Source organism: Uranotaenia lowii, chromosome 2, assembly GCF_029784155.1.
Source record: "Uranotaenia lowii strain MFRU-FL chromosome 2, ASM2978415v1, whole genome shotgun sequence".
Classification (NCBI taxonomy): Eukaryota; Metazoa; Arthropoda; class Insecta; order Diptera; family Culicidae; genus Uranotaenia; species Uranotaenia lowii.
Window position 1 is genome coordinate 262,548,318 of NC_073692.1, and position 72,089 is coordinate 262,620,406.

Below are 72,089 nucleotides of genomic sequence, written 5' to 3' on the forward strand. Positions count from 1 at the left end.
ATGCTTCAAATTCAAAACCGTGTCCACATTAAATTTTTTTCCAAAGTCTCCGCACAGTAAACGGTTCATAACAGTTTTTTTCTGATTCATCACACAACCGAATATTTTTTTATTCAAAGAAACTGCGCACAATTTCATCTTGCCTTCGCTTTTCTACCATTTCACGAAAATATCTTTCCTCACGCTGAAATGATCAGTTACAACCTTTCGCTCAAAAGTTTCACACTGATGTGAGAAGGCAAACAAAAGAAAACAATTACCTTTCAACTCATTCTCCAGTGCGACCATCAAATCTCTCTGTGGTGAATATATATGAATATACGTACAAACTCGCACTGTTATGCTCTGTGGTGGTGAGTTCATTATTCTCTCTGGTGGCGCTGGCAAAAATTCGCCTTGGAGATATACAGAGAATCTTTACAGAAAAGGAAAACACTCGCACCGCAGTGAATTTCCATAGATAATAGGCAAGCCTATTCAAGTGATGAATTTTGTACAAGAAACATGATATTTATCTTGGCGTTGCTGCACAGCGGATGTTAGCTTTGGGACCTTTCAAATATTACGTAACGCAATTTTCGAGCAATTTCAACCCCCCCTCCCCCCTACGTAACACATTCGTCTCAAAATTACTAAACAAAATCCACAAAGCGTAACAAACTGCTATACCCCCTCCCCCCCTAAAAGCGTTACGTAATATTTGAATGGTCCCTTGGTGCTTTTGGGAGACCAAATCCATATCGGACCGCCTTTGTTTGCAAGCGATAGGTATATTTCTTGGACAAACTTCGCACATCGCTTCAGTATCACTGTCTTTTTCTTTAATCAAGTTATTTCTGTTTGAAGAGCTCATTTTTTGTTTGTTTTTGAGACATTCTAAGTGAAAATTTAATTGAAATATTTTGTTTCTCTATCCGAAATGATAGATTACTTATAGAACTTGTTTGTTTCTTTTAAATAAACAAATTTGAAAACAATCTGACAAATCCGTCTGCACCTATTTGTTTTCTGCGTGTGATTTAAGATTGTTCAATCTACAGGGAAAGATCGATCTTTAAGATCGATTCAGACGAACGGTTATAGAAACGAACCACCTAAAAAAACCGGACCTTGAAGATCGATCTTTAAAAAAACGAACACACACACATATGATCTCAGTGAAACTTCATGTTTCTTTGAAGAGATCTTCTTTCCTTAACTCTAAGCGTACATCTGTCGAAGTTATTATGGCTAGCATTTTACAAATGCTATAGCTACCAGACCACAAAAAGTGTACTATGTATGCCATGATCGGGAATTGATCTCATGAACCTTTGCGTAGATGACTTGAACTATAACTACCACGCCAAAGCCGCTGGCTGATCTTTGATTGATCGATTGTAACATATAAGATTATACTTGGTTTATTTTGTTTTCAATAAACCAATTCGGATAAATAACATGCCATCAAACAAAATAATGTTCATCGAATCATGAAACTACTTTGCTCCGTGTAGATATATAAATAATGTGAACCGACCTGAACAAAATCAAAACCGTACTGTTGTCATCCGCAAGAAAACTGCGCTATGAGAAAATAAAATCAAGAAAAAACCAACACCTGCTTAACTCTGTGCGTTTCCGTTGAGTTGTCGTTGTCATCCGTCAAAAAAAAAAATCTGGCTGAAGCAGTGTGCTTCGTCGTTCGCGCATTCGCCAACCAAAGCCCGTGGATAGTTCCTGCCTAGTCGTTTGAGAAATAACGGCTGTGAAAATTAAAGAGGCAACTGACTGCCACCTGGAGGATTCGGCGACGGGTGAGTTTAAGCGCAATTAAATGTGCGAGCACTTGATTTATTCCACCATTATATCCCACAGCCGACGACGAAGCTACGGAACGAAGACAACGTTGCTGCCAAACACTCCCGGAAAGTACAAAGACGCCGTTAAAAAACCTTCCAAAAAGGGAAAAGATTTCACCAAAAGAGCATCCCACGAACGAAGCGTAGAATTTAATTGAGAAACGGCTGTGTACTCAGTCGTGCTGCTGTTCCGTGTCAAAAATAGCCTGCACTTCCCAAGCCGTTGGAAAGACGACCACGAAGTAATTTGGACACTTTGGGAATCCGCAGAGGTTAGTCGAAAGTCTCAAATTGATACTAGAGAAAACGTCATTATTATAGCTCCACTCCCACATCCGATAGTTGGAAACGAAGTCGCAGAATAAAGCCGACTAGAAAGCTCCCGGAGAAGGAAACCGAACAAGAAACCCGGCTTCTGTACCCGCAAATTAATGGAAAAAAAAGTCCCCGAGAGCCCCTTCATTGAAGGGTAAGAAAGCAAGGAATATGTTGTGCTCAATCGTTGACGTTATCTTTGCCGTAGGGCTATTTCTTTTATCCCTTCTTTTTCTCCCAGTGGTTGGTCATCTTCGTCCGAGCGGAAAGAAGTCTGTCAGCGGAGGAACGATGCTGAGGATCATCGGAGGAATATCCGGAAAGAACCGGGTCCTTCTGGCACCTAAGCTGCCAGCCCGTCATTGGCCGAGGAAAATCGATCCGGAAGTGTACTGTGTGAAAGGATCTCTTGGGGCCGCTTCGAAATCCTTCCGGAGAAACGGGGAGGCATCTGGTGTCCGATCGGTGCTGAGTCCGCTACTCAGGTGGGCGTCCAGATACCACCGTCGTGTGTGAGCCATTCTGGAAGCGCATTGATTTTTTTTTTCTTTTATCTGGGATTTTAAACTTGTTTGCTTATTCATCCCGTGAAGCGCATTGATGTTGGTGGCTGCGACTTTTGGATTCATGATGACTGCTTACATTGCCGTCACACGAAAGCAGCACGAGGCGAATTTTGCGATACGGTGGCGATTCAGGAAAGTACTTTCCTTGCACGACCGCTCACTGTAGGAGCATTATCATTGTTTGTTCCTGTTCCAAATAATCTCTCGGACTAAATTGGTTTTGTTGAGCCCAACAAATCATCGGTAACGAACCAGTGAGGAGCATGTAAGTCAATTCTAAAATTCGCACAGTGTGCCGCAAATATGTATGAGCTGAGAGCATAAATCAAAGGATGGCGTAGCCTCCGACAAATTCATTCGATGAAAAGTATGTATCACCTGGGCTGCTTGTTAGTCTGACAGCAATAAGATAAACTTCAAACTTCTTGTGCAAGCCAAATTTTCTTCTTACACGATCTTTTCCTTTTCCAACAAGGAAGATCTACGTTGTGTTAAAAAAAACGGAAAAAAGAACACGAAGTTTCAAAGGTGTATTGTAACCGGTTGGTTACAAATCGTTTGATATTTGTTTTGATTTTGTAGTTTTGTACATATAGCTCTAGAAAATTCATGTTCCTTGTCCAGTCTCACAACAAGATAGCACCACAGTAGGCTACATTTTACTGATGGCTGCTGTCAATTCACAGAGGAGGAAAAGGAGGAAAGAAAAAGAGAAAATGGAAGGTGAAAATTAAGCTTGCTTCCGTAAAAATCGCTCTCTTCTGTACCAGGCGTCCGTGAGTGTAGTCAAGTTTCTGTATAGTGTTTGTGAACGTCCACGGAATTCACCCGAATACCGGTTTGACCTCTTCACGGTTCGGCCCGCAGATCCCTGGTGGTCTCGCGCCTCAACGTAAAGGACCAGCAATAACGTTCTCGGGGTCTGAGGACCCCTAAACACCAAGGAGAACTTCCCTTCTCGGCCTGTCCGGATACGGGGCACTCTCGTGAGCAGACCGATTAAACGCCAATGAAGGAAGACGCCTACAACAACTGAGTCCAACAACGCCCGCGCCGACAGTTTCGGCACCCCGTTGATACGCCAATAAATCGACGGCCCTCCTGCTTCCGGAACTGGATTTCCGGAGCCACGACGTCGCAACGCAACAGCACCTGCAGCAAACCCACGGTTAGTAAGTCTTTTTACACGTCACATTACAGACAGAACATTGTTTTATACACATAGATAACACGCCACATAAAAACATCAATAAAATCACACTTATTTTGAGTATCGATATCAACCAGATGCCAAATACATAGTACTGTTTGACATTGAATTCGTAGTCAAAATTTTATCTAAATATCCACAGCTCCCAGTGCATCTATTCGGGTCGAATGTCGTATTAATTCGAACTCATTCGAACTGAAAAAAAAACTTTGTATGAAAAAGATAAGGTATTAGAAAAAAAACACTATGCAAGGGCTTGATTAACGATAACTTATTAACTTAATGGAATCACATTTTTCCCCTTTTTTAAAGTGTGCATTTCGGCATATTTCCCGAAAAGTAGAGTTTACATAGTTTTTTTTTGATGGAAAAAGAGTACATATACTTTTAAAAGAGTGCATATGGTATCCCTAGTTTTAAAGCATATTGGCTTAGAATGGTTCACTTAGAAGAAAAGCCTTTCTTTCTGAATCGCCCACAGGTATTATAATCATCAAGAAGCAACGTCTGCATTGTTCCATTATTTTAGAATGTACAGTAAATCTGCTGATGATAAGGTTGGTTCAGAAAAGGGCCTCACAAGATTTACGACAACTTGAAGGAGGATTCTTCGCACTATCTTGTTTGACCTAGTTGTTTAAACGTGAAAACACGGTTTTGGTGTGGAGAAGGCTCGTCTTGTAACACCCTAGAACGGCCACGAAGCGCCCCATCTGTCATGGGGGACGACGCTTCTTGCTATCCTTGGTTTTGTTTAATGAAATGGATTTGGGCTGCATGTAGACGATGTTGAACAGGAAAACGTATGAAGACAAGCTTTGGCGCAACATTTATCTTTCAGAATTGCTCAATTAATTATTTCAATCTTGATATACAGCATTTTCCACATAGGTAGGTGAGAGATTTATCTTTTACTTTGCTCAGTAGTAATGAAATGTGAGGAACAAAAGAACAGATTATTGGACTAGCATGTTATACGTTCGTTATATTACGAATCCACTTTCTCACGACCGATATGTCAGTATATACACCGTACTTGTTTCGTTCGGCACATCCACTGGCCCAAGAGATGATTCCAACCTGAACTGAGCGACACAGAAGAGGTCCCCCAGAATCGCCCTACAAGAAAACATATGTAGGTACATTTCACGAAAACCGATGAAGTATGTAGACAATCAGAAAATTCTTCACCTGACAAGCATCACGTCCTCCTTCTGCATATCCGGCACACAACATCCGTTTGGTCAAATCGTCGATAATATAAGCCTCCCGGCAGGTACTTTGCTTAACTAAGGGAACATCCAGCTTCAACAATCGCTTGCTGTCACTCCCGTAGGACGTTTTGCCCCACCCGGTGACGGTACACATTTCGCCTGGCGGAAATCGTTTCGAGCCGGATTTCAACGTCACCGTTATGGCTTCCGGATAGGGCTCAACAAGACGAACTAATCCACAATCGTAATCCTTGGTGGAATAGTCAAACCGTGGATGTTTGACCAGTTCGGCCACCGAAAGAAGCATTCCTCCTCTGTCGTGGTTGATTGATCCGGCTCTGATCAGCATTGTTGTTGCATCATCATCCCTACAAAAAAGCTGATTCTTATTAGAAAATTTTTCTTTTTGAATTTTAATTTTTTGTCGTATGAAACTTGATTTTCTGGTCGTATGAAACTTGATTTTCTGATGTACATGGAAACAAAAAAAAAATGTTATCGGTATAAAATCAGTTCAAAACTGACTTCCAAAATAGTTCAAGATTCCATGCCAAATTTGGACCAGATCGGACCACGGAAAGGGGTCGCTCAACGAGCCTGAAGTTTGTATGGGATTTTGAGACATTTTGTTCGGGAGGAACATGAAAAACCAGTTTTTTTATCAATAACTCTGGTCCGAACTCTTTTGAAAACGGGTTTTCTTAAAACCTAAATTATGACCAATATTTCATCCGAAAACTGCATTTCGATTGAAGTGACCATGAAAAAGTTATTTGACATAAAAATGGGCTGACTTTTTAAAAATGATATTCACCACTTTAATGGGGCTTCAAAATTTTCGACCCCCCCGACCGGAACACTCAATTTGAAATGCATGCCATTTCGTCGAATTAAGACCGAATTCAATCATTTACATTTTAAAGGATTGCGAAATCTTTAGATTTCTTCTAATATTTGGTAGCGAATCATATTGAAATGGTGGTTAAGAGTAGTAAATACAGGTGAAACTGTTGGGGAGACTGAATTCAATTTTCTGTATTCTTTATATCTTACAGGGAAAACTAACCATCTAAAACTTCCTTTTTTCTGAAAAATCACAGAGGCATAGTTCTATGATTATAAACGAATAAGATTTTTTTTACATTTTTTTTAAAAATTGCATAACCATAGGGGCTAAGGAACTTTTCTTTCAGGACCTTTTCGGTTGTAGCTTCGGTTGTAGTCATATAATTTTTATTAAAATTGTTCCACGAAGAACTGAAATTTCAACTCATTAACTTTTATCGATTTTTATCATAGAAATGAAAAAAAAAACAAGTTAGATACCTATTTAGGTAGCCGAAACTGAACATAAACCTCGTCTAAAGGCGGGGATGGAAGACAACGAGAACAATTCGAAAAATATGTAAATATTAAACATTCATATGCGTTGTTTGTAGTTCAAATTTAACAAAAATTATATAAAATTTATTTATTAAAAAATTTGAAGAGTGTAAAAACTGCAACCGAAAAATAACTGAAAGTGAAGTTCCCTAGCTCCTGTGGCTATGCAATGTCTAAAAAATTCTCTCAGCGAAAAAAAAATCGTTGGACAAAAGTTGTTTTAAATCATAATACTAAGAGTCTATAATTAAAAAAAAAAGTTTTGTTGGCTAATTTTCATTTTAGTTGTTAAATTTTCTTTGGAAGAAATGAAGAAAATAGGGATAAGTAATCCAAATCTCCATCACAGTTTCGCCTAGATTACTCTCCAAATCACCATTTCAATATGATTTGCTACCAAATATTTGAAGAAATCTACTGAAGAACTTCATCAAATGATTGCACTTCTCATCTTCGAGCTGGTTGAACTTACTTGAAACAATGAGCTGCTGTCAGCACCCACGTGTTGCTGATAAATGTTCCACCACAATGATGTTCCGTGAGTTTGTTTTTAATCCGCTGGATCGAAACCACAAAGGGAAACTCCCTCTCTGATGTCCTGTATCCTTTCACTATTCGAAATGAGCTTTCCCTTTCAGGCGTTTGTATCGTATCGATCTAAAACAAGAGTTCAGTTTGAAATTGAAAGTTTTCCATGGTATAATATCTAAAACTGATACCAACTGTATTTTCGTGGCACTGTAAGATATCAAATTCGAAAACGATAATTAGAATGTGGAAAAACGGTATTCTCCAAAGCATTTTTACAACTATAATAGAAGACTTGAATCCGTTAACATTAAAGCCATGAGAGACAAATAAGTAGATAACATGTGATTCTAATTCTTGTTGTGCTACTCGGATGAAGGCCTCGTAAATTCCCGCATAATTAAAAACAGTTGGGGATATAGTACTAACTATTAACTTAATATATTGGTAGCAGTACCAGTATGAAATATCTTCCAAGTATCATTTCATTATACATGTTCAAAATTTTATTACCTCAATAAATTATGACAGGATCGTATCAGTGACAGTGACAATATGATATATGATTTAGTAAGTATAGTATAATAAGAGAATAAAAATTTGCAACCTTTGAATATTGTCTCTGGACCTTATCCAGGACTCTAACAGTGTACGACAAAGTTTCCTTATATTTTCTTAGCATTAGACATTAAATTAAAAAAAAAACAACATTGACAACATTGTATGAGTTAGACAAGTCGTTATCATTTCACCTCTTGCGGATAATAACTAATATTGTTATTTTAAGATGTAGTTGTGAGCTTATGCATTTTTTCGCTCTTGGGTTCAGCATCTGCTAATTTTCACTTCACTTCGTTAAAATTTGTGTCGGCAACCCCACGCCAGGTTCGGAACTGAAAACTGTGTTCAAAATGGCTCCGAAAAAAAAGAATCACGCTGAGAAAAACACACAGAACGCGAAAAGTAAGTAAAACTATATTATATTATCGATAAAAACTAGTGAGATTAAATAAAACTAATGAAATTACAGAAACAAAGATCTCTGCTGAGCGGAGAGCGGAAAAAAAATCTACTGAAAGGCTGAACAATGCAGATCTGCACAAATAGGTAAGATTGTATAATCCATGTATAATATCAGAAATAAAAAATAAATATCTCAACATTTAAATTTTTTAATTTTATTTTATTTTTTGTGGGAAAGAATTGGAACTATATTGGTTATGGTACAGGGAAGCTCTTTTTAAAAATATTTTACAATATGCGGAACGTATGATTGAGCGTTATTTTTACTACAAACTACTATAAGCAAACTATATCCATTGAAGTTGATGAAATCTATGATTTTGTATTCCAACGTAGCTAGAACATTCAGGTAGATTGTTTTGCTCGCCAAAAGTGGATGATATTTTAACCGTATCCAATAATGTAGCATGAAATATTTGTTCGAAAAAATCGCTCTTTTTGAATGGTAAACATGCTTAACAGCCCTTTCCCCATATGGTACTTTAACAGATAATCATAATACAGATTGTTAATATGGTCTGTGTTATTGTACATATACTGTTCACTTTACAATAAACGATAACGTTTAGAGACAATATAGAATATTCTCTATATATTGTAATTGATTATGCGGGTTATTTCCACATTATGAATTGTGTCGAATGATTCGTTTTGATGGGTTCGTCGTTTCTGACTACGCGAGTGTCAATTTGTAGACGCCGATGAAACGGAAATCGAACGAGAAATTATTTATTGGATGATGGTAGAAAAATTAGTTGTCATAACGATTACTTTAGACACATTTCTTGCATTCACGTAATAGATCATGGAACAAAAATTTTCATTACATCTGCATTAACTAGAGTGTGTTTTCGATTTAAATTGGGTTAAAGCACTAGAAGCATTGCTTGAGCTCTTACATTTTTTTATATTTACTAATAATGCTGTTAAGACATTTAACTCATAAAGTTTCTTGTGCCGAGTATTCATTTCACTTTTGAAGAGTCAGTAAAATTGGGGGGGGGGGGGGGGGGGGGTTAACGCGGTTTTGTTAGCTACTGGTATTGGGGCTTGTTCTGCGAGTCACGTGATGTGACTTACGAAATCTCATTTCGTTTAGCTGGCTTAAATAGGATCTCTAGACCAAAAATTTCGTTCAGATGCAAGGAATTTTTAAAGGAGGTAGTGCCAAGGCAGCCCTGCTTTAGTATTGGTACAGGCTGAGACGTCACAATCACGAAAAATCTGTTAATTTACTAGAAAATTTATCTCTTTCGTCGTTAATTCGTAGAATCTGTTGGAAATTTTCCACTTTGAAAACATGTTATTGTGGAAGGATTCTTGCTCTTCAAGATCGTTAGAAAAAAGTTGCATTTTCGAATAACTTTTCTATAAAATAGACCATCAAAGTTCGAAAAAATAGTGGAATTTCCCCACTGAAATTTGCAAAACTTTAAAATTATTGTAAAGTCTTCCTTGAAAATGTTTAAGTTAGTGCAGTTTAGGTTCCTCATTACAGTGAAGTGATCAAAACACAAATTTTTATACAAAACAACAAATCTTTTATTGGCATTTTCGTAAAATGATTTAACAATCATTTATTGACGTTAATTGTTCTACACAAGAATTGCATATGGTAAACCGGTTAAATTAAATTCATAACAATCAGTTGAACACTCAATATCACCACCTAGACCTTGAAAAAGCTGATTTTTGCTTCATTTTTGCACGTTCTAGCTTCAAGGCGACATTGCATTCATAATTAAAATAAGAAAAAAATATAATGCAATCTTCAAAGGACCAAAAATCTATAGAGGCCCTACAACAGAATCAAAATGAAATTGGAATTCATTTTCGTTCTAAAACTTGTTTTTCTTTGAAATTCCTACCATTATCATATAAATTTTTAATACAATCGTTTTTGTGACGTCACAAAAAAAATCCAATATGGCTCTCGGCACTACCTTATTTAAATATTCCTTGGTTCAGATGAGCTGCTATTGGTCATCATAGCTCACCGATACTCAAAGTTGTTTCCTTCGGCATTTTCTGGAATCAGAACGAAGAAGTTAAATTTATCGAGACGCATAATAAGCCAATTGTCCTCCTGACTTAAGGGTGTGTCACATCAAATTGCATCACGGAAAAACGCTGTAGAAATTTAATTTTTAGAAATTAGGTATATCTTCAGCTTTCGCTTATAATCAGATAAGAGTGGTATAGATCAAGTTGGCCATGCTTCACTGTCAATTTTTCGTAAATTTGGAAAAATGTCGTCGAAGCGTCGTGAATTAATCCTGCGCACTAATTTCGAGAATCCGGAGTTGTCACATCGGGACATCGGTAAGATGCTTGGAATCGTCCAATCATCGACCGGAAGGTGAAGAACGGCAAAAATGGATGCTCCGTCAGTGAAAAAGATCACGAGCGCGTAGTTAAGCAGTTTAGACGTGATCCGAGAAGTTCGGTCCAGGATGTCGCCAAAAACCTGTATTTGTAAAGTACATTCGTCCAGCGGACCAAGCAGCAGGAGGGCCTGCGTACTTACAAGGTTCAGAAGTATCCTAAACGCGACGAAAGGCAAAACATTGTGGGAAGACGCGAGCCCGGAAGCTGTACACCAAAATGCTGACGAAGCCGCATTGCCTGGTAATGGACGACAAGACCTACGTCAAAGCAGACTTTCGTCAGCTGCCGGGCTTGTTGTTTTTCACCGCAGAGGACTTATTCAGCGTTCCGAAGGAGGTTCGCGAGCAGAAACTATCCAAGTTTGCCAAAAAGTACATGGTGTGGCAAGCGATCTGCTCTTGCGGAAAGCTGAGCGCCCCCTCCGTGACGACCGGCACGGTAAACGGGCAGGTTTACCTTAAGGAGTGCCTACAGAAGCGCTTACTACCACTATTGAAGCAGTACGAGGGCTCGACTATCTTCTGACCGGATCTCGCTTCGTGCCACTATTCAAAGGACGTGTTGGAGTTGTAGTTGAACCCGCCCAATGCGCCGGAGCTTCGCCCAATAGAGAAATATTGGACGATTATGAAGCAGGCCCTCCGGTAGAACCCAAAAGTTGTCAAATTTGAGGCGGACTTCAAGAGAAAATTGATTTTCGTTAAAAAAAACTACAACTTGACGTTGTACAGAACCTTATGGACGGGTAAAGAGCATACGGGCTTGGGCTCGAAGTATGAATAAAAAGAAAATGCCAAAAGTTTCACTGACTTGGAATTACACTCTCCAAGATTCCACTGTTGAACGAGTTTCCGTTGTGGAGGATCTAGGTGTACTCTTGGATTTCAAAATAACATTTGAAAATCAACTGAATTACGTCGTAGCCGAAGCGAACAGGACTTTGGGATTTATTTTGTGAACCACCAGGGAATTTACAAATCCACAGTGTCTACGAACTCTATATTGTGCATTAGTTCGCTCGCATCTGGAATCTGCAGCAGTCGTCTGGTGCCCTAGCCATGACACCATCGATGGATCTGGATGGATCTGGATACCCTCGCTAACCGACGTGAATACCTGAGCCTATTCGTTCCATGTGTGCAGTGAATTTTATTTTAATTTAACGAGTGATATGTTTGTGAACCGCTTACGAGCTACAATACTAACTTCATTTTTGTTTTGTATTCTGTTTTGATGTTAGATCTTAGTATTGCTTTTATTTTGTAAAATCATTAGTGTTCGTTTTTACATAAAGGGTGATACGGTCAAAATTTGGTCAAGGGAAAATGCGTGTAAATCGTTTTTTTTTTATAATTCTTTATTTGAAACGGCTCATACGTTTAAGTTTTAAGGAGCCACACTCGTTTTTTGTTTTTCACAATCATTTTCTTAGTCTAGCACTTTTTTTTTTAAAGAAAAAAGAAGATAGAAAGGGAAATATGAAAATAAAATAGGGTTATAGACGGAGATCGATAGCTTTTAGATAGAGGTAGATTTCGAACATGTAGTCCAAATCTAGCACAGCTAGCACGTCTCTCACTGGAACGTAAGGTGGTTTTCCTCGGGCCCGAAGGGAATCTATGAAAGTCGTTCTGGCGACAAGATGGACCTCACACGACCAAACAATATGCTCGATGTCGTGGTAACCTTGGCCGCAACTGCACAAATTGCTGCCAGCAATATCCAAACGAAAGAGTACCGCGTCTAAGAGATAATGATTGGACATGAGACGGGAAAATATACGAATAAAATCCCGACTCAGGTCCAACCTATTAAACCAGGGTTTGAGGCTTACCTTTGGGATAATCGAGTGAAGCCACCGACCCAACTCATCCTCGTCCCATTTGCGCTGCCAGTTGACAAGAGAGTTTCTTCGAACCAAAAAGTAAAATTCGTTGAAGACGATTTCACGCTGAAACGTGTCGCCTTCCATCGCCCCCACTTTTGCTAGCGAGTCTGCTCTCTCATTGCCCACTATCGAACAACGTGTAAATCGTTGAAATCGTTTATTTAAAAAATCAAATTAAATTTCTTTTTCAAGTTTAATAAGTATAAAATTCAGGAAAAATATTCAGTTAGGCTTCCGCTTTTCCAAATCCGAATTGCCGGGCCTTACGCTTAACCCCTGCCATCAGATTTTGTACAGCCACCTTGTCCACCTTCTTCGCCGCAGAAAGCCAGTTTGCCTTGAACTGCTGCTCGTCCTTAGCATTTTTTTTTGGTCTTCTTTAGGTTCCGCTTGACAATAGCCCAGTATTTCTCAATTGGGCGGAGCTCTGGCGTGTTGGGAGGGCTCTTGTCCTTGGGAACCACCTGCACGTTGTTGGCAGCGTACCACTCCATGGCCCTTTTACCGTAATGGCAAGATGCTAACTCCGGCCAAAACAGTACGGAACAGCCGTGTTTCTTCAGGAAAGGCAGCAGACGTTTATTCAAACACTCTTTCCCGTAAATTTCTTGGTTGACAGTCCCGGAAGCTATGAAAATGCTGCTTTTCAAACCATAGGATGGCTTGCCAAACCAGATATTTCTTCGCAAACTTTGACAGTTTCATGTGCTTGAAATTATCTGCTACCTTTCCCCTACCTTTTGCCGTATAAAACTCCTGTCCCGGAAGCTGCTTGTAGTCGGCTTTGACGTAGGTTTCGTCGTCCATTACCACGCAGTCAAACTTCGTCAGCATCGTCGTGTATAGCCTCCGAGATCGCGCTTTGTCCGTCGTATTTTGTTTATCATCGCGATTCGGGGTCACTACCTTCTTGTAAGTCGATAGTCCGGCTCGTTTTTTTGCTCGATGCACGGTTGTAGACGGTACTCTCAGCTTATTTGCGGCATCTCGGAGAGAGAGGTTAGGGTTTCGCTTGAAATTACCGGCAACTCTCTTTGACGTCTCAGCGGCTTTCGGTTTTCGATTTCCCCCCGATACAGACTTCCTGGCTGTCGACAAACGTTCTCCAAACACTTTAATTACATTTGTAACGGTTGATTTGGCAACTTTTAACGATTTTGCCAGCTTTGCGTGCGAGTAGCTCGGATATTCGCGAAACGCGAGCAAAATTTTGATACGCTGCTCTCCTTCCTTGGACGGCATGTTGACAACTGTAGAGTGAATTCCAAAATCAAAATAGGAGCAACATTCTACACACACACACCTTTAAAATGAGGGCTGTTCAGGTTTTTTAAATGCAAAATTGAAAGAAATACGTCAAGTTGATATTAACCAAATTTTGACCGTATCACCCTTTATGACATCGCCAAGAAATTCAATGCCGAACGGTGCACCGTCAGAAGGATCTGCGCGAAAGAATACGATCTTATCGGGCCAGTAAGCAACCAAACCGGATATTGAAGCAGAATGTAGTAGCCAAAGGACGCGCCCGGAAGTTATACAACAAGGTTCTAACGAAGTACGACGAATGCATCCTCAAATTCTTTTTTGTCGATGAGTTTGCAAGAAAGTGTTTGATCTGGCGAGGTATTTGCAGCTGCGGACGAAAAACCCCGGTTTTGGTGACAAACAAGACCATGGACTCCAAGATGTACAAATACAAGACTTTTATTTACATTTCCTCCCTTTTCCCCTTAATTAAATAAATCTGTTTTCGTATTTTGATCATAGGTTCTTGTTTCTCTAATTTGTTACCATCCGATTCGGTAAACGGTAAATATTGAGGAAACTCCCTGAATAACGTCTCAGGGTCGGCTTGGGCTCGAACGATAGGGCTAGCCAAGAAAACATTTTGTTCACTATTAGAGAATTCGTTTTTATTTGGTAGTGCACCGGTGCACTACCGGTAGTGCACTTTTTCATGCCTCGTTTTCACGATAAGTGGTCCACTGGTAGTGCACCATAAAGTGGACGGTGGAACACTGAAAATATTCGGTGTTGCTGGTGCTCTCACCAATACTATCATGAATTTTGACAGGACGTGCTTCCCGATGTAAACAAATATCAGCTGGTCTTGTTTATCTCTATACCGCAAAATTGCGTTCTAGCTATTTCCACATTGTTTTTTTCCTTAATTTACGGAAATTTGTTCCGGATTCTTTACCAGTGCCGTTTCCAGCAGAGGCGGAGAATTTTACCCGGAGAACACGTTCCAAAGCAAACAATCGAATCTCGGCCCTCAAGCAACTGGAGATAGCCGGAAAGCTATCAAGAGTCACCCGTTTTCATCTCCAAGCAAAAATGGAGGATGCGGATCGGACGCTCCCTAGAAAAAATATGCCCAGAAGGCTTGCTGCAATCCGTTCCAGGAGATGCCGAAGAAGAGCAGCAAATCCGAGTGCAAAAAGTGCAACCCAAAGATCAGGCGGAATCGCCCAAACCGAAGAGTTCTCTTGTTCGGGCGGGTCTCATAAGTTGGTTTAGCGCAGCAAGAAGCGTTAAGCTGCTTCGAAGCTTCTCTTCTACAAGCCAGCTACGAGCGTTGAAGCCCTCGAGTGCGTGAAAATCGTGAAAGAACTATGCTTTAGGGTAGGCTTGCCAGATACTTTCAGAAAAAAGCGGGACATTTCACGAAAAAAAGCGGGACACAGCGGAAAAAAGCGGGACATTTAGGAAAATTTTAAAATGAGCCTAATTGTGTAGCAAAACTTATACGTTAACAATCAGCCAAAGTTGTTCATAAAAAGTACATTGCTCTTGGATTTTATCGACTTTTTTCGGCGAGTTTTAATATAAAAAACCAATTTTTACCAGTCTGGACAACTGTTAAAAATTGGTTTTTTATATTAAAACTCGCCGAAAAAAGTCGATAAAATCCAAGAGCAAACATTCGCGGCGATAAATCCAAGTTCAATCAAAAAGTACATTGAGATTTTTTTTTTAACGCGGATGGATTTTGCTCAATTTTTCTTACATTACAGCTATTTACAGTGATTTTTGCACCTTGTTGTTCTCCACGATTCACGCAAATTAACACGTTATTTGAGAGAAAATATTTCAAGTCGTACATGTGAACGGCGGATTTGATACCGTGTTAATCACCATTGTGTAATTTTTATAGAATTAGTTTGTTTGGTAATATGTTTAAAAGTTTGAAAACATGAAGAAAACTTCCATCCATCAAAGTATATAAGAACAATTGAGTCAAAAAAGGTGGTGTATAATATTTGAAAATTTAACTTAGATTCCGTCGAAAGAGTTTATCTCTAAAATTCTATAATTTATAATTATCTGGAGGCAACTTTAACAAAATATTTTGTCATATATTGGCTTACGTACTGCAAGAACACTTAACTGAATCAGAATCTTACTGCAATGCTAAGAGCTTTAGATTTATTCTGTATTGTCTAATATAAGCTATGAAAAATGCTGCTTATTTGGAGAAAAAAGGAGAAACATTTCTGTTCATCATAGAATTAAAAATGAGACTAAAGTTCGATTTTTTCCTGTGTCAGTAAAAGTTTTCCCAGAAAAAAAGCGGGACATTTTGAGGAAAAAGCGGGACAGCGGGACATTCAACAAAAAAGCGGGACATGTCCCGCTTTTGCGGGACGGATGGCAACCCTACTTTAGGGTGACGATGCTCGGTTGCGCCAAGTCCCGGATTCCAATCCTTAGCCCTTCAAATAAGGTAGTTTGAGACTGCATCCGCATTGAGGGCTCGTTCGTTTGGGTCTGTTATCAAACTTTTCCTCGATTTCCGCGATCAGAGTTCGCCGTTTTGGATTTTTTTTTTGTAATCTGAAACGGAAATACTCGAACGAAGAAGATGAGATTTGCGAGGAATAAACGTCACTCTCAACTTCTCAAGACAAAATATCGGAACCATGCATCGGGGTAACTGCAGTCCAGCAGCAGCAAACATGACCGTCCAGAATCAGCCTGTATTGCACACTCAAAAAATTCCACACTTTTGAGCTATGTTTCCCCACACATAACTCTTTAAAATCGCACGACACATAGAATTTATTTGATTGATATAATATTCATATGTCACATATAAGGTGTATATGTTCAACATATAAAGTTGAAATGTTGTTGCACATAAATTCAATAATTTTCGTCTTTGAAAATTTCGCATATTAAAAATGGCTACCACGTTAAAAATACGTGATGTCGACGAAAGAAAAATTTGGATTTGTCTTAAACCAATCATTATTATGTAAGTAATAATTGTTATAATTCTATTTTATGATTATGACATGATTATTTATGTTTTGTTAACTCCCTTGCAGGAAATATTGCATAGATCAGCAGAAATTTTCGCATCTGGATCTGTATTTTAATGGTGAGTTGGTAAATCTTTTTTCGGTACGTGCACTAAATTTTTTTTGTCATCATATAGACACCCTCTCCCGGAAGACAGGTCGGATAATGGTCAGACACTTTCTCTTTTCGTTTCGATATTGGCTTCATGAATTGATAGGGCCTGACGTTAGCGCAGGTTAGCACAGGATCACTGAACGAAAATATCGGACGACGATCAAACAACCATCATCATGAACAAAAGTTAAGTATATTGAGATTTAATAAATTACAATTTAAAGTGAACAAAAGTTTTAAAAAATATATATGAATCTCCTCTATACATTCCTAAACCACAGTCGAATTTAAAACGCCTGCATGTCCCTCAAATAATATCATTGCCTACTTTTGGGCGTTTACCAAGCGGGTAGTACACTTATGACAGCTATGTGTGGAATTTTGTAATTTTTATGTGTGACATATGATAATGAAATGCCGACATATACTTTTCAAATGGGAGTCAAATTGCAAAAATCTATATAGGTTGACACATACCGCTAATGTGTAGATTTTTTGCAGTGCAGTTATTATCATCAGGGCCAGAGGAGAACCTACCAAGCAAGCCTCTCTAATAAAATAAATATGAAATTTTCACAATTTAACATAATACATAAGTTGATCAATTATCAACTAAAGACAATTTGATTTCAATTTTCGAAATTAAACGAAAACAAATACCAGCAGTAATGGATTTGTGACAGCTTGATATTTTCTGTTGACGTTGACACTGCCGATTTCACGCACACCAACAAAGGTGCTCGTTTTCAGCGTGGATGGTGCAACACTTTCGGGTGGTGAAAACGAATACGATATATGAAACCTCCTAGAATTCAGGATAGGAGGGGTTTTAATTGACGGCGATACTGGATGTTGCTACGGGGAGTGGGTTGAAGTTTACCTGGAAATCCTTGGGAATCTATGGCACTTCCGGATTTCACACACTTCACCACTGGGCACAGATTTTGTTTCACGGCGCGCTATATTGTGCTGTCGCCTTACATCTTTGCTTCGCCTCACCTTTTTTCCACACTTTTTCGCCCCGCCTTCTCGCTCTGGTGAAACGCTGCCATCTAATGGTGGGGATGTCGTATTCTGACCTCGAGGTTGACGCGTAGGAGTTTTGGGTTGGGTAAACGTAGAGCGATTTTTCGCTACGCAACGCACTTTCTCGGCACATTTAAACTACCGCGGACAAAATTTCAACAATATTGACAGAGAACCTATCCGTTGGTACAAATTGTGGCTTTTTGCAGCCTGAGTTTTTTCAAGAATTGTTCAACAAAGAAAGTTTGATAACGCGAGTATTATTTTCACTCTTGTGTTTAAATACCAGTTCTGTTGGAACATGTTCTATTTATTAACAAAACGGGAATAAAGTTCCTATCCTATTCCTATCAATTGATATCATTCTTTTTGATAAGTTTTGATTTTGTGAAAGAAAATACCAAGAGAACATTGATTACGATTTCCATACAAACATACGTCCAAAAAAGAATGAAATCGTCTGTTGGGCGATGATGAACATCATTTTCAAACCGGCACCGTTTTTGATCGCGTTAATTGATTTTGACGAAACTTGGCCCGGTACAAGATCAAACATTTTTACATCTTTGGACCAAATGTCTAGATTTTTTAAATAAAAATTGACAAAGATACTGATGTAGCTCAGTTGGCAAGTCAGTTGCTTTCTGAGCCGATGTCCGTGAGTTCGAGCCCAAGAGTAAACATCGATAACAGTTGTACCGGATAAGTTTTTCAATGAATGTCCGCCAACTGCATCGTTGATATACATAAGTCGCGAATGACATAATGATGTTAATACGTTTGACGGTACTTGTAAAGAGCGTTCGCGACTGAGTAATTTTATCAAACTTGCCTTAATTTTTCGGCACCTCGTTTTTCTTTCCAAGCCGTATTGTCGTCCTATACCCAGTGACCATACTGACTGTACACTCGATTTCGTTTGTTGGATAATTTTACTAACAGTACGCAATATCGATTCCAGAGTGCGCATCGATCGATTTGAAGAAAAGCTATCCCAGTTAGAAAGTGCCACCCAACTTTCGAAAAAAATAGGCAATTCAGACGATAAAATCGGGCTTTAAATGTACATTTTTCCTACAGGGCATTTGTATCGGAAAAATGGTACGTTCGCCACCTACTGTCGGTATTGCGAACCAGCTAAATTTGACGAAAAAAATAGCCAGAAAATGATCAAATTTTTGTTCTAAGTGTCCTGTCAGTATGATTAGTGCTATATCTATCTTGCATTAGAATAATTGAGCATGATCATGATCACACAAATATACATATGTACTGTACAGATTTCAATTGAATAGGATTCATTATCGCCATTTAGCTTGAAATTACATGTTTGTCAGTTACCTAACGTGTGTCTCCTATTCGTGAGCAGAATATTAACAAAATCTAAATTGTCGCGATGGTCGTTCGGGATACAATTTTGGGGATTTGGTTCTTTGGTGTACTGTTTAATTGTTATGGTAAGTTCGAGTATTTGAATGAATAAATTATGTTTGTTGCTAACGACTTCAATGCCTTGTCCCTGATTATGAAAAGTCCAGGTAGCTCTGAATTGGAGAGTCCTAGAAAACAGGCAACATTTCGAATCGTGAATGGCACAGCGGCCTCAATCAACGAGTACCCATACTTTGTCTCGGTGCAACGCATGGAAAATTCTATGCTGGAACACCTCTGTGGTGGAAGTTTCATAACCCACGGATGGATACTGACTACGGCTTCGTGCTTGTAGTAAGTATGATATTTAACCTATATGAATGAATATATCTGAACGTTTCTTCGAGGAGCCTAGCTAACAATTCAACACATTCGAAGATAGTAAAACATAGTTTTCTATTATCATACAGTGATCAACAGGCTAAATCAATCATGATTCGGACGGGTAGCTCTTACCATACGCGAGGTGGGGTGGTACTTCCGGTTGAGCGATTCGTGCTGCATCCCCACTTTGAGTACTACTACAGGGACTACGACTGCGCCCTGATTCAGTTGAAGCAACCATTCGAGGCAGCCATTCCGGTTCCACTGAAGAGTGGTCGGAAGAGATTTCGTGTCGGTGAAAGTTGCACCACCATGGGCTGGGGAAGAACTGCAACCAGTAAAACAAGCCGCCAGATGATGACCGTTAAAGTCCCGGTTGTTACAATAAAAACCTGTAGCAAAGTTCATCTTATCATGCCGGTTACTAAACAGATGATGTGTGCTGGATTTGCCGCAGGGGGGCCTGATATCTGTGAAGTTAGTAGCAGAATCCTAACCTGAATCATAACATTCAATACCTATCTTTCGATTGCAATTTTTAGGGAGACGGCGGAGGGCCATTGATGTGTCGTGGCGTTCAGGTCGGTATCGCTTCGACGACATCAGGGTGTGGTGAAGCAGATAAATATGGCGTCTACACAGATATTACGCGTGTGAGAATGTGGATTTGGAACATCACGAGGATTTGAATTTTATCGAAAAACTCAGATATCAAATTTTAAACTAGTAACTTTAGCGGAACAAGTCAGGATATAAACGATCGGTAATTTTGATCGAACAACTAAACAAAGTTTTAATAAAATTATCACTACTTACCAAGGGCTGGAAAGAAGAACAACTAGCAATAGAATAACCTTTCAGAATCATTGCTCTAATTCACTTTCAAAAAAACTGTGTCATATTAATTTGGTAATCATTAGATAATAACTACATATTTTACATTATTTTAAATATCAATGTTCTGTTGTGTACAAATTTTGCATATAACACTGCTGTGGCATGATGCTACTTTTGATAGTACTTTTTAGGTTGTATTTTTTACACAATTCAATTTTTTCCTTAATTTTGAAACATATAAAGATTTTCTCTTAGCTATATTTTTATATAGGTATTCTTAAAATCTTCCGCAAATAACTAATATATTTTAATTAACACGAAACATGAACTATGTAAACAATCCGTTCCAGCGTTGCGCCACATCATTTGGAAGGCTTTTTTCAATGATTTCTGGAGTAAAAATTCTATTAGGGGCCGTCCATAAATGATGTCACGCGTTAGGGGGGGGGGGGAGAGGGGGTTTCGATTTTTGTGACAATTTGTGACATGAGGGGAAGGGGGGGTCAGCTTGAACGTGACATCACATATTGTTACAAAAAAAAGGCAAAACATTAAGAAATAATTTTATCCTCAATTCAATAAAACCATACCACATAAACTTTATGAGCATAAGAAAGTTCACAAGAACACATCCACTCACAACACAACACTCAGGAAAGTCCGCTCCACTCAAATTGTGGCAAAACGTGAACAGGAATGCTTGGCTATTCTAACCTGTGGAGATGATTTGGATTGCGAATCGATTGAAGAAGAGGAACTAGGTTTGAATGGTTTCTCAGCGCTGATGCTGCAGGTACTGTATCTATATTCAAAATTCGTGTAAAAAAAATTCTTAAAATATAATTTAGAGCGGTTAATGTAAGCGTAGTCATACTGAATTATATCCTTGTTAGCTTCAAATGAAACCTTTTAGAGGAACGCAACTCATTAAGGTTTTTCTTCTGAGTTTTTACATTGAATAAAATCTACTGCCTCGACTTTCCCGGTCATTGATATGGAAAGTCATCGAACTTATCTTTGTACTAATGATTGAAATGTGTTTTAAGCAATGATTGAAGGCTTGTTAAAAGTTGGTAACCTTTTTTCCATTCTTTGAATAAAACTGATGAATTTAAAATAAAAATACATGTTTAATCAAATTTCTTAAGAGTTCAAAATTTTAACCCGTGGGGGTGGGGAGGGAGGGTGGTTATGAAAACGTTACGTAATACAGAAAGCGGGGTGACGGAAGTTGTGACAATATGTGACAAGGGAAGGAGAGGGGGTCTATTTTTTCCAAATTTTGCGTGACATCATTTATGGACGGCCCCTTAGAGACAATCAGGGGGGAGAATGGGGATACTTGACCCCCTTTTCTTGTTTTCACCATATCTTTTTAAAAAGTTTAACAACTCGCCGTCTTTTGCATTTTCTGACGGCTTGTGTATATGATCCAAGTGTATATGATCCAAAAATTTAAACAATACATGAACCCGTAGATTAAATTGAACCTTTTTCGTGAGGCAAAAAAAAATTGTGATATTTTTGAGTTAAAGGAGACTTGATCCTTAATTCAGGGTGCCCTGACCCTAGGCAAAATCTAGCGAAATCCAAAGATAAAAACTGCGTTGACTTGTTTGTTGCCATATTAGCTCTCATTTCACAGTTTGTAAGCATCAGACAAAGAGAATTCTTAAACTTTGTCTACTACCCTAGATTCATTGCATACTTTAAGGCGCAATTTTCTTGTTTTTAGATATATACCTACAGTATTTTGAGTCCTTTTTAGCAGATAATTACTGGATAAATTTAATTTAGAAGAAAAATATATTATTTGGACTCTAGGGATCAATTGTACCCATAACATACATCTTGGAAAACATTTTCTTTGAAAAAAATTAAAATTAACTAATGCTTTGAAAATATGGCATTATGAAGTTCATATTCTACTCTAACGATTGACATATTGGAATAAATATTTTTATTCTAATTTTTTCATGTCGGAAGCATTCGGAAGTAATACAAAAAATTTCCAAACCAATTTAATTTTTTAAAGAAAGTTTAATAACCCGAAAAATATTTTTTTTAAAAATTTATTGAGATATTGTTGTTTTGTTCTATTTTGCACATTTTCCTAGAACATTTGATTTTTTTGAAACATTCCGTTTTTCTGCAACTTCTGATCCCGAGCGCATCTTTTACGGCATTTTGGAAGGTCCCCGATCTGTTACCACAGGCGAGCCGGTATCCAGAGAATGTCGTAGCCATCGTAGTCGCTTGGGCCCTGTGTGTAACACTAGAGAAGGGGCCTTCCAACCTGCCACTGCAGGTATGTTTTTATGCTCTAATGATCAGGCATCTTCGCCCTTTGATTGTTGTCCACATTCCAGCTCAACTCTGCGGCTGTACTACCAGAATGTTAGAGGTTTACGCACCAAAATTGAGGAACTGTTTTTGGCAGTTTCGGATTCCGAATATGATGTCATCGTGCTCACTGAAACGTGGTTGAACGACGAGATTACTTCGGTCCAGCTGTTTGGTCATCAATACAACGTTTATCGTCGCGATCGTGATCCTGTCACCACTGGTCTAAGAAGAGGTGGGGCTGTTCTTGTTGCTGTGTCCAACCGTCTTACGTCTTCCCCTCTCACTGATCTCACTGGGATTGACCAAAGCATTGAACATCTGTGGGTGACTATCGAGACGGGCGAGCAGAAAATGTACATAGGCGTTGTTTATATCAGTCCAAATGATGCTGTCAATCCGTCGATTTTTGATGCTCATCTCAACTCAGCGGCCGCTGTAGCTGATTGTTTACGTCCCAACGATCGACACATCTTGCTTGGTGATTATAATCAGCCGCTTCTGAACTGGTTAAATACCTCTGCAAATTTTGCATACCCTGACCCGGCAACATCGGCATTCAGCACCTGTTCTTCGGCTCTCCTAGATGCGATGGATCTTCTGGGCAATCGACAGATAAATCTAGTCACCAACTCTCGTGGTCGTACACTCGACTTAGTTTTCGTGAACGAGCTGGATGGAGATACATAGTTGCATTGTTTCAACCCCAATGGAACCGCTAATTGAAGTGGATCATCATCACCCACCCCTACTCGTCACCCTGACCTACCCTGGTTTCACTCCGTTTGAAAGCACAACTGATACATGCTCACTAAATTTTCACAAAGCTGATTTCACGCAAATATCCGAAATATTGATGCACACAAACTGGTCGTATATTGAAAATGCTACTGATGTTGATCTTGCTGTGGACTTCTTTACCACTACATTGCACGAGTCGTTTGGAGAACACGTACCGATGAAGCGACCTGTTCGTAAACCACCCTGGTCTGATGCCCATTTGCGTATGCTGAAACGCATAAGAGCAGCCGCAATAAGACGCTTGTCATGTGCTAAAAATATGGTTAATAAACGCAGATTCAATATTGCAAGCAGCAACTACAAGCGCTACAATCGTTTCCGGTATGCTCAGCACGTCGAGCGCATGCAAAATACGTTAAAGCACAACCCGAAACGTTTTTGGTCCTTCGTCAATGAGAAGCGAAAAGAAACCTATAGGGTTTCCATCGGAGATGTATCTGGGCGAGCATAAATCGTCCAACTTAGAGCAGACTTGTAACCTTTTTGCTGAACATTTTTCCAGCGTATTCAGTACATCGCACGCCTCGTCACCTGCCATCGTTGAAGCCCTTCAGAACGTTCCCAGCAGTATGTTCAATTTAATGACCATTGACTTCTCGGAAGACGAAATTAAAGCTGCTATATCAAAGCTTAAATCGTCAACTTCTGTTGGTCCTGATGGAATTCCGTCCAACGTTCTGATAAAATGCCTTGATGCCCTGTGGAAGCCTCTCTTGACAATCTTCAACCTGTCTATTCACTCTGATAAATTTCCAAGTGCATGGAAAAGGTCATATATGTTTCCAGTTTACAAGAAAGGCAACAAGCATGACATACTGAATTATGGAGGAATCACTTCCCTTTGTTCCTGTTCAAAGGTATTGGAAATTTTGATGTCACAGAGACTTTTCACCGCTGCCAAGTCGTACATTTCTTTCGATCAACACGGCTTTTACCCTGGACGTTCGACAAATACAAATTTACTGGAGTTTGCTTCATTTTGCATCCGTACCATGGACAAAGGAGGTCAAGTCGACACAATATATACTGACCTCAGGGCTGCCTTTGATCGCATTGACCACCGTTTACTCCTAGCGAAATTAAAAAAGCTTGGGCTTGGAGACGGACTCGTGATTTGGTTCGAATCATTTCTCACGAATCGTTTTCTTACTGTGCGACTGGGAAATGCTGAGTCTTTTGTGTTCCAGAATAGCTCCGGAGTACCTCAAGGTAGCAATATCGGACCTCTCTTATTCTGTATCTATTACAATGACGTTACATACGCCCTCCCGTCGGGCTGCAGAATGCTGTATGCTGATGACCTCAAAATTTATCGGAAGATTGAAAATTATACCGACTGTTTGGAGTTGCAACAAATTTTGAACAAATTTATGGAGTGGTGCGATCTGAATTGCTTAACGGTCAGTGTGGTGAAATGCAATATCATCAGCTTTACGCGGAAAAAGAGTCCGTTTGGAATTACACTTTGAAGAACTCCACGCTTGAACGAGTTTCCGTTATAAAAGATTTAGGTGTACTGTTGGACTCAAAAATGACGTTTGAATATCATCTGAATCATGTCATTGCCAAGGCGAACCGCAATTTAGGTTTTATTCTGCGAACGACCAGAGAATTTACGAACCTACGCTGCCTACGGACTTTGTACTGTGCATTAGTTCGCTCGCACCTTGAATCGGCGGCTATCATCTGGTGCCCTAGTCATGACAATTGGGTTAATAGAATCGAATCCGTACAAGCGAAATTCACCCGCTCAGTGCTTCGAATTTGCCCCTGGCCAGTACCTGATGAATCTCCATCATATACGCAACGATGCTCCTGGCTGGAACTGGATACTCTTGCTGATCGACGAGAATACCTCAAAGCGGCGTTCGTTGGGAAATTGCTGCTCGGATGCATTGATGCTCCAAACATTCTTGCGAGGATAGACTTCAACGTGACCCCCAGACAACTGAGAAGCCGAGAATTTCTTCGGCTTGGATACCATCGAACGCTCTACGGCCAGAAAGAGCCTATTCGTGCAATGTGTGCAGTGTTTAATGATAGATGCAGTGAATTTGACTTTCATTTGACCGTAGATACTTTGTTGAACCGCTTACGAACTTCAATGTTAAGATGATTTTAATTTGTATTCTGTATCTCATGTTAGATCTTAGTATTATTTTATTTTATAATCTCTGTATTTCAATTTTTAATTCCTGACAAACTATTGTAATGCTAATGTATTGTTCTTGCCATTGATGGGTTTTTATGCCTAGTGCTTTTCCCATCTCATCCATTTAGACTTTTAGTTCGATGGATTAATAAATAAATAAATAAATAAATAAATAAATTCCGGTTAAAGATTTAGCGAAGGAATTAAGACCGCTGCTAAAATTGACTTTTTGCTCTCATATGAAACCTACTGTTTTGAATCCGTCTTGGTACATCTTCATACTTGAATGATTTGAATATTTTTTTTAGGCCACCAAGCATCAGTGAAGAATTTGAGATGATTTGGTTGATTCTTGAATTAGTGCAACCCGTTTCAATTTTTTATAGATGTTTGTATGGAAGTAGACATTTTTGCATATTAAATATATATCCTATAGGAAATTCAAATCAGCTTAAAATTAAGTTTTTCTTTAATTTATTGGTTTTGCATATTCTTAACCCTCCAAAGCCGTTCGGGTCAATATGACCCGAAGCGCACATTTCAAACATCTTTATCATCATTCCAATATACTGATGAACTGGTAGTTTTGACAGACCAAGTATGTTCTATGAAAATAATTATCAAATTAACGCCAAAAAACTAAAATTTGAGTTTTTAAAATCGGTTCATTGAGAAATGAAATACAGCTAAGCAAAGCCAAAACTGGATGTCGTTTTTTTAAAGTAAGACTTTTTTCTACCGGAAGATCTGTCATAGCGGTAAAAACTTTCATTGGACCCCAACATATCTATACATTGTCGGATAGATGGATTCTTGAAAATTTCAAACATCAATGAAATAATTAAATACAGAAAAGCTGTCAGAAGTTATGAGTATTTTAAAAATAAAATTAATTTTTCGGACTTTTAACTTTCTGAACCAGTTTCTGAAAACCTGGTAATACATATCGACTTTATTTTGAAATGTTGAGTAATTAGAATAAATTACCTACACAATGAATATAATATCATCAAAATCAGTTACCATTTACAGCCAGGAGAACGAAATCAAATTACAACTCATATTTCCCCGAAACGGATATTTAGCGAACGGCTTTGGAAGGTTAAGTGAGAAAAAAAAATTCAGCTCGCATCAAAATAAAAAAAAATCTTAATCTTCATTTTCGATATGAAATTGAACGTAAAGTGCATTTGTAAGTAAGAGCAGTCTTGTAGTTGGATTTGAATGTCCAAGGCCACGAACCTGTTATTTACAATACGGTACATTTTCCGGAAGGCTCTGCATTAGAAAAAATAGAAGCACGCAGCTAAGTTGTCTTCTCTTCTTCAGTTTTCAATTTCTTTCTAGCCCTTTAATCTATTTATAGGTTGGTTATTAGGAAATCAACACAAACATTATCGGATTGTGTTAAAAAAAAGAAAAAGCCTAGTCCGGCCTGGTTGCCCAGATATCGAAGAAAAATTCCCGTATTTATCCAAAATCTATACAAAATCCAAACCAAAGCTACATTTTGTTTATATTATGTTTGATCTATTGGGCTTGTTTCATCGTAAATCACGAGCAAACATTTTTTGGGAATGTAAAATTTTAATTGAACACCGCTGATGTGACTCAGTTGATTTTATTAAATAATTTTTCTTCTTCTTGTGTTAATTTTTCACTTTTCCTCTTGAATTTTCATATGAAAAGCCTAGATTTTGGTCAGATCTGTCCGGGTATTGCCCGGTTTTTGTATTGAAAATTTAAAATCCAATGACCGGCTTGTGCCAGGTTTTTGGGTAAAAATGCTTGGAGCCCGGTACGCTCAGAAAAATTTCTATATAGCTTTGGTATGACGTACATAATTATAAATTTTTCTTAAAATATTATTCAATTAAAGAGCAAAGTCAGGGGCTGAATATTCATGCTTGGATTATACGAAGGAAGATAGTATTGAAGCAATTTTAAAATGATTTGAAATGATTTCAAGAAGCAATTTGAGGCGCGTATATTTCCTTTGACGTTATGTTTTTTTTTATTGTTTTAAAATCATCCGATATAGTTGTCTTAATGATAAACTTAATTTTCCTTTGAACAAAAAATATGTTAGATTTGTTCGCTACGAAGCATTTTAGTATATTGTGCTATCCGGAGGTTTATTGCATACTCAAAGGCGCTTTTTGCGCTAACTGTAAATTACGATTCAAAGATGCCTTCATGAATAGGGTATGTTTAGGTAAGGTATTGAAAGTTTTTGTATGTTGTATTTTTTCGTATTTCTGGTAGGTATATGATGTGGAAACATACTCCATTATCTGATTAAATGGCTCTCATCGTAAAATTAAACAATAGGAAGGGTACGCCCATTTCTCGTTCGGAAAAAGTACGTATACCTAGTATCCCTAAGCTAAGCTATTTATAGTTTTCCATATTCCTATGCTTCATTTTTTGCTGATATGTGAAAAAGCTGAGTATTTCATGCAAAAAGTTATAACCATTTCAACACGAAAATCTGAATTCATAGAAAGTATTTTAAAACGGCAGGCTCTGCTTACTAGAGCATGCAAAAAATTCATGAAATGTTTTTGCCAAGATTATATTAATCAAGAAATTTATAGGCTTTGTTATAGTTTTTGTTTTTTTGTTTTCGGTACGGTTAAACAGCTTTAAAATTTGTAGTCAAAAACGCTAAAATTAAAACATATTTTAACCTCTAATATCTATTTTGAGGTATTTACAAGTTACCTATGTGGTTTTTTGACATGAAATGAACTGCAAGAATCAAGAAATATGTATCAAAGCTATATTTTTTTAAACTTTCTGTGCATTTGTGGTGATTTTTTAATGAAAATTATTTTTCTCATACAAATTTCTTAAAAAAAATTAAAACTCGTTTCTTTAATTCGGTGCTGGCTGAATCGTTTCAGAAAAATTTATTGAAATTTTCGGCAGTATGAACAACCAAAAAAAAAAAGTTGTGGCTGAAGACTCCTGCTAAGAGTAAAAATGTAAGAATTTCAAATTTTGATACAAAGCTTGCAGCGCTCTACTGTATATCGCCTTGCTCTAAACAAGTTAAGCTATTATTTGCAACCATTTAAAATTTTCTATGGAGTGGTTTTCAAGAGAAAGCATTTTTCTTTCGTTGCGAAGCATTATGCGAATTTTTTCAGAATTTTCAAAATTCATAACCTTTAATCTTTAATATAACCTCGACAAGAGTTATAATAAAAAAAGTTATAAATATCTCAAATATGTACTGAGTGTCAATAACCTAGGTGATAGAAAATAAATTCGTAGATTGATCTCTTTTGATATTATAAAGCAAATGCGGTTTCATTAGTTTTAAATTATATTCATTATTCCAAAAATGTTCAAAACTTGAAAAGGTACCTACATCGCAGGCCAAATTTTTAAAAGATCATTCACCGCATCGAAGTAAACAGTGGTAAAATTGTAATGTAATCATTTCGGCCTTTCAAAACCTTGAGACGAAAAAACAACCACCAAAAATCAACGAACCGAATCACTCACCCAAAAAAAACAAAAATTCGCCATTAGAAAACAATTTGAACTTTGCCAAGAGTGGCCTCCATCGTGTTGCAAAATGCTGCGGGAAATCGCCCATGCAGGCAATCGTGTGCCTTGTCCAGTCAGAGAAAAATAGATTCAAATCGAATCACTTCCAAGTGAAATCAATGCTCAATGTCTGTGCATCGATTCGATTATCGTTGTTTGATGTTCTACCTGGTCGCGTTCGTGCCTCTGTGCGTAACAAAAACAGGTAACTAACTCGCATTGAACCATGAGATAAGCTAATTTATTGAATTTGAGCGCTGAAATATATCTATCACCTACGTGTGTGGGAGTAAAAAAATAGATGGGGATGAATGGTCGGAGTTGAAGCCAGGAGTCAGCCATCAGACGAACATCATCCCACCCCCTAGTTCAATTTCCGAAAGTGAGCGAAAGGAAAGAGGAACATTCCGGATCATCAATGGTACCGGTGCTTCCATCTCCGAATTCCCGTATCTGATTTCGATCCAAAGAATAAAGGGAAAACTCAGGGAGCATATCTGCGGGGGAACATTTATCAGCACAACCTGGATTCTAACGGCAGCGCATTGCTTACAGTGAGTTTTCTTTCATTACGGCGTTATTTATGTTTTGTCAGGTGCCGTCCATGCTGCAAAAAAAAACAAGACACTTCTTCAAGCTATCACTGTGAGGAACAAACCATTCAAAATTAAATAATTTGGAAAAAGTGAAGTAGCTATCACTTTCTTTGTAATTTCTCTGAAATTTAAGTGATTTCAGTAAAAGCAGGTACCGTGAAATGGCATGTTTCAATACTATGAAACAGCAGGGTTAGATACAGATGCAACATTTGTATGCCACAAAATTGAATTTTTTATTTCAATATAATGTAATAAAAGTATAATCAGATGATAACAAAATGATGATGACATAGGTTCTAACATCGTGTGATTGTTTTTTTAACATTTTTGATTCTCAAAGAAAATTAAAAAACAAGCAATAGATGTACAAATTTTAACATTTTCCGATGCCGTAAAAAATTTTACACAATATGACGGATTGGCTTAACGATATAACCTACAACCTTTATGTATATTGCTTTCATTCACCCATACCAACACTGTTGGTGTAAAAATATTTTTCGGACAATCACCAATTTTTTTTTTAGTTTTTATAATTCAGTTACAAGTCTGGGGTAAGATGCATCCAAATGCAAATGAAAGATTCACATATTAAATCTCGTTTCCATATGCTGGAATATGATTGTTGTGAATCACGTGTTTGTTAATTTCTAAATCTCATCCATAAAAGCATTCCTTTTTACCCCTAAATGTATGCAGCACCCTTATGCTTTTTTTAATAACATTTTTGACACAAAAAATGTGAAATTCAATGCGAACAAAATCAAATATTACTGCAATCGATGCTTCATGCGTTTGACATCAAAAATTTATCAAAAACAATAAAATTGCAAACGTTTTCATTTCATTTTTCAATTAAAACAAAGTTTCTTGCATCTTACTACTTTTTCTTACCAGGGCGAAAATTGCGCACTCAGAAGAAATCTTATAGTAAATTTCATAAGACACGTCTTATGAGCCCCTTTTTTTAGTCCAAAATAATTTTTCATAAGAGCCTTATTAAATTTTTCTTCTTTCTTTTGAATGGCCAGTTCGTGTGTTTGTTTACGAACTATACCTACTGCAAGTTTTGTCAAACGTGAATGTGGAAGTGTTGTTGGGCTACATTGTTGCTTCTTTTATTATTTTCTCGAAAGTTGTTGGATTTTAGTGTTGAAATGGCAGTTGCATATTTATTATTTGGTTGATTATCAATAAAAGATTTAGAATCGGCACTGGCTCAAGTGACTCAGAGCGAGATATTATTAAGCTTAATGAATCTTGTTACTTCTAGGTAAGTTTTCTGTTTTTATTAGTTAATAGTGATTGTCGTTGAGTATAAGACTTGGGAAGTTATTTCTTGATAACGTATATTTAAAACATGTAAAAAGTATATGTTGGTTATTTTCAGTCGTATTGCAAATTTCCCATTTGTCATTTTCGGTCATTTTCCAAAGGAAAAGTTTCTGTTAATTTAGTGTGTGGAAAGTTCTTAATCTTCCCATCGTGACTATTTGTTGTGTTCCCAAATTTAAATCCGAGAACCAAGGCTTTAGTATCGGCTTTTTTAGTATTTCAAAGTGGTTTTCCCTTTATTACGTGAAATTTCTTTATATTTTTCTTGCCATTCTAACAAGGATTCATTTTTTGCCAGGTTCAGTGCGTCCATCAGAGGTATTTTTGAGTATATTATTTGTTGTGCATTGCAGCCTTGTTTCGAGAGTTGATCAGCGATTTCGTTCCCATACCTAGATGTTGCAGTGTCCTGGGACCCACTGAAGTTTAAATATTTTATCGGTGATTTCTAGTTTTTTAATTTATTTTATTTATATTTATATTTAATTTTAATTTAATATTTCGTTAATTATAAAGTTATCTTTAACATAGCAATTTTTTAATGATTGAAGCCCGGATTTAGAATCGGTGCATATCACGAACTTATTTTCTGTGCTGGAATTGATTTTATCAATGGCTGTATTGATTGCTAATAATTCTATGTTCATTATAGATAGTTCTTTGTTTACTCTCGAGTTGAATTTATCTTGGTTGTGTTTAATTTATATTCCTATTCCGCTACTTTGACTTGTTTTCGAACCACTTATGAAATTCTTTCAAAAAAAAATGATGCGAAAATCAAATAAATTGGAATGAATTGCATGAAATATTGTATGCAACAAAATTGCATTCTGTATCATTATATAAAATCAAGAATACAAAAGGTGAAATAACTCTTATCTTCCAAAATTTACTTTTTTTAGTTTCTTTCGGATACTTGATTTTTTTTCGAAATTTACAAAAAATACTTCATACTTTTTTTTTCAACCCTTCGAGTTTTTTGAAAATTTCGAAGGAGGGGGGGGGGGGGTGACAAAAGAAGGAATTGATATTTGTTCCAGCCTTTTTAGCGTCTATCAAATTATCAACTGAAAATTGAAGAAGAGATAGGAAAAACAGTATTTTTTTAAGGCATGGGAGGAGGGGAGAATGGGGTTATGTGATCCAAATTTCTAATTTTTATCTCACCTTTTCGAAAAAAAAATAACTCGCCGTCTTTTACATTTTTTGAAAGTGTGTATGCTTCAAAACTTAATAGGATACATCAACCCCCAGATGAACTAGAAACATTTTCATGGGACGAAAAAAAAAGTGTTATTTTTTAAGTTCAAGGAGACTTGATTCTTTATTCAGGATGCCCTTTGAAAAAAAAATCAAGCTTAAAGGTCAAGGTCAAGATAAAAGATCCAATAATTATTGTCCAAATTAGTTCTTATTTCACAGTTTATAAGTGTCAGGCAATGATTATCAATGATAATTCTAAAAGTTCGATTATTATTTATCTTTTATTCATTGCACACTAGAAGGGGCAATTTTTTAATTTTCAGGCCGGAACAAATTTAAAATCCTTTATTTGTCACTCAGAGTTCAAACTTTACAAAGGAGAAAGCGAAAAAAAAATCAAAGTAACAATAATTTACAAAGCTCATAGTGTTAAATTTTGTTCTGAAACTTCTTTGATTACTGTAAACTTGGGTATCATGCAACACTTTTCAACTTCAATGGCTTCTGAAAACTTAATGTCCACAGGTAATCATATCATTTGTACATCAAAAGTTTTAAGGTTTAAGGGACATCATACTGAAGTAGTCAGAAAAATTATAGGTTTCATCAGTAATTTTTTAATTTACGAAAACATGTGATTTTCACCGCAGACACCAGATGCCCAGACTGACCACTGAAGGCTGATTTTGGGGTTGGGGTTTAACCCACCCCCCCCCCCTCCCCATGGAGATTTTTCCAAGTGAAATTTCTTAGTTCAAGAAATGAATCTTCATCCAAAAAGGTGTTTTTTAAATAAGTGTTAACAAACATGTCGCAAAATTTACTCCTGTGTCACTCTAGGCCTATGACATTCAATTCTGCGACAGTACATGACATTTACGATTTTAAACTAGTTTTTTATTGACAGTTTGGATTTACAATTTAATACAAAACCGTTTCTTGTCTTTAAAATTGGCATTTATTAAGAAATGTTTCCAAATAAGTTTATCCATAACGTTCTAACAAATCACTGTGATAATAATAAAAACTTTAATATCATAACAAATTCTATGCTGCTATGAAATATTCTTAAAGAATCCAACCAGTTTAAACATCAAGTTTTATTTGTGTTCTGAATATTCAACTCGACATTCAAACAATTTTTATAAATTACACAAGGCCACAAAATTCACAATTAATTTAGGTGCAATGAATTTAAGAGGAAATTTTGATTGATTGTCTTGCAACTTTTGAAAAAAAAGGAGTAAATTATTTAAGAAAATTCTCCAATTTTCTGATAAAACTTAAAAATATAAAAATAAAAAATTAAATATAGGGTTTTCCTCAAACCTGTAAGTCATTTTGACTTATGCGAAAACGTTTATTGAAGTTTTCTTTTTGTTTACTTTTCCCAATTTTGAAAAATAATAGATTTTAAACGAAGATGAATTAACTTAATTATATTTGAGATATTTTTAAAGCAAAAATCAAATCGTTTTGCAGATTTCGAGAAATTTGTTTACCTTATTCATCAACTGAATTTTATCAATAAGTTATGGAAAAGAGCGAGTATAATTTGATAAGAAGCATTTTCATCAATTTGTTCCTCAAGAAACAAATTTTCAAATTATGAATTTGAATTGTTCTTACTAAAAGAACATGACTTTTACCGACAAGGCCGATAAATTGAGATAACATTTTATTATAATTTTCATATAAATTAACTAAATTTTTTTTTAAATAAAATTACCGAATTTCATAGTCAAACCATTAAAAAAATTTAAACAATTTTCGATTAGTTTGTCTTCGTTTTTCAAGTCAAAATTTTTGGGCTGGAAAAGGATCGAAGAATCAACTTCAAAGCTTAATTTTAATGCACAATGTTGACTCAATAAATATTAGATTTTCTGAGTTTTCCAAAAGCTTAAATTATGACAATCGTTTCAACTCTAGATCGTATCACGATAAGCGTTATCACAAAAAAAGTTAAACTGGATTCAAATACAAAGGGGTTTTCTTAATCTTTAATCTTGTTTATTAAAAATTTCACCAATGTTTTCACAATCAGAAAATCTAAAGAGAATGGATTTATTTATGGATTCATATGCTTTCGTTCTTTGATAGCTCGTGTTTCTTTAATTCTCTCCATCACCTACGAAAATGTGATTATTTTCAGGTACAAAGATGTACCAAGCGATTTTATAACATCAGTATTGATTGCAATATTCTTTGTTTGAACCACTTTTTTCTGTAACTAGCTTCAAATTATTTTAAATTTTTTTCATGGATTTGGATGAGAATATTTCGTGAACCATTTAAATTAATATTATTTAAAGTTAAAATTAAAGAATTAGCATCACTGAAATGGTAAAACAGTTAAAATGATTATTTTTTGAACATTTCAAATAAAAAAAAAATAAAAAATATATTTTGGATGGGGGGTCACTGACCAAATATTTTAATTTTTGGTGAAAATGCAAGCGTTACTGCAAGTGAATTAGCGTCAGAGTTTTTTTTTCTTTAAATTCTTCTACAAAACTCACCGTGCCTTGTTGATTGTGTGTTTTGTTATTGTTGTTAATTCTAGCCAAATTTGATTTTAAACCCCACTCCCCCCCCCCTCTCCCCCCGGGAACGAGTCCTTCGCACGGGCCTGATCTCTGATGTAGTTGAAAATCACACATTCTCAATTCACAAGAAGAACGGCGGAAATAAAAAGCTGCCTTGGCTGCCTAACAATTGCTTCATTTGTGAAGATCACTTTTAACTGCAAATTTCTTTAACCCCCCGGAACATCCGTCAAGGGTAAATTCAAGTATCCCAAAAAATATTGTAATGACACAAAAAAAATCCACTGATTGTATATTGCAAATAAATAAAACAAAAGTAAAGGTGATATTTACTAAATTTGAAAAGCAATGTGTAGTTTACAGAAGAAACTAATGAAAAACGCAACTACGAAATATACTTTCAAGTCACCATCTACAACGAAAAATCGGTGTCAGATTTTTATTCACTTTTTTCTCGAATAAATCCTGAAACTTTCCTTTCGATGAAAAACTTAGTCACATTCGAGAAATGTCTGATTTTCAAAATATCGAACTAATTTTGGATATCAAATGAGCCCTTTTACCGCCCACTGGACGAGGCAGTTTTTGAAACAATATTTGGACTCCGAGATGATGCATCTTGTAAACATTTTCCCACAAATTTAGTACATTTTTTAACAAAGTGCGTTGGTTTAAATATGATGAATATTGACAAACAATCTCAACCATCCGAGTCTGTTTAATGAGAACAGCTTAGCTTTTCCTGATCTGTTGTTCAGTTATTTTTCTTTTTAGTTAAATTTCGAACCATTTTTGAATATCGCACGTGTAATTGGTTTTATCAATGGATATAAAAAATGAACGTGAATTCGTCACATCAAAATCAAAACATTAAATGAATTCACTCACACAGCCATACGATATTTGACATTCCATGCTACGAAAAGAAAATAAAAATGACCTTCGTTTGCATCAAGATAGTAATGTTCTTTTACCATTAAAAATTCGTTTTGGTGATGTGGAAAAGCATTGAATTCGAGAAATAATTTTAGTTCCTGCGAAATTATTGCTATTTGCTTGGCAGCGGTTAAGGAACCTTATTCAAAATTATAATTTTTTGAAGAATGGATTTATTTTGAGAACAAATTACTTTCGGTCTGTGGTTTTAACAAAACTTTGAATCAATTAAATGTTCCAAATTCAGTGGATATTTGCCACAAATTTTTTTTTTCAGAATTAAAGATTTTCAAGTTGACATTTCTCACGCACATTTGCTCTCGTGTACAGATTTAGATGGGAAAATGGTAAAAAAAAAGGTCGCTTTTTAAGTTAATTTTCCCCAAGTCCAGAATTATGCCAAAAAGGCCATTACTTTTGTTTTAGACATTTCTCACGCACACTTGTTGAGTGTGTACAAATGAGCACGGAAAAATAAGCGGGCGACAAACACTGTCGTTTCTAAAATTATTTTTCCGTACATTTATATTTTTAGTGAAACAATCAGCATTCTATCATGAGCACTTCCAGTGGCAAATAGAGTTAGATAGCTTATCAATACATTCTTCACATTTATTATCCTGTTTTTTTTTTTAATTTTTCCTGAAAATTGTCTAAACAAGTTCTAATCAATCCAACGATAATTTCAATAAGTTATTTCACTCCTCAAATCTTGATAGGTATGAGTCAAAAAACAGTTAAGATAAATTGGAATTCAAGTTTATCAAGAAGTTATATGTAGTTGATTTTTTTGTCGTAGTAAATTATAAATCAACCATTCAGATTAAGATGAACACTTCAGAATTTGATTAATTATTTATTATGTAGGTACTAAAATTAATTGCCTCTCAACTAAGGATCGGTAAAACCTAGCGTTTGTATTTTTTCATCTAAATCAATCGACAATCATTGTTTGAACAACATTCATCTCTTATTTTGATACAGAAAAAAAGAGTAAACAATTTAACATTAAAGACAAAAACCAAAATGAAAACATTTTAGATATAATTCCAAACACTAATAGGTGATTCAATTAAGACAGTTCTTAATTTTTCTTGATGAAGCACAATGATTTCACGATGCTCCGTCAGATGGCGTATGATTCTGGGCGATTTGTAGTTGTATGGGCTCAACCGCCTCTGATCAGTCTGGGTATCTGGTGTCTGCGTTTTCACTCTACTGAGAAAAAGTGGTGAGTTGCAACAAACTTTGTTTTTAATGAAAAATCAACAGAAAACGTTTGAACATTTATAGTTATTTTTTTTGTGATGTCATAAGGCATAAAGCATTTTTGGTTTTGTTCGAATTGAATTGTACATTTTTTCTGTCAAAATGTTTTTTTTAAAGCATAAGGATGCTGCATATATTTAGGGGTAAAAAATACTACAAAAATTCTATTGAAATCATAAACAATTTATGTTTGGATGGATGATATCAAAAAACTCGTGATGTCAAAGCAAAACAATCATATTTCAGCTTATGGGAATGAGATTTAAAAGGTGAATCTTTGATTGGAATTTTGATGATGTTGTTGCTCAATTATAAAATTATTTATTTAAAAAAATTGGTAATTTTCGAACAATATTTTCACTCCAACAGTGTTGGTATAGGACAAAAAAAAATTGTAGGTGAAATCATGAAGCCCAACCGTTAAGCCGGGTAAAGTGTTTAAGACACTGAAGAGTGTTTAAATTTGTACATCTGCTCGACTTTTTTCAATTTTCTAACCCTGCTGGTGCATTACCCTGTTTGGCGGTATGCTTTTTTTACTACACTGTTATTCAGTCCAATTTCTTAATAAGCTGATTTCTAGACAGAGTTAATATTTTGTTGATTATATTGATTGTTCTCTCGTCAAGTAGATTTTTTGTTAGATGTTTGTAAAATAAAAAAAAAACCAGCGATCAATGAAGCTCGTTTTTTTATTTGCTTTTGCTTTATTGAAAGGTTGTGACTTACGAATCCAATTTCAGAGATGAATCACCGAAAAAAACTTTGGTTCGAGCCGAATCGACGTTCCACGATAAGGGAGGAATTTTACTGCGCGTGGGCCAGTTCGTTGAACATCCCCGATTCAATTCCGTGACCAAGGACTACGACTGTGGTCTGATACGGCTCGGTCAGGAATTCCATCGGGCCGTTCCGGTGACGTTGAAGGCTGGCATCAAACGATTTCCTCCAGGAGAAATGTGCACCGTTATGGGCTGGGGCCGGACAGCTCGTGCAAGTAACAGCCAACGGGTGAGGAAACTTTCTGTTCCCATCGTAAAGCAGCGAACCTGCAAGGAAGCTTATGTTGTCAATGATGTGACCAAACGGATGCTGTGTGCTGGCTTTGCTGCGGGAGGTCGGGACTCTTGTGATGTATAATAATTTATGACAGACATGTGGTTGAAGTCAGAATTTATGTTTACCCTTTGAGTTGCAGGGTGATTCTGGAGGGCCATTGATTTGTCGCTCGATTCAAGCCGGAATAGTTTCTTGGGCCATCGGGTGTGCGGAGAAAAATAGATACGGAGTGTACAGCGACATGTCAGCTATGAGAAGATGGATTCGAAACATAACAAATGTCTGAAGTATATGTTTTAAGAAAATTGCTATTTTAATTCAAAAGCGAATGTGAGATTTGTGAAACAAAATGCATAATTTTGAATACCATCAAATCGCCATTCACCGCCCAGGCACCATTTATCACACCCAAATTCACAAATAAACTTAAAATTTCGTCATAATAGTGTTTATCCGACAAAACAAGATATCGCATTCTCTTCTACTATCACTACTTTACCTTTTACTCCAAAATATTACTGGATTGTGTTGCCATACTCGAAATAACTGTTTGTTTTGTTTTTGTTATTGGCCGACATGTCAAATTTCACTCAGTGTTAAGCCTAGTCCACACTAGGCAACACGAACAGCGATTTTTGTTATGAGACAAACTTTGTTGTCTGTTGTTGTTGTTGGAAACGTGAGACGGTCTCAGTGTCTCCCGAATAAAATGGGAGACGCTGAGACCGTCTCGAGACGAATCGTCTCCTAGTGTGGACTAGGCTTTAGTAAGTTTTTCAAAACAGCGCTCCATAAACATTATGGAGCAAGTTTGCAAGTTATTTACGACGAATTTTTCATTTTCAAAGTTCGTAAGGGATAGAAACAGGTATGTAGATGATACATGTTAAACAAAAATAAGAATTTAACAGCGATTTAAATATTTTCTGAATAAAAAGTATTGGACGGTAAATGGTATGAAAATAAATACCGTATGCCCTAATGACCGGGAATTCTTATTAAGTTTTGTCAGAACTTGTTTTTCAGGATGCCTCCTAAAAGAAAAATGTTGTATACCTGGGAAAATATGGAACGAGCAATTGACGCAGCCAGAAGAGGTTTGTCCCTGCGAAAAGCAGCCAGGGAATTCAAAGTGCCGTACGAGACTTTAAGGGACCGGTGTAATCGGAAACATTCTCCAGGAGCAAAGCCTGGTCGGACTACTGTTTTGTCAACTGAAGATGAAAATAAAAAAGTAAAATGGGTGGACTCAGTAGCTCGCGTTGGATTTCCCGTCAGCATAAACCAACTATACGAGTCAGTGTGGCGCAATATGTAAAACTTACAAAAATCGCGACACCATTCAAACAAAATATCCCCGGCAAAAAATGGATGATGCTTTTCAGAAAGAGACACCCCGGCATTACAGCACGGAAACCAAGTCTTTTGGCCAAGTATCGAGCATCTTTAACGGAGACACAAATAAAAAATTGGTTTAAGGAGATATTGAACTTTCTGAAAGACAAGCAACTGCGTCATATCCTCCAGTGCCCAAATAGGATCTTCAATTTGGACGAATCGTCATTTGAGCTTGTTGTCCGAAAAGGAAAATTTATTGCGTCTAAAGAAATTCGTCATTTGCATTCAGTTTTTGCAAACAGAGAAAAGGAATCATATACCGGACTCTTTACAGCAAATGCCGAAGGTACAGTACTTCCTCCACTGATCTTCTCTCCTACAAAAGTAGGATACCGGGCGAAATTATTCGGTCAGCGTTACCAAACTGGGGAATTGGAAAACCGCAAAAGCATTATATTGTGTTAATATCACTCTTCCCAAATTCTACACACCTAACGCAGCCGCTAGATGTGAGTTTCTTTGGGCCTTTTAAAAAGTGCTGGGAGAAAGTTATTTTGGACTTCCGAACTGAGCATGGTGGTATGCATCCGATTACCAAAGCTAACATTTGTCCTTTGCTGAAAGATGCTCTTGATGCTTTTGGTAACAAATCGGAAGTAACAAAAGTGGTTTCCGTCGAAGTGACATCTACCCGTGGAATCCTAACGCAGTTGACTACGCCTCGTTGCCTACAAATGTAATAGTATCCAATGAGGTAACGGAATCATCTACAGAAAATTGCCTGTTAAAGTTTCTGGAAGGAAGATTAACAGATATTCAGCTGGATAACTTCCGTGAAAACGAAAGCTCTTTAACATGGTCTGGGAACATTAAGGACACAAGCCTTTTTTATTTTTGGCGTCAACTGAAAGCCGATTGTCAAATTAAGGCATCTGATGTGAACGAGCCTCCCTGCACTGGATTTTATGAAAATGTTTCAGGTAAGATAAATTATTTTAGTTATACCTAGTGTAATATTCGTCATTATACAATATTGCAAACCACGAAACAATATTCACTTTAGAAAACACACCTCTACTTTTATCTCGTTTTATACACGCTCGATTCCAAGAGCCCAAACTCAACTTCAAGTCTGTGCACTTAGGGATGCCACATCCTCCCCCAAGAGTAAAAATCATAATCCATTAAATGCTAATTATTTGCTGCACGGCTACACCTTTAAACACAGAACAACTTGTCTAGAACACACTCTTCACAGCACACTTGACATGATATGAATGACAACGTGTGAGTGTAAACTCATTGCAGGTTTTTAAACTACAAAACTCTCATCTGTTCGTCGAAGTCTAAGTCGTTTTCTTGGTTCGTCGTCGCGATATTACGAAAATTCGGTGAAATCGCTTGAATAAGTTTCCGTATTCTAATTGTTTGATCGCGTAGGAGTCGACTGTCGTCGGGAAAAGTGAAATCTCAGAGGAAGTTGCCTGTGTTTATGGGGTTTTCCATGCAAAAAGTGCAGTTGGGTTGGGAAAAAAATTATGGAAAATGGCGTCGAAACGAAAATGTATTGTTGTGTTAGTGTAGATATAGCATGAGGAGTTATAAATTATATCCAAGAAGAAAATGTGTTATAGAGAATGGAAGCTTTCGTGCTAAGAGCTTTCAAAAAAGCTCCATTAGTGTGTAACGGGTGTTATCGAAGTAGTAACACAGCATGGAGTGGTTGCATGCAACATCACATGCGAATTAACGTCAACATGATGACGGGTTCTGTCTACCTCATTCATAAATCCAGGATTTTTCTCTAATGATGAACGACCTTATGTTTGATTTTTTTCCATGTTTTAACTTGATGGTATGGTAATGCGACAACTGATCAACTTAAACTTTCCGAGGCCATCAGCATGACTTTTTGCTAGAGGTTTCACTTTACTCAAGATGTTTGATTTTGAACTTATCTCTGCTCAAGGTTTCAAAAATGCTTCTTGGCAAGGAGCTTTACTCTACTCAAGAAGTTCATCGATTTTCTGAATCCAGCGAAATAGCCTTGGTAATGAGCATAACTCTACTCAAGGTTTTAAACATTCTTCTTGGCAAGGAGCTAAACTCTACTCAAGATGTTTAATTCTTCGCTTAAAGTTTTCTGTTGTTACTTGGTAATGAGCCAAACTCTACTGAAGTCGTTATACATGATTCTTGGCAAGGAACTGAACTCTACTCAAGATGTTTAACGTTTGAAAACTTCACAAAAATCAGTTATCATTTCCTTGGCAAGGAGCTAAACTCTACTCAAGGTGTAACTGTGCATATTTCTTCACTTAATTTTAGCTTTCGTTACTTGGTAATGAGCCAAACTCTACTCAAGTCGTTAAACATAATTCTTGGCAAGGAGCTGAACTCTACTCAAGATGTTTAACATTTGAAAACTTTACACATATCAGTTATCATTTCCTTGGCAAGGAGCTAAACTCTACTTAAGGTGTAACTGTGCATATTTCTTCACCTCATTTTTGCTTTCGTTACTTGGTAATGAGCCAAACTCTATTCAAGTCGTTAAACATAATTCTTGGCAAGGAGCTGAACTCTACTCAAGATGTTCAACAGTTAACAGATATCAGTAATTATTTCCTTGGCAATTAGCTAAACTCTACTCAGGGTATTACTGTGAAATGAACTGAACTTCATTAGCTACACAGAAAAAAAAAAATGCGAGCAAAACACGCAGAAACTCAATGGGAATGCATGTTCTAAAGGACATTTACATGAAACTGCATGTGCTCCAAGCTGTCAACACACTTGTTGTTTTGCTCCAATTCCCGTAGGAATTGAATTCCGTTTGCTGCTCACAGAATATTCTAGCAAGGTAAGTTCTGATCTAAAATCTATCCAAATGTTTGTGAAACGACGTTGTTGAATAGTTGTAACCAATCGTCACTAATCTTTTCACATCGATTGATTTTTTTTTCAGAAACCATAAGATCCAGAAGCAGCGGGCTAATGCAGCTAAGGTCTTAGTAAGGAGTAATTTGTTGTATTCTACAGTCTGCAGTACGATTCCCGGGGGAACTTCAAACACTTATGAACAGGTGTAAATATCAATCATAAAATCTGCTAATAAAGTATGAAAACTTCGTCAAAGTTGTGTTTCCGATCTTATTTCGAACATTGCGATCCAATAGGAATTTTGAATTGGGGTAAAAAAAATGTAAACTTACAATAAACAAAGCACATGAATGCTATTGGGATTTTACATGAAGTATGCAGTATCGTCACATGCAAAAGGCCGATTCCCTTCTACCCATGTACTTACATGTAATGCTACATGGATTTTTCTAACTGTGTATATTACTATATGTATACATTTAAAAACCTATCTCTTAGTACGAAGCTTAAATAAGAAACTTTACTTTGAATATGACTTCTTCGGGCAAATTCTTTAAGCAAAAAATATTTTAACTTATTTTTTTAATGGTTTGGTGACTTTTCGATTATTTTATTTTATTTGAATAAGTTAGCTTTTAATCCAAATAGCAAACTGAACAAATAGCATTTTTTTTTTTGAGTGTTGCTAACCTTCAATCGATTCATGAAACCATTACCTAATCATTTGTTTCAGTGTAATGTATTGGTAAGAGCCTTTGAAATTTTGTTTATTCTGTTTATGTTGTTTTGCCCACTATCTTACGAGTACGTACCGTTTCAGCGTAAGTTGCTTTCTCCTGGCAGGATCGCCAATATTACAAACCACGAAACAATATTTACTTTAGAAAACACACCTCTACTTTTATCTCGTTTTATACACGCTCGATTCCAAGAGCCCAAACTCTACTTCAAGACTGTGCACTTAGGGATGCCACACCTAGTTCGTAATAAATAAGGATTTTTTTTAGAATCGGTCGATGGAAGAAATGATACCTCGGTCAACACGTCGATGTCCACCCAGAACGACTCTGGTTTCAACACATCGTTTCCGGAATCAATAGACTGTTCGACATTGTCTGAAGGGAAAAAAGATACAAGCAGCATGTTCAATACAGTTTTTAAAAATCCCGAACCTAAACTACACAGGGACAGTAAAATCAAAAGGGTGATAAGTCGACCGCCATCAGTTGCAACAAGTGAAACTTTCGCAAAATTATTGGCGAGAAGGAACGACAAAAAAAAGAAATTGAAGACAAGAAAGTTGAAAAACGGAAGCGGAGAGTGCTTATTAAAGCTAATAAGCAAACAGCTTTGCTAAAACAATGCATTAAAAATGTTCATAGTTGATTTTTTACTTATTTTTCATTTTTTTTTATTTCTACCTATTTTATACTTACCTATTTTTATCAATTTTTTAATGTTAATAAATATTATGTTTGAATGTTTAAAATTTCTTTTTTATTTGGGAATAATTAAATTGACATTTCTTGTTGGGGGACCAAAATTGGGCGGTAAATGGTGCCCAAAAAAGTCAACTGGGCGGTTTTGGGAACTGTTCAACTTCTCTCATTGTTCGCAATTTATTCAAAAACCTTCAACTTTTTCCCTCCTTCTTTATTTTTATTGAAGAGTTGACCAATTTTGAAAGCACGTAGAGAAGAAAGTACATCAAAATTTCCTAAAACTTTTTTTTACAAGTTTTTGAAGTTGAACAATTCCTTAACTGGGCGGCAGTTAGTGACTTGATGGTACTTCAGTTCATCGCCTTGGATTGCAAGTTGAATTATTTATTTTGACATTTTTTTTCGAAGTAAATTTAAAACTAGAACACTTCATACACAAACTTTTAACTGATCATAAATAATTCCGAATAATAGCAATTCCGAAAAATCATCAACTGATCTAAGGAATCTTCCATACATAAGCATTTCCAGAAGAGAACAAAAAAAAAATCAGAATCGTTAGCTCTACCCGTTGTTTTTAAACGCCTGGAATGCTGCAGAAATAAAAACACTCATCACGATATTTTTTGTGTCATACGAGTCAAAAGGCAATTCAGGCGTTTATTTTTAAGTGTAATACGCGTGGTTTGTTGTGCATGAACTGACACCCAAATTAGACAGCAACAACCTGTTATACATTGGTATTATTTTTCAGATAGGATTCTGAACTCATATTTTAACTCATCACGTGAATTATGAATCGAAGTTCTTATCCTTGTATCCGACTGTGAATTGTGATTGTTAAATTATTATTAATTCTTCAAGCTAAATTTGTTCTTAACTTCTACTTAGGGCTAATACCAAAGAATAGTTTTATTCCTTGCTTCTTTGTAATTAGAACTTTGACTACAATATTAAAGAACAAGCGTAAGCTTTTAAATAGCGTATGTTGCCACCGTTGCTGTTTCGAAGCGATATTTTGAAAATAACGTGGAAGAGAAAACGGCTCCTATTTTTTCATGATTCATTAAGGTTAGAAACAATTTAATTTTGAAATCAAAACGAAAAAATTTACGATGTTAATTTTAAAATCCAATTCAAACCGCTACCAACGCATTTATTACAAATGATTTAAAAATCCAATTTGATTATGATTAGAAATTTCTGTTCAACATTCGCCCCCGAAATTTCCCACGCAACCATTCCATGTGGTTTGGAGTGTCATTTCGGGGGAAAATAATTGTCAACCCATTTCACCTTTTTCCCAGCAACCAATTCCGTTGGACCAGCTTCTGGCAAAATGTTCTGAGGAACATGGAAGCAAGTGGCAATAGAATGTACTTATGTAAGGATGTGCCCAACTCATCTGCGCTCTCACTCTTCGTTTCCATTTTTGCCCATCTTACTTAATAGTTGGTGCAATAATTTGCGAAACAACAGTTGCGCTGAAAGCAAAACCAATTATTCAGCTTACAGCTTTGAATGGAATTGCAAACTTTATAGTAAATTGGAATTTTATTACCGCGCGCACATTTTCATGCTCAGTGTCAGTAGCACGTGTTGTGGCGTGGTGTGGTGTGGCGTTGAAAATGTTGAAAGCGCGCGCGATGGCGGTGGCGCTCCCTTTTATTTCTGCCAAGTCGTTTTGTGGCCGCCGACGACGACGACGACGCTATGCTGCTGGTGAGAGTGTTGATAATAGGATTTTATGGAAATGTGGAGACACGAGAATTCTAATATTGTTTTGTTCGCCACACTTTCTGTTAATGCTGCCGGATGCTGTGGGGTAATAAAGGTTTCATTATGCGTTTACAAATGACAATTCACTCTTCTAATGTATCCATTTGGTTTTAGGTGACTACAAGCGTTGGATTTTTTTTTGCCAAGAGAAGAAAGTGTCAAGGATTCACGTGATCGATATAAGATTATTTTTGCCTTCTGCTACTGAATGATTGGTTGGTTGAAGTTAATTTTAAATAAATCCAACACAGCTGAATGAACAACTTTTTAGGAGGCTTTCTGTTGTTGAAATATAAAACTACCAAATTGGTCACAATTATTAGTCACATTGAAGTTCGTGGCTTCACTCGAATATCAACATCAAAATTTTCCTTTTTATGGCAAACATTTTGGGACATTCTTTGCTAGTAAACATTCAAGGGACAATTTGAGTAGAGCTAGCAACGGAGACAATCATCCAAAAAATATTACGCAAATGAAAAAAAATGTAATTCAGTTTTGCAATGACATTCGCCAACCAAAATGTCATGTGATTTTGATCGTCAATAACATTTCTGCCTAGCGAATGCCATTGGTTTGGTTGGTTCTAGGAGTGTCGCAATGAAATTTGTGGATTTTTTATTAGGTGTGAATGTCATTAAAAAAATGTCAAAATGTCCCTTGTTCGTTGATCGCAAAATATAAAATCAGATAGGGGAAAGAGAGGATACTTGATCCCTGGGGATACTTGATTCCTTTGCTATATCTCGAAACTTAAATGTCTGAAAAATTTCAAATGTTCTAGAAAAATGTGCCAAACAGAACACAACAACAATGTTGTTATCTCAACAAATTTTAAATATTTTAATTTCGATTTATTGAACTTTGTTTGATAATTTTTACAAAATGTGATTCGAAGATCTTTTTTTATCACTTTAATTTTTTTTCTGACGTGAAAAATTATTATAAAAATATTTATTCCAATATGTCAATCATTAGAGTATAATATGAACTTCAAAATGCCATATTTTCAAAGCAATAGTAAATTCTCTATTTTTTTAGAAGAAGTTTCCCAAAATGTATGTTATGGGTATAATTGATCCCTATAGTCCCAAAACATGTATTTTTCATCTTAATGGATGGTGATCATTGGTTATCATGGAATTACTTATATATGACCAATAACTAATGTTTATCGAGTAATTATCTGTTAAAAAGGGTAAAAAAAATTACATTTATCAAAACATTAGAAAATTGCGCCTCAAAGTATGCAATGTCTCTTGGGTAGAAGAAAAACTTTAATAGTTCTCTTTGTCTGATACTTACAAAATGTGATACGAGAACTAGTATGGCAAGAAATAGTCAACGAACCTTTTATCTTCGGATTTTATTAAATTTTTGCCTAGGATCAGGGTCGCCTGAAAAAGGAATCAAGTCTCCTTTAGGACAGGATTAAGTCTCCTGTAACTAAACAACTATCACAATTATTTTAGTCTCACGAATATATCCATACTCCATATTAAACGTGAAATAAATAAAAAACATATTAATCATGATTAACGGCACAAGTACCGCGAGAAATTAGGTTAGATCTGATTTCAACTTTCAAACGGTCAAGTGAAAGAGTTTCACTTGTAGGTAAAAAATAGTGTTAGCAGCGCGAGAAATTAGTTTAGATCCGATTTCAACTTGCGACCCCTCTAGTGAAAAGGTTTGACTTGTGGTGATAATCTTCAGCATTCGAGGAATTCAATGGTATAGAATGTGTATTTCTTATATTTTGTAACAAGTTTTTTTAAAAACTAGGAAAAACCCCACCACCCACCCTGCCGACAATTGAGTAAAATCATCATTCTAGAGAGCAAGTGTGGCTGTTTGCCCGTGCGTTTTTTGATTGTTTGAAAACTTGATCGAGATGCTATAGATTTTCAAAAAACTTATATCAACCATGACATTCTTTGAAAATTGTATTTAGCGAATGTTACTTTTATCGGCCCTTTTGGTGAAAAGTGATATCCTTTTTTAGCAGCGATATCTTAAGATTGTAGATAGAACGTTAGAAGAAATGAAAGATGGTGAAAATGAGGCGTCAGAATTTATTTAGAAGCATTATCATCACTGTGGTAGATAGATGCTAGAGAATGAAATGAATTTACAGACTTAACATTCCTGGTTGGCAAACGGTGTGCATATGCTTTGAACGACGCATACTTGGACGGTGGATGAATGTGGTAATGAACTGTGGCAATGAAATACTACTGCAATAGAGCGTTTAATTAAATTTATGTTTGGCGGAACGTATATTGCTTGTAGTAGTGAGCTTGGAGAAACAGCACAAAGTATCACTACTAAAGCTTAGTTCTTTTAGAAATGGGACACTTTCTTTTGCTAATAGCTCATTTATTAGTAATCGGACATTAAAAAATTTGATAGCATTTTGTTGCCTGTAAGAAGTACTATCCGACCTTTTTTTTCAAAATTTTAAATTTAAGCGTTTTCAAGATATTCATGATGCAAGAAAAAAAGGAAAAAATAATTTTGCACAGTTTCCTTCAAAATCCATCATTATCATATTGATAGCTTACAAAATCGTTGATTATTCAAAGAATTATTGTGTGTGAGTGGTGGAAAGCATGCAAACACTGTCAAAAATGTCCACAACGTTCAAATCAAGCGTTGGAGTGAAATACATGATCAGCAACTACGGTTTAGGGTCATCAGGGAAGTCAAGGCTCATACTAGCATTTTTATTTTTGAATAAGCGAAAACCTAAGTGTAGATCGCTCAAATTTCTAAAAAAAATTTCTTCGATAAGCTGAAAGTGTTGCCAAGTGATGGGTTATTCAAACCTAACCTCAAACAACATTTATTTTCTAGTTCCTGAACTCGTAAGCTGTATAGCCGGTACCGAGGCTATGGGACAGATGATTTCTGATGAACGACAAAAATTATGAAATACCCTATTTCAAACAAATTCCAGCGTTTGAATACTATACCATGTCTGTTGTGTCATGGTCCCTAGCATATTAAAGAATGTAATTGCTGGTTGTTTTGTATAAAATAAAATGATTTGCCAAAATTCTGCTCCAGTGGAATAAAAACAACAATTTTCAAAACGAAAACTTTGGTTTTCGCTGTTTTTAAAAGCCTAAAAAGAGTAATTTTGTATATACCCTTCGCAAACTACGATCTATACTAACCGAGCATACTTGAATTTCAATCTCATGATGGTTTTACTATGTTATTGTAGGACTTTGCCAGTAGAAATTCCATTAAAAACACTCCAAAGTAGCTAAAATATAATCAAGTTTTGACAATTTCGAAACAGCTGTTTCTACTTAATTGGTCTCAGTTTCTTTTAAAAGAGAAGTATTGAACCGAATAGTAGCAGAAATTAAAGGAGAAGGATGCAGTCACCTAAAATACAGATTAGACGAAGTATAAGTTTGAAAAACTGATCAAAATCATGGCTGAAAAAAGTGTGCGCCGGCCAATGGGAGGTACCAAGAACAATATAGAAATTTTTCTTACAAAAAACGATAAATATTTTTTTTCAATTTTTTTCATGAATTGTCATAAGATTACCTTCATTTCCTTCATAGAAAGTATTCAGATCAAACGAATGGTTTTTGAGATACACGCATTTGTTACTGTCCCATTTCTAAAAGAACTAAGCTTTACATTAATAAAGCGTGCATGAGAAAAATTTGGTGGGAATCCGCAAGGAATATTTAAATAAGGTAGTGCCGAGAGCCATATTGGATTTTTTTTGTGACGTCACAAAAACGATTGTATCGAAAATTTATATGAGAATGATAAGAATTTCAAAGAAAAACACATTTTAGAACAAAAATGAATTCCAATTTCATTTCGATTATGTTGTAAGGCCTCTATTTTACTATGTTCTGAAGTTTTTTGGTCCGTTGAAGAATGCATTATGTTTTTTTCTTAATTTATTAATGAATGCAACGTCGCCTTTTAGATAAAACGTGCAAAAATGAAGAAAAATCAGCTTTTAAAAGGTATAACTAGTAGATATTCGGTGTTCAACTGATTGTCATGATTTTAATTCAACTGGTTTACCATGTTCAATTCTTATGTAGAACAATCAACATCAATAAACGATTGTTAAATCAGTTAACTAAACTGCCAATAAAAGATTGCTGTTTTGTATAAAAATTTGTGTTTTGATCACTTTATCGCAATGAGGAGCTTTAACTGTACTGATTTGATCATTTTCATGTAAAAATTTGAAATAATTTTAAAGTTTTCCAAATTTCAATGGGGAAAATGCACCATTTTTTTTTAACTTCAATGGTCTATTTTATAGAAAAAATATTCGAAAATGCAACTTTTTTTGTACCGATCTTAAAGAGCAAGAATCCCTCTACAATAACATTTTATCAAAGTGGAAAATTTCTATCAGATTCTTCAAATTATCAACGAAAAAGATAAGTTTTCTAGTAAATTAACAAATTTTGCGTGATTGTGACGTTTCAGTCTGTACCAATACTAGAGCAGGGCTGCCTTGGCACTACCTTCTTTAAATATTCCTTGGGGAATCCGCGATTTCGAAGCTAATTTTTGACAGATCGTGTGTGTGCAAGAAAATGTAAACAAATGGGTAGAAATACTAGCTTGTAATAAATTATGATTTTCTCTGATTTGGTAAGGATTTTTAAAAAATTGTGAATACATGCATAAAGTTAAAGGTTCAGAGATTATTGTGAGCTATAGGAGAAAATCTGTATGTGCCGTGATGCATCGTAAACCGACAACAAAAAATGTGGTTTTTTTTTACTATTCCAAAAACCTCTCGGAGTATTTCACATATTTTTGAATGAAAAATTAAGCCAAGTGCACATTTTCACTTGCAATTTGTTAAAAGAGAAGTCCATTAACATTTCTTCAAAATTTGGAAAAGCCCCAACAATTGATAAGCTAGAAATTTCTATTCAAAAATCCATAGATTTTTGCTATTTTCTATTAAGTTTTCTTCTGCAGCTGCATACAATTAGGCGTAATAATTTGAAACCTGGAGGGTGGATTTTGATATTTGATGGTGGTTTAAGTGAATAAAAACAAGATTCTCGAATTACTACACAATTTTGGAATACTTTTATGCTATTCAATTGACATCGTTCAATTATTGTTATTATCATGTTCTGTCGTTTTATCGGACCTTATGGTCTGATATTTTCTTTGGCGAAACTTATTGAAAATTTAATTAATGCAACCACAAGCCGTAAATAATTTTAATTAATAATTTAACATTTTATACTGTCTTAAGCTGAAACTTCATACATTTTAATATCTAACTTATTTATGAAATGTTATATCTAAACTTAATCCAACAGTTAGTTGATAGTAACAACGAACAAATCGTTCATGCATACATACCAGCCAAAATGACATAAAGTTCAATATAAAGATATAATATAAAAATATAAATAACAAATTTGAATAAGAAGAAAGTCTTCAAAAAAGGCGCAAACAATTATTTTACATGTTGGTTTTTTCTCATCGACTGACTAGTTTAAAATGGATCAATCACATAAAATTGACTCTTCAACCGGGCAAATTTATTATGATTTAAGTGGAAAAATAAACTTGAATCTTCAAAGGAGTGTTTTTTTTCATAATCATTTGGATTTATGAAAAATTTACTCAAAAGATTATAAAGTCTTCTATAGTTTATCGTTTACCCAGAATGTTGCTCACGCATCATCGTACTACTCCAGATGGCAGCAGCGCAGCTTCGAAACAGCGAATTGGATGACGGTTGGTCGAGTCAGTCTTTGAACGAGTTTTAGACCGAAGTGATGCGTTCTCCATCTGGGAGATTGAAATGTTTGAATATGGAATTGTAGTTACGACAATCACATTTCAATTTTTTGTTCCGCTCATTTTCACCATCTTTTGTTTTTTCTAACGTTCTATTCAGCTATAAAATTTCATAATCTTAAGATGTCACTTCTAAAAAGGACATCACTTTTCACCAATAAGGCCGAATTATTTTTTAATTCTTCATTGCAAAATGGAACAGACAAACGAACAATCAAAGGTGGCGACGGGCGGTTCGTACCCTAACGGTATCATCATCGTCGGATCCTGTCCAAAGTCCACTGTTGCGAACCCTATCTAGGACGGTTGCTGCGCCTTAAGTCTGCTTCATTTAATATTGGAACAAATTCTTTTGCTCATTGTGGCGCTCCTAGTGGACGGATTTGGAAGCTTTTTTCACCCACGTGTCGAGAAATTCATTACCTTTCACCATGTATTTATGTCATAACACCAAACGATAGCATTTTGTAAACAACCGCCATGGAAGTCAAACGGAGAGATCAAATTGTGCACAGTTTTCTTGAAAATCCATTGTTGTCGGCATCGAAGCTAGCTAAACAGCTTAAAATGCCCAGAAATACCGTATGGCGTGTTATCAAGCAGTACAAGGAAACATTGACGACGGCTCGGAAGCCGCATTCGAAGCGTCGGAGTGGAACTGTCGACCGGAAACTGCGTGGGAAAGTCATCAAGGCCGTCAAGAGGAATCCCAATCTTTCAGACCGCGATTTGGCCAATAAGTTCCAGGCCGCTCACAGTACGGTGCGACGAATTCGTCTCCGGGAAGGAATAAGGTCATTCCGAGCCAGCAAACAACCAAATCGGACGCTGAAGCAGAACAATGTGGCCAGAATCCGTGCTCGAAAGCTGTACGACCAAGTGCTGACCAAGTTCGACGGATGTATTCTGATGGACGATGAGACCTACGTGAAGGCGGACTTTGGGCAAATCCCAGGTCAAAAATTTTATTTGGCGACGGCTCGGGGGTACCTGCAAAATTTAAGTTCGTGTTTGCGGATAAATTCGCCCGCAAGTACATGATTTGGCAGGGGATATGCAGTTGTGGACAGAAAACCAAAGTCTTTCTCACTGACAAGACAATGACATCAGAAGTCTACAAAAAAGAGTGCCTACAGAAACGGATTCTGCCGTTTATTCGTGCCCACGACCGTCCAGTAATGTTTTGGCCGGACCTCGCAAGCTGCCATTACAGCAAAACGGTTATGGAATGGTACGCAACGAACGGGGTCAGCGTAATACCGAAGGACCTCAACCCCCCAAACTGCCCCCAGTTCCGGCCGATAGAGAAATACTGGGCAATCACGAAGCGGAGGCTTAAGGCAAAGGGAAAACTTGTTAGGAACATGACTCAAATGAAGAACTGGTGGAATCAAATCGCCAAAACGGTGGACGAAAAGGGTGTGCGCCGCCTAATGTGCCGTATAACGGGAAAAGTACGAGAATTTCTTCGAAACAGCAATGAATAATTTTTTTAATTTTTTTTTATGAAAGAGTAAAGAAAATGCTACATTTGTATGAAAAACAAATTATGAATTCGTTAATAAATGACTGAATTACACGCAATTGTTTGTGTTCCAATATTAAATGAAGCAGACTTTAGGCAATAGAGGGACGACGGCATCCTTATTAGAAAAGTTGAGCTTTTTGATGCGGCCCTGCAAATAGCTACGAATAGGCTGTTGAGGTCGAGTGCTGATCCCACGTCTCAAGGCGCCCCCTAGTTAGACAGGAGCCCATACGCAACTTTCCAGGGCTCAAGGGAGGGGTCGTCGTCCTCGCTGTGCAAGGTGTATCAATCTCAACCACGAGCACCGGTTTTGCCTGGCCATGAAAGAAGATCGCCGCTGCTCTTGATGATACAAGAAGGAGCACTTTTTCGCCGCATGCCGCATGCGTTTATTAATCGTGCTTATTTACGTTACTTACAAACCGACTTGATTTAATAATAATGTGGCTTTTACATAGGTGACGAGCATAGAAGCTGCCATCAATGCAATAGCTATGTTCAGCATAAAGAATTCTTCATCATTTTTGAAATAACATCCGCTCTTCGTAATATTGTGAAGAGGAATTGGAACATCCTAACTGAGTACAAGAACAAGGCCTCAAAATTTACTCAAGACCTAATGCAAGACATAATTAATGGCGCAGTTTTTAAAAAAATCAGATTTGAGTAGAACATTGTTTAACAGTAATATCAAGCGATCGTTTTGGCATATTCTCGCTATTATCAACGATTTACCACCCAATCTAAGATTTGTACGAAAGAATGCCGTAGTCGGAGGTTTATGGTTGTCGTCCGGAGAACTAGATGTGGATATTTTCATCGTGCCGTTTTTAAAGCTACTTGTTCAACTGAATGAAATCGGATTGGAAATCGGAATGTCGAGTAATAGTTCGAACGGTAGCTTGCTGCACAGACACAAAAGCAGGATGCAAAGTACAGAAGTTTAAACAATTTAATGACGGTTGTAGCTATTGCCATCATCCTATAATGGTAATCCATCAGGACAGGTTAAATTTAGATACATTGAAAATGTACCCCCAAGAACATTCGAGGACACCCTTCTTGCGATGGATATTTGTAGAAAAAAGAAAAATACAATTCAAGGTATTAAAGGTATCTCACCCCTTATTCTACTACCATCATTCGATTTCGTGGAGCAATGTCCGATTGATTTTATGCATTGCGTTCTTCTTTGAGTAACAAAACAGCTCAGTAGAATTTGGTTCGAGAAACCTTATTTCCCTCGTTATATTAAAAAAATATTTGCCGATTATTGATGATTCTTTAAATTAGATCAGTACGAAAAATCCGCGAAAGACGCAACTGGAAAGCAAACGAAAGGCTTCAGTGGTTACTACATTTTAGCTCGATACTTCTAGAATCATATCTACCTTCAAAATACTTTAACCATTATCGACTATTAGTAACTACATTATATAACTTGCTTGATGTGATAACGTCAAATAATATTAAAATATGTCAAAATCGCATGGATCAATTTGCTCAAGAAGTTGAAAGTTTGTACTCAATAGATGAGATGACATATAATGTTCATTTACTAACACATTAAGTAGAATGTGGTCAAAACTTTGGCCCACTATCGACTGTATCTTTATTTTCATTTAAAGATATGAATGGCGTTTTAAAAAAAATATGTGATGAGTCCTAACCAGCCATTATTACAAATAGCAAAAAGATGTAAATTATCTCAAGCGAGATTCAGATGTTCTGAAGACCTGCAAGGGCAAATCGACCTTCCTAATCCGGTTGAATGTATTCATGGTACCATACTCGAGAGGTTTTTTCAACCGCTTAGTAGTTTTGGTGATGTTTTTATACAAATCTTAAGGGTCAATTATTTTAAAACAACAATGTGTGATCTTAATACTTAACTTGAAATGGTTACCACTCCTTCGAAAAAAAGGACCGAGTTTTCTATTATCAGCAGCAACTATTTTAAGTTATGATTTTAGTTAAATATTCAAAGTGTAGAAACTTTCTTTAACCTTTCAAGATTTTCTGGGATAAAACGACGATAAGATCAGTCGCGATATTATAGCTAACTATCGCTTGGTGTAATTCACGCCCCCGTTAAAACTAAATCGCGGATCCAACAACAACAGACTACCGGCACACTGGCTGGTTTCCGTTAGCCGCCGTCAAAGTTTTTCTTCGGCGAAATTTTCACTTTAATTATATTTTCTGCAGAGGAAAAACATGGTGAGTTTTTGTTCAAGTTGCTAGCTTCCAAGAGGGTGGCAAAAAACTGTAAATTAAATTACCATCCTTGCAAAGCTTCGAGGCAGAATCATCCACTTCCTAAAGCGTCTGGCTAGCTGGAGTGAAGTAATTTTCACTTACGGGTCTGTGCGTTACTCATTATTTTCTGTGCTACGCATAGCCTTTTTTTCTTTTTGCGAATTATGATAAAATTAAAAAAAAAAAATGATTAGAACAACTGACGATAGTAGGATAGAATTTTGGTTCAAGTTGTATCAAGACTTAAAACATTCAGGTTAGGTTAGAAACGTCGACGTTTAAGCTCTCAAAAGTATAAGTACTTTCATTTCTAGAGAATATTTTTCATCAGAGTACTGAACAAATAAATACTGATGGCATTTTAAGAGTCTACGAATAAAAAGGGATAACAATTCAATCAGATAAGGGACAACATATGATATCTTTAGGGTAAGGTTGCCAGAATTTTTTCCACTCCCATCCGGGCCTAGCAATTCCGGGCATTTTTTCAAAAAAACCTGGCAAAATCCGGGCATGGATTTCAATTTTTTTTTTGTTTCGATTATAGTCGTTTTACCATTTTTATGGCATTCGCGACTTTATCAACGTTGCAGTTGGCGGATCGTTATTGAAAAACTATCCGGTACAACTGCGTTCGATGTTTACTCTTGGGCTCGAACTCGCGGACATCGGCTCAGGAGACAACAGACTTGCCAACTGAGCTATATCACAAGCCCGGATTTCAATTTTTCAAATCCAAAAACCGGGCAAAAACCGGGCAAAATTTAAATTATATAAAAGCAAAGAAAAAATGCAAAAACAATGAAATTAATATTTTATTAATGTAATTGCAGACTTCCAAAAACTTTTTGGAACACTCAAATATTTAAAGGTTTATAAAAGTAAATCAGCGAAAATATTTGAAACAACCGTTGAAAATTTCCATACCGTTATTCGATTTTGCTGAAACTTACTTAAAAACTTTGATTTTTTTTTTGGTTTCTTTGTGAAAAATGTGAAAAAATCCGGGCAATATCCGGACTTTTTTCACGATATCCGGGCAACCGGGCCGGACCGGACTTTATCGAAATTTTGCATCAAATATCCGGGCAAACCCGGATAAAACCGGGCAATCTGGCAAGCTTACTTTAGGGGGAATGAGGATACTTGATCCCTGGGGATACATGATTCCTTCGCTATATCTTGAAACCGGAATGTCTTACAAATATCAAATGTTCTAGAAAAATGTGTCCAATCTCCAATCCAAGTGTTCTCTCAACAAATTTTGAAAAGTTATTAAACTCTGTTTGAAAAATTTAACAAAATGTGATTTGAAGATCTTTTTTTTATCAATTTGAAATGTTTCCCACATGAAAAAAATATTATAAAAATATTTATTCCAATTTGTCAAACGTGGGAGTATTGCCCAGCCAACATGAAATCGTAAAAGAAATCATCGTTAAACTCGTATATGAATACATCTCAAATCGGATTCGTAAATCTGTAAGCTTAACATTCAACCATATCGTATTTTCATCGTAGAAGACGTTTAAATCAAATGAAATACGATTTAGTTACGATGTGTTAGACGAAGTCGTATTTAGTATGCTCGATGCGAAATGAAGTCTTGTACAATCGCATGAGATTTCTTAAGCCGCATTTTATAGGTACATAAATCACTCCTGCTCCGCATTCATAATTGACTACAGATAGATTCGTAAAACATCTCACATAAGCGTCTTCTTTATGTCACTTTAAATAACGTCAGCTTTCATCGCATGGAAGAGCAATTCAAAATCGTAATTGAGTACACGAAGATAACACATAAGCGTCGTTCATCAGGTCACTTAATATTGCTATTATCATCGCATAAAATGGCAATTCAATGCCGTTCAGTCATATATCGAGAGTGGTGATTTTTGTACATCCATCATCGCAAACCTGTCCTGAAATCGTACAATAATAACAATTCTAATCGTATACTAATAAATGATAAATAACAACAATATCATTAAAGTGTATCTGATTAGTGCATGCTTGCACATGTGCATGTCTTAAGACAATTTTCTTCCTTCTAATAGCTGTTTTTTGTTCAGTGCAGTCTCGCGAAAAAATCTAACAAAAACAACACTGATTCTGTTGTGCGTTTTTGGTGCAAAAATTCAATAGCAGAACAAATCTCCCTGTGATCGTGGGAGGATAACCGTAGCCAGCTAACCGCAACAGGAGGATAAGACGCAGATAAATTGCTGCAAAATTACAGGTGAGTTTTTTTTTTGCGATTTATGAATTTATAAAAACCGGTGAATTTTCTCTTCCTATCATCAGGTTTCCCGTTGCTGTCGATTCGCCGCTGGACGGAATTGAGTACCTGATAAAATGGATAACCGAAGAAAACGGACAGCTCGGAACGCCCCAGGAACATTATACCAACAAGAAAACAAGAACGATCACCGGAAGTTTTACGAATACGCCGATAAACTGCCGGCAAAAGTGGAAAGGTTCACCATACTGTGGTTCCACTGAGGAAATCGAAAAGCCAATGCTGGGAGAATCGATAGAACGGTGTGCCGTTAAAAACAATTTGAAGACCGATTGCATTCGATTACATTGACACTTCAGTTAAGTTTCGGTAAATTAGTGGTTTTATAGACAATTTTATTGTAAAATTAATTTTCTTTGTAAATTATAGGAAGAGAACAGAGGAAACGAAAAACTTCGCAAGGATTCTTTGGGATATGATCGTACCGAGTTCGATGAATAAAGGTATTTATGTGTATATTACAATTCTATTAACACGTTTCAAACATTAATAATCTAGTTTTTGAAAGTTGGGAAATGAACAAGTTTAAAATAACAATCCGAGCCAAAACTGGGTTTTAGTTAAAATAAAAACGACGGTAGAGGCTTTGGAACGAATGATTAATCTTTATCTGACATCCCCAGCTGAACTTGTAATTATTTAAAATGTTCTCCTGCTTTCAAGGAAAACTTTGATTGCAATAAGATATTCATTACAATAGTAGTTTCAAAGAAATTTTAAATTCTTCCTTAAGTTAATAAATTTATGATTCCATCCAACATTAATTAATAATAAATTTTCTTTTTATTTTGCAGATACACGTTATGCAGACGTACAGTGCCGAATCAATCGCTTCTGCAAATGCCAGAGCATTTCCGCTTTGAAGCAGGAATAAATCCAAAGCGAGGGTCGAGATCGGTGGAGAAGTCGACAAAGCAGTGAACGGAACAAGGTCCGGTTCCGATGTGACGATTGACGATATATTGTGTTGAAAAATTTAAAAACTATATTTTGCTATTTTAATTATGATTCGTTTTTGTAGTTATTCATATTGCTGTAGATATGTAAAATATATTTATTTTATTAATCATTAAAAAAATCACAAGTGATTTGCATTTATTTCTAGAATCGTATTTCCATCACAATATTGCACTTATGATTATACGTAAAGTGGTACGCAGAATCATTTAATGGTACAAATCGTACAAGACTACATCACTACTCGTCTAAAGCGTGGCTTAAAATGTCAATCGAATGTCGAATTACTTCATATCGTAAAAAAGTACAACCCACCTCCTATAAAATGTGACTTAAGTTGTCAATCGATGTTCAAATTTCTGAACATCGTATATGACTGCAACACACCTCGCATAAAGGATGACTTAAACCACCAATTCACCATCAGATCGCTTCAAGTCGTAAAAGGGTAAAAAACACATCGCACAAAGTGTGGTTGGAACTGTCAATTATCCCATCATCGTTCCACTTCCATCTGTACCGTTGAGCCGTCAACACGTACGCCGGAGCATCGTATCGTTGCTGTGTACCTGCAGGAACATTTTTACATTATTTATTTTTTGCTTACCTGTTTTTCAATCAGCACTTTTCAGTGCTAAAATTGTTTTCATTTTCTTTTATTCATATTTTCTCTTTTTTTTCCAGCATGGGGAAGTCATCGGCCGGCTCAAGGGCCGGTAGAAAACGGATTGCCGAACCTAATTCAGGTCCATCGCCCAAAAAAGTTGAAATTTCCAATTCATTCGATGTCCTTCATAACATCGGTGATGAGGAAATATTCATATTTAATTCTGATAAGAGTACTAAGAAACCTTCTTCTTCTTATACTCTTAAAAACGAAAAGATTCCACCAATAACGGTCACGATTCCTGACTTCAATGCCTTTCGAAAAGAAATCGTCACTTCCGTCAAGGATGTGAAGATTTCTTTTCAGATCGGTCGAAGGGGAACTGCTCGTATATTGGCGGAATCTTTTAATGATTTTCAAAAGGTTTTAAATTATTTGAATAGTAAAAAACACCAATTTTTTACGTACGACACTAGAAGTGATCGTCCATTTAAAGTTGTACTTCGTGGTCTCACTGGCGATCAGACAACGGATGAGATCACAGCTGAATTAAATTCTTTGTTAGGTTTTTCTCCAATTCAAGTAATTCAAATGAGGAAAAGAACCAACACGAATAATACCAGTAGTGTTGGTTTTGCTTCTGAACTTTATTTGATCCATTTTAAAAAGAATCAAGTTAATAATTTGCAAATTCTTGAAAAGGCTCGTCTTATATTTCATTGTCGAGTCAAATTCGAACCTTTTCGTAAATCTTCTACCAATTTTCTTCAAAATATTACGCAATGTCGTCGTTGTCAAGCTTTTTGTCATGGCACTAAAAATTGTAGAATGAATGCCAGATGCATGTTTTGCGGCTCATTCGATCATGAAAAATCTAAATGCCTTTTTGGTGGTGATAAGCCAAAAACAGAATTTTTTAAGTGTGCAAATTGCGCAGGTAATCATTCCTCGAATTCGCTAGACTGTCCCATCAGGGCAAAAATTATTGCTTCTAGGAAAAATCCCAAAGTTTCCAGAAAAGTTTCTTCTCCTCCTTCCTCTTTTTCGTCTTCACACGTCGGGCCGGCAAACAACCTGCCTGTTCGCGGTCAGCCTCGGCCTACATTGGAATCACGGCTGGGTAATACCCGAAGTGACTTTAATGTTACCTGGGCTGATTCTGCGCCACAGACTCGTTGTTTATCGTTCTCAGAGGTGGTTGAAAATGGGTTGCCTTCTTCAGGTTTAACTAATAAAAATGGGAAAAAACCAAGTCTCAACGTTCATGCGAAGGCTTGGGAAAATCCCCGAAATTCAAATACTTTTTCTTCTCCTTCCTTTTCTGATCCTAACAATTTTGTTGATTTGGGTGAGATTACTGAGGAAAAATTAAAATTTTTGCATCAAAATTTAATGGAAATGATGCAACTTATGTTGAAAGCAAATTCAATGTTTGAAGCTTTCCAAACTTCTTTTAATTATGCTAACAAAATTATTATGACTTTACGATTCCCTCATGGATCCAAATAGATGTTTAAATATTATGAATTGGAACGCTAGATCTTTGCTGGCTAACCAAGATGAATTCTTTTTATTTTTGAAAACTCAAAACATACATATTGCTGCCATCACTGAAACTTTTTTAAAGCCAGACAATAACTTGAAAAGTAATGCTTTCTTTAAAATTTTACGAAATGATCGACTTGATCGACAAGGTGGGGGTGTAGCTATTGTCATCAATAGTCGTCTCAAATTTAGACTTCTTCCTTCTTTCAATACAAAAGTCTTAGAAACAATTGGAATTGAATTAGAAACTTCTATGGGGAAAATAATAATTGTTGCCGCATACTTGCCTTTTCAATGCAGCGGTGAACAGAAAAATTTTTTGAAGGGAGATTTACAAAAACTCACCAGAAATAAATCTAAATTTTTTATTATTGGTGACTTTAATGCAAAACACCGATCTTGGAATAATATTTCATCAAATTCAAATGGGAATATTTTATTTAACGACTGCTCTGCAGGTTATTATACTGTTGAATATCCTAATGGGCATACTTGTTTTTCTTCAATTAGAAATCCCTCCACAATTGATTTGGTTCTAACGGATTTAGGCGAGCATTGTAGTCAATTAGTTACTCATGCGGACCTCGATTCAGACCACCTTCCAGTAACATTTTCTTTATCCCAAAGTCCCATTGAAAACCCTTTAAAATCAGCTTTTAACTTTCAAAAGGCTAACTGGGAGCGATATATGAATTTTATTGAACGTAATTTGAATGTAAACGTTCCACTGAATTCAATTGAAGATATTGATTTGGCTGTAGAAAATTTGACAATTTCAATAGTCAATGCTAAAGCCGCTTCAATACCTAAAGTTAAACATAAATTTAATCAACCTTTAATTGATGATGATCTTCAGTTTTTGATACGACTGAAAAACATTCGTCGACGCCAATATCAACGTACTAGGGATCCTTATTTGAAATTTATTTATTGCGACCTTCAAAAAGAGATCAAACGTCGTTTAAATTTCATTCGTAATGAAAACTTTGCCAAAGCAGTAGAGGACATAAAACCCTACTCAAAGCCTTTTTGGAAATTAACTAAAATTCTGAAAAAGCCCCAGAAGCCAATTCCTACTTTGAAAGACGGGGATAAACTTCTTTTAACGAATGCAGAAAAAGCTCAAAAATTAGCCCAACAATTTGAGTCTGCTCATGATTTTAATTTAAACGTTGTAAGTCCAATTGATGCTCAAATTTCCCTTGAATTTGATGATATTCTTTCTAAACAAAATGTATTTGAAAGTTCTCATGAGACAAATATTGATGAACTTAAATTGATTTGCAAAAAATTTAAAAATATGAAAGCCCCAGGGGAAGATGGGATTTTCTATATTCTTATTAAAAAGTTGCCTGAAAGCACTTTAAATTTTTTAGTTAAAATCTTCAATCAATGTTTTCACTTGGCTTATTTTCCACATAAATGGAAAAATGCCAAAGTAACTCCAATTTTAAAACCTGGAAAAAGTGCTTCAGAGCCTTCAAGTTATCGACCAATTAGTTTGCTCCCTTCTTTAAGTAAACTATTTGAGAGAGTTATTTTGAATAGAATGATGATTCACATTAATCAGAAATCTATTTTCCCTGATGAACAATTTGGTTTTCGTCATGGACATTCTACTACACATCAACTTTTGAGTGTAACTAATATGATTAACGCTAGCAAATCTGAAGGATATTCAACTGGTGTTGCTCTTCTTGATATTGAAAAAGCTTTTGACAGTGTTTGGCACAAAGGTTTAGTAGCTAAATTAGCTCGATTTGATTTTCCTGTATATCTCACCAAAATTATTCAAAATTATTTGACTAGCCGAACTTTGCAAGTAAGCTATCAAAATTCATGCTCTGAAAGGATACCCATTAGAGCTGGTGTCCCTCAGGGTAGTATACTTGGGCCAATCTTATACAATATTTTTACTTCTGATCTTCCTGATGTACCAGAAGGAAAAGGTAGAAGATTATTTGCTGATGATACTTTGCTTTCAGCCAAAGGTCGAAATTTACGGGTGGTACGCAGTAGATTGCAACAAAATTTAAATTCCTTTTTGAATTACTTGAAAATGTGGAAAATTTCTCCTAACGCTTCCAAAACTCAACTTATTTTATTTCCCCATAAGCCAAGAGCTCAATTTTTAAAACCTAATGAAAATCATTCCATAACTTTTAATGGGGTTTCATTAGAATGGTCTGATCACGTGAAGTACCTGGGACTTACACTTGATCGGAATCTTACTTTTAAAAATCACATTGAAGATATTCAATCTAAGTGTAATAAATATACTAAATCTCTTTATTCTCTCATCAACAGGAAATCCAGGTTGTGTCTGCGAAATAAGATGTTAATCTACAAACAGGTATTCCGACCAGCGATAATGTATGCAGTTCCGATTTGGTCTAGCTGCTGCGCGACGAGGAAGAAGGCCATCCAGAGGATTCAGAACAAGGTTCTGAAAATGATTTTGCGGCTTCCACCTTGGCACAGCACCGAAGATCTTCATCGGATTGCGGGCATTGAATCGATCGAAGAGATGGCCAATAAAATCATCTCCAACTTCAGAGGCAAATCGATGCAGTCTTCCATCGCAGAGATTCGTTCTCTCTATAATTAGTTTTAATATAGGATAGTCTTAGTTTTTAGTAGTAAGTTTAAAATATTTTTTGACATTACAGGATGTTCTCCTACATAAAAATACTTGATTGCACTCAGCAAAATTAATGCAAATAAATAAATTATAGTGATTAATAAACTATAGGGCTCTGGACAGTTCATCATTGAACTGAACACCTAATTTAATGTAATAATGTAATAAAAATGTAATGATGAATTGGTACAAATAAAGACATATTTAAAAAAAAAAAAAAAAAAAATCCCATCATCGTAAATGTGTATGAATCGAATCCTTTAATGTAACGTACAACATGCCGCGAATGCGACATAAAGTACCAAAGTATTTCGGACATCGTTATAACATCATATATGATGTTGTCGAAGTCGTAAATCAGAAAATAACGAAATCATGTACGTATATCGCCTCCACTTTTGGTAGGTATATGCTTTTTTCTAACTTCATATACGATGATTATTGTCGACATAGACGTACGTATATCTTTTGATATACCTACCAAATTGTTGGCTGGGTGAACTTCATAATGATATATATTTTTAAAGCAGTAGTAAACTCTCGATTTTTAATAAGGCAAAGTTTTCCAAAATTTATGTTCTGGGTTTCATTGATCCCTAGAGTCCAAAAAGATATAATTTTCTTGATTATGGAACGAGTTCATTGGTTTTCATGAAATAACTAATATCTGTCTAATAACTTATGATTATCCAGTTATTATTTGCTAAAACAGACTATAATTACTGCATTTATCTTAAAACTAGAAAATTGCGCCTTAAAATATGCAATGAATACAGGGTAGTAGACAGACTTTTAGAATTCTCTTTGTCTGATACTTACAAACTGTGAAATGAGAAGAAATATGGCGATAAATAGTCAACACACTTTTTATCTTCGGATTTTACTAGATTTTTGCCCAGGATCAGGACACCCTGAATTAAAGATCAATTCTCCTGTAACTTAAAAAATAACACATTTTTTTTAGTCTCTCGAAAATGCTTCTAGTTTATCTACGAGCTTGTGTATCGTTTTAACTTTTTGAGAATATAATCTTGAAATTACAAGCTGTCAGAAAATGCAAAAGCCGGCGAAATGCAAAATTTTCCCGAAAAGGTATGATGAAAAATAAGAAAAGGGGATCAAGTATCCCCATTCTCCCCTATATGAAACAATTTGTGTTGTCATCATTGAATAAAACCGAGACAAATTTGCAAATTCAGTATTTATTTATCAGATTTATTTAACATTATTTTACAGGTTGTTTTGTAACCGAAATACGAAATTATAACTACTGATGCATTCATTTATGATTTAATTATTAATATTGTGTTTCCCTTCTTAAATATTTAAGTATATACTTGTTTCTCTTCTCCCATTGACGATTGAATGTTTCGTATTATGTGTGATCACGCACAACTGTGTACGCTGAATTTATTTTCCTGTGCAAATCTTTTTGCCTTACACATATATTACTGGAATTGCAATTGCACATTGACTGTTGAAGAACAACCTTTCGTTCAAAACTGTTTTGATGGAAGATGGAAGAAAGATTCATCGGAAAATGATAGTTCTATTATGATTGGATACTTTTCCTTGTTCTTGATATGGCACTTATCGTAAGTTGGTTGAACATCAGAAATAATCATCGTCGATTGGAAACATTAACGTTAACATATTATAATTTCCTACGCTTACAGTTTATTAAAAGAATCCGATTTTATTTTGTATATATGTAAGTAAGTAGCTGTTAGTCGAACGTTAACGAAAATAATTCTTCTTTCTGCTGTTTCGTTCATTTTTTTTTTAAATTTTGTGAGTATATCTGCGGGGGTTGTGTGCTTTACATCCAGGGGTGATGAGTTGCTGTGTGGTAAGAAATTGCACGTTGGTGCAGAGAACCTAACTGATTAAGCTTTCATCACGTTCTATTCAAAGTTTTTGTCGAGATTATCTTTTTCATCTGACATCATCGCTATTTCGCTACTTATTTCTAGTTGTGGGTGTGTGGAAGAGTGTGTCTTAAAATACAAAAATCTCGCGTAAAGTTTCAATTTATCATCTTACCATACGCTACAATATGAACGTGTCTGCATTCTATGTAAAGAAGGGGGAGGGATGAAAACAAAAAAGGACGAAAAATAAAAAATATCAGCGACTAGTGACAGTTACTGCCACTGCCACCTGCCTTCGAAAGTAACTAATTCTTCTCTAAAGTTTTCTGGTTTTTCCATTTTCTGGCTGTTTTCCGCTGCTTGCGAGTGAGTTGACTTTTCGGTTTTAAATTTTCCCATTTTCCCACCCCACTGTCGTTGCATTCGCAGACGTTTGCTTTTCAACTCGAAGTTTATTTTCATTTTTTTATCATTCATACCAGGGACCTGATTATTTCTGTCATCGGAATTCTTCTCCCTAGTTTTCCCCTATTTCTCTATTTTTCCTCTGATTGTGGGAGGTTTTCTTTTCCTATTTGAATCCTCTCGCACCTCCGGAAAGCTTTGTGTATTCATATTGTCTTCCATGATACATACATTTATGGTGTCACAATCACGTGGCACCCGAGCAAATCTGCTGCATATTTTGCTTCAATGTGACATTGGGGTAAGATATTCCACACCAAATGGTGACTATTTTGCAATGAAAAGTTATTCGAACTGAGATGCAAATTCCCTTTTACCGGAACCATCGAGCACAATTTAAAGTTCAACGACAAGCTACACATTTCTATTCCGCTGACGCTGGAAGAGAGTTGAACGGTGAAACATTTCTCAAATTGGAATCCGAGTTGTTTCAAGTTCTGTTTTCAACATGCCGTTTTCATTAATCTTTAATCAGTACTACGGTTTTTGAATCATTTTGTCATTCAAAACTTCTTTTTCTGTAGTTTATTTTAACGATGTTTAGCGTGATGATAGATTTTTTTGCAAGGCGAGAAAGCGCCTGAAGTTATACTAACAATACAACGTACCCCATAGAGAATAGGCAATATTTAAAAGGTATTCACGTTTAGGAATTTGAATTCTGAACCGTTTTTCGGAATTGCGAAACAACATTTTATGATCTGAATTTTCCTGTAATTAATTGTACATATTTCAGAGCGAATTCAGTTTTACAAAACTGAACCCGAAAACTCGAACTTCGTTAATCACTCATCTTTTAATATCCTTAGACTATCTCAATTTTAAACTTTTTGGTAACGTGAATACCAAATTATTTAGATTTAGAAAGTGGTCGTTCATTTTGTTTCTTTTTATTAAAATTTAAAAAAAATAATTGAAATTCGCATGAACTCGCAGCTCCTAATAAAAAAAGCTCTCTACTGCGCTTTAAATTCATGATTGTTCACTTATACTTCAATTTGTAATTTGTGTTTCGAAAGTGTTTAGTTGTTGGATTGTATTTTTTTATCATCCCAATCCAAGGTTAACATTTGTTATTTATTAGCATGGTTCTGGTAAAACAAACAGCTGCTAATAATATATGGCCATTGTTTGGTGTGGAATATCTTTGCGTCCGTAATTTAGGATGGTTTCCGAAACACGGTTCCGAAATGCTGTTGTTTTACGCCTTTCCTGCCGCGAGTTCCGCCGACCCGACCCGAACGATTTGGGTTGTAAAAATTAAACAAAAATAAACTGTGCCTCGATGGAGGAACACTTTTTCAGCTGCTTCGTCGACAGGCGCATCCACTTGCCCCGACAGGAGGGCAGAGCTAGACTGGTGAACCGGGTGCTCCGCCCCGAGAGACCCTCCCCGCGGCATCGGAATTTCGGTTTCCGCTGTTGCTGTTGCTGTTCTTCGTCCTCGTCCTGAATAGAGTTGTTGGAAATTTCGGCGAAATCCACCACACCACCAGCGGCGGCCGTCTTGTCCTCTTGCAGGGCTTCCAGATCGCACCGGACCACTACCCGGTCTCCTTCGGCCAGGGCAGAGTAGGTTTTGTCCCGATGGCACGCCTTGGTAGCTTTAATTACTTCAAACTCTATGCAGTACCTGCGGTAAATCGAGGGAGAAAAGAACGAAGAGAAGTCTGGTTGAGAATTTAACAATTGTTAGAGGACCGTGTAGAAAAAAAGGGATCCCGGAAATAGTTTCGGAGAAAACGGGTCAGAGTGAGTTAATTAAGACAGTTTGGCTGGCCTTGGTTTGAAGCAGAAGGAAGCGTTTGGTCTTGGTACCTAGTTGATTTTTGTGGAAAATGTATAGGATGAGGAAACTGTAGCAAATAGTTCAGCTCGGCTATGTTTTCGTTGCATACCACATATGATGCGCATTTGGATCTAAAAAGTTCTTTTTAAAGTTTGGTTGTTGTAGGTTGTTACAAAATTTCATCGATTCATGAGAAATTACAACTGAGCAAAAACACTATAGATACGTGTGAGAAAAATTCGAAGCAAATAGAATCTCTGTTGCGGTCATACCTCTTTAAAATTGAATTTTACGAAAGGTTATTTTTCGTTCTAGCCTACCTGTTACAATACAGGGTTTATCTATTCGTTAACTTCATCTATGGGCTTTCAATGTAGCTCGTTTGGCAAAGCATTACATACCAATGCATGAAAAACAAAAAAAAAAAAACAAATAAAAAAATATTTCATATTCGTCTTTTTTGCCTCAACGCTATCTGTTTTCTATCCCCCTCACTCCTTCTTTCTCCAGTTGATGTTTTTTTTGTGGAATGTAATCTTTGCAAAATCATCCGGAATAGAACTCTTGACTAAGCGTAACTTACAATACATCAGCGCCCTTGCTATAAAAATGGATTTCTGTCTGTCTGTCTGTTCCCTATAGACTCGGAAACTACTGAACCAATTTACATGAAACTTGGCAGGTGAGGATATTGGAGGCCGGGGAAGGTTCCTATTATAATTTCAGACCCCTGCCCCAAACAGGAAGCTGGGGAGGGGGTCTCCCAAGCAAAAAACTAATGTTTGTATAACTGGATAACCTATCAAGCAAATGGCACTAAACTTGACATGGGAGGGTATTTAGATACGAAAAATATTTCTATGGTAATTTGAGACCCCTTCCTCTTTCCAGTAGAAAGAGGGAGGGGTCCTCGTTCATAATTTTTTATGTAACTGAAAAACTAATAAGGCAATCGGAACCAAATTTGGCATTGGAGGGTATTTGGGAACGAGACATGTTTCTATGATAAATTGAAACCCCACCTTTTTTCAACAAAAAGATATAAAGGGGGAAAGGGGGGCTTCCATACAATTGTTATGCATAACTCGAGAAGTAATTGAGGAAATGAAACCAAATTTTGCATCAAAAAGTACTTGAGTACGAAAAATACTTCTATGAATATTAAGTTATCACCTCTCCATTCAATGGGGAGATCGGAAGAGGGGATGGTATTTCTTGTCAAGTTTATACATAACTCCAATGTTCGGAAAATCGCTCAAGAAAAGCAATCAGGATTCATTTCAAGCTGGAAAACGTGTACCTCCGAGTGCTTGTGATACGCACATGGTGATGGTTTCCGTTGCATATTTGTCGAACATCAACACTAACTAAATACATAAAAATATACCATGCCCCATCGGGAGCTACCGTTGCTATTCGTCACGTGGCTTTTCAAAGGTGATCGACATACTTGATGATACATTTTGAACGTTGCTACCACAATCATTCACGAACGTCTATCCACGCATCATTATGTATAATGTTCGTTATTGATAGACGATCATGAATGCATTAGAAGGAAAAACTGAAGAAATACCAGGATAATATGTATAAAAAAAGTCATAGCACATGCTGGACAGTTCATTGCGGTTACCTGGTAATGATTTGTCCTTCTATGCAAAGCGAAAATTAAAATATCAACTGATAGCCTCCACAGATCGCTCAAAACTGATACATATCAGTTGTGATCCTAGAAGGTAGAAAATCATCAAGGAAGGCTATCATCATCGAGACGTTCATAGTTGACAGTCTGCGTCCTTCTTTACCGCGTCATGTTTTGCAAGAGTGTTTCAAATACAGGAGCGTCGTTGTCAAGCATGATTGTTTTTATGGTTTGAATGGAGAAGAAAAAATTGACTGCTTCGATTCTTCAGCTCAGAATGCAGTAAAGCATGGCTCAGTGAAAATGATTGATTTTCGAAACATTGCATAACCCAAGAATTTACTACGCAAATAAAACAAAATTTGGCATGGGATGGTATTTCAATACAAGAAATATTTCGATGTGAAACAACACACACCATCCTCCTTCCAGTGAGTAGATACATAGGAGAAGTGGAGTGGGCCCAATACAACAGTTCTCAATTTATGCTAACGAAGCCAACAAATGGAAACAAATATGGCATGGAAAGATATTAGGTTACGAGATATGTTTCTACGATTCTTATGGATATAGACTCCTACGCTTTACAGTGTAGAGAAGGAAGAATGAAGGGGACACCATATACATTTTGTTGTAAAGCTTAAAAACTTATCAACCAATGGAACTATTATTGTTATATTTTGGGATTTTTGGGTAGGAAAAAATGGTTATGATTATTAAAGATCACGACCTCCATTCGAATGCCAACAAAACAATAAAAATTTGAATAATTTCTGAAAATATCATTTGTTTTTGAAAGTGTAGCAAAGCAAACCGCGTCAGCTAGTCTAATATAATTCTACCAGTTATCCTTGATGGTAAAGTTTTTAAAATGATTATATTCATCCAAGCAAAAAGAGAGAAAAGAAACATTCGTATGATGTGATAATTCATTATATATTTTTATTTATATTATCCAATTTTTCTGACATAAATACAACAAAGTTTCTTTCCGGATCTTTTGTAATAATGTAGCACTAATTCTCACTCAGTTCTTCATTTTTTAAGTTTCAATTTACACAATAAACACTAGGCCATTATTGGTTTCCTTCGGGCGCAGATCAGGATGTTTACTATGCCCCATCATGTTTCAAGGAGGTAATCATTGGGAGATTGTTTTGCATCATGCGTTTGTTAACTTCAAAATTACATCTACCAAACATTAATTTTTACGATTTCAGCTAGGGGACCATTCAAATATTACGTAATGCGTTTAGGGTGGGAGAGGGTATATTAGTTTGTTACGGTTTGTGAATTTTTGATAGAAAATCTGATAAAAATGTGTTACGTAGGGGGGTGGGGAGGGAGGGGGGTGGGGAGGGAGGGGGGTGGGGAGGGAGGGGGGTGGGGGGTGAGGTGAAAATTGCCGAAAATTGCGTTACGTAATATTGGAACGGCCTCTAGTAGAATTTTTTGTATTATTTTTTTTACCCCTTAATGTATGCAGCTGTACGCTTTTTCGTAAAAAAAACATTTTTGACAGATAAAAAATGTAAAATCAAATCGAAGAAAACCAAAATTTACTGAAATTGGTGCTTTATGAGTTATGAAATCACAAATATATTGAAAACTTTAAAATTTCGAACGTTTTCATTTGATTTTTCATTAAAAAGTAAGTTTGTTGCAACTTACCATTTTTTGTGGGATGAAAATCGCATGTTTCTGTAAATTTTAAAATTACTGGCGAAACCAATAATTATTCTGACTACGTTAAATTGATATCCTATCAGTGGTATACTCTCGAGCAGACAAGGGAAATGCAGTGGTTATCATGAATAAACAGGATTATGATACCAAAGTCCGTGACATGATAGCAATAGGCCCATACGAAGAATGCGCATTCAAGAACGGGAAACCAAATGATCCTCTCAATATGCTGTTCGAGGGAGCCAACATTGTCAGGAAAAGAGTTGCCAATCTTATTGGAGATTCAAAACTAAAAAGGAAGTTCCTCGTTCCGCACGCTAAGGTTGCATCTTTGTATTGTTTGCCAAAAATCCACAAAAACCCCATTAGCCATACGACCCATTTGCTCCAATATTTGTACATCCACAGAAAAAATGGCAGCTTGGTTGGTAGAGGAAATGAAGAAGTACCCGGTGAATCACGGAAAAAGTGTAAAAAACTCGATTGAGCTAGTGGAACAGCTAAAAGGATTCAAAATGCGTCGAGGCGAAATTCTGGTTTCATTTGACGTCTCCGCACTTTTCCCTAGCGTCCCCACTTCCGATGCTCTCGACAGCCTACGAAAACATTTAGAACGCCGCCGAGTACCCCCCCAATCAGATCGAAGCATACATCGCCGTCGCTGAAGTTTGCATGAAACAAAACTATTTCATGTTTCGGGGTAAGTTTTATAAACAGACCTTTGGCCTCAGTATGGGTAGCAAACTCTCCCCCTATCTGGCCGAAGTATTCATGGAAGATATTGAAACGGATCTGGAGAAGAAAGAAAAACTCTTCCCTCATGTTTGGTGGCGCTACGTAGATGATATCTTTGCTTCCGTAAAAGAACGCTATCTCTCACAGACACTCGAGCTCTTCAATAATCAGCATAGCTCGATCAAGTTTACGGTTGAAAAAGAAGTTGAGGGAAAACTCCCTTTTCCTTGATTTGCTTATTCAAAGAAAAGAGGATAATACCTTGAAATTTTGAATTTACCGTAAAGCAAACTCAACTGATAGATACATCACGGTCTGCCGCCGCCCGTGGCGTAGAGGATAGCCTTCAAGTCTTCTAAGTCAGGGGGTATGAGATCGAATCCCGGTCACGGCATACATAGTACACTTTCGGTGAGTTGGTGGTTTTAGCATTTGTAAGATGCTAGCCATCATATCCTCCATGTTTCATTGAGATCCGGTATGTGTTCGTTTAAAAAAAAATAAATATACGAAGCCGGGAATGTGAACGGATATGACTATGATTTTGTTCGTAAAATTCTTCTCAAACATGCCCGGAAAAAGCATAGAAGTGATACA

The 72,089-nt window shown here is 36.3% G+C and overlaps 5 protein-coding genes across 11 annotated transcripts in view; 3 read left to right on the top strand and 2 right to left on the bottom strand.

The window, feature by feature from the left end:
* Positions 1-3,702: 3,702 nt before the first annotated feature.
* Positions 3,703-20,256, top strand: LOC129749342 (trypsin-7-like). Its single transcript, XM_055744282.1, has 3 exons — positions 3,703-3,890; positions 19,646-20,036; positions 20,102-20,256. Exons 2-3 carry the CDS (start codon positions 19,668-19,670, stop codon positions 20,246-20,248), a joined length of 516 nt encoding a protein of 171 aa, XP_055600257.1. The 5' UTR covers positions 3,703-3,890; positions 19,646-19,667; the 3' UTR covers positions 20,249-20,256.
* LOC129742586 (trypsin-7-like) lies at positions 4,905-5,495 on the bottom strand. The gene is made up of 2 exons (XM_055734504.1): positions 5,124-5,495; positions 4,905-5,051 (listed from the first exon to the last, which is right to left on the bottom strand). Exons 1-2 carry the CDS (start codon positions 5,493-5,495, stop codon positions 4,905-4,907), a joined length of 519 nt encoding a protein of 172 aa, XP_055590479.1.
* A 9,120-nt stretch (positions 20,257-29,376) lies between the features above and the next one.
* Positions 29,377-38,486, top strand: LOC129742588 (trypsin 3A1-like). The gene is made up of 4 exons (XM_055734505.1): positions 29,377-29,455; positions 29,552-29,804; positions 37,885-38,275; positions 38,340-38,486. The coding sequence occupies exons 1-4, from the start codon at positions 29,377-29,379 to the stop codon at positions 38,484-38,486; spliced, it is 870 nt and encodes a 289-aa protein (XP_055590480.1).
* A 494-nt stretch (positions 38,487-38,980) lies between these two features.
* LOC129742589 (uncharacterized) lies at positions 38,981-40,045 on the top strand. The gene is given in 5 exon segments (XM_055734506.1): positions 38,981-39,068; positions 39,227-39,491; positions 39,494-39,902; positions 39,905-39,986; positions 40,039-40,045. Coding segments are annotated over 5 exon segments (831 nt in total). The 5' UTR covers positions 38,981-39,000.
* Positions 40,046-64,498: 24,453 nt separating this feature from the next.
* The window catches only part of LOC129748448 (somatomedin-B and thrombospondin type-1 domain-containing protein), a 252,698-nt gene continuing 245,107 nt past the window's right edge, over positions 64,499-72,089 (bottom strand). For all 7 annotated transcript variants that reach the window (XM_055743074.1, XM_055743079.1, XM_055743077.1 and 4 more), the window contains one exon: positions 64,499-67,273. In XM_055743074.1, the coding sequence (XP_055599049.1) occupies positions 66,901-67,273 (373 nt within the window). In that variant the 3' untranslated portion in view covers positions 64,499-66,900. The remainder of the gene's footprint in view (positions 67,274-72,089) is intronic.

What these genes read in the sequence shown, in the direction of transcription:
- LOC129749342 (XM_055744282.1), top strand. Translation starts at nt 19,668, where the DNA reads ATGATTCGGACGGGTAGCTCTTACCATACGCGAGGTGGGGTGGTACTT. An exon ending in GGGGGCCTGATATCTGTGAA is followed by an intron (nt 20,037 to 20,101) that starts GTTAGTAGCAGA and finishes TGCAATTTTTAG; the next exon opens with GGAGACGGCGGAGGGCCATT.
- LOC129742586 (XM_055734504.1), bottom strand. Translation starts at nt 5,495, where the DNA reads ATGCTGATCAGAGCCGGATCAATCAACCACGACAGAGGAGGAATGCTT. An exon ending in GAGGACGTGATGCTTGTCAG is followed by an intron (nt 5,052 to 5,123) that starts GTGAAGAATTTT and finishes GTTTTCTTGTAG; the next exon opens with GGCGATTCTGGGGGACCTCT.
- LOC129742588 (XM_055734505.1), top strand. Translation starts at nt 29,377, where the DNA reads ATGTCTGTGCATCGATTCGATTATCGTTGTTTGATGTTCTACCTGGTC. An exon ending in TCTGTGCGTAACAAAAACAG is followed by an intron (nt 29,456 to 29,551) that starts GTAACTAACTCG and finishes GTAAAAAAATAG; the next exon opens with ATGGGGATGAATGGTCGGAG. An exon ending in GAGGTCGGGACTCTTGTGAT is followed by an intron (nt 38,276 to 38,339) that starts GTATAATAATTT and finishes TTTGAGTTGCAG; the next exon opens with GGTGATTCTGGAGGGCCATT.